The sequence below is a fragment of the Microcaecilia unicolor genome, chromosome 3 (genome assembly GCF_901765095.1).
Source record: "Microcaecilia unicolor chromosome 3, aMicUni1.1, whole genome shotgun sequence".
Classification (NCBI taxonomy): Eukaryota; Metazoa; Chordata; class Amphibia; order Gymnophiona; family Siphonopidae; genus Microcaecilia; species Microcaecilia unicolor.
In genome coordinates this window covers 485,903,675-485,975,763 of record NC_044033.1, presented here as the reverse complement: position 1 = coordinate 485,975,763, position 72,089 = coordinate 485,903,675, and positions in this window count along the sequence as shown.

The following is a 72,089-nucleotide window of genomic DNA, read 5'->3' as shown; positions in this document are numbered from 1 at the left end:
TTCCAGTGTTCTTGTTTCCTGCCCACACCTGAGCTTGTATTAGCTTTTTGAAGATATAAAAGGATAATGACTGATCTCAGCAGCCAGTCTCAGACTATTGTTTGTGTAGCATAGCAACAATAAAGCAGCAAAGTTCACAGATTATTGCAAAACTATTTGTAAGATTAAAATATCTTAATTTATTGTTCTTTTAAAGGTAGTTAGAGCTATGGAAGTGAATGGGAGGAGTGGGTTAAAAGGAATATACATTTATTTTAATACCTCGATTTTTATTTGAATCAGAATTTCTCTCTTAGGGGTGCTGCACTGAAAAATGGCCAGCGCACCTGTAAAAAAAAAGGCCCCTTTAAAATTTTTGCTGAAAATGGATGTGCGGCAAAATCAAAATTGCCACGTGCCTATTTTGGGTCTGAGACCTTACTGCCAGTCATTGAATTAGCGGTAAAGTCTCACGCAGTAACCAGGTGGTAATGACCTACGCACGTCAAATGCCACTTGGCACGCGTCCGATACGTGCGGCAGAAATAAAAAATTATTTTTTGACCGTGCCTATCAGATGCACGGCAAAAATTAAATTACCGCAAGAGCAACGCGGTAGCTGTGTGGCGTGCGTTGGGCGCGTAGATGCTTATATAGCTTAGTAAAAGGGCCTCTTAGTTCTAAGATACTAACATGTTGTTGGTGCCATGATAATTTATCAGTTTTTCATCGCCCCTAAATTCTGGAATGAGCTCTCCCCCGTTATTTAGATCTGAATCTTCCTTTTCTAAATTCAAGTCCCTGTTAAAGACCCACTTTTTTTTCAATTGGCGTTTTATGTTCGTTTCTGCCCCCCTAATTTGTACTTTTTTGACCTGCAGCCAGGAACACCCAAGCTCACTCATTACCCCCTCCCCTTTTTCCTGTGTGTGTTTCCTTTTCTATCAGAATTGGTGTTCCTTTCCAATTATATAATTGTTTTTAATTCCGTTGTTAACTGCTGTGATCAAATGGTTTGTAATAGCAGTATATCAAATCTGCAATATATGAACTATAATGAATAGAAATAAAACAAAACAAAAAAATAAGATGATACCTTTTTATAACTGATTTAATACATTTTTGATTAGCGTTTGAAGGCAATACTAACTTTTTCAGATAATCAAATAAGAAAGGTACCATCTTTTTTTTTTTAAATTTCTATTAATTACCTTTAAAAGTGGACTACCATGGCTACCCACCACCATTTTATAACTGAATGCTCTGCTATACAGAGGGTCACAACTAGGTAGTACTAGTGAGATGTGAAACTGGAAGCAAAGAAGCCACTTACTGGGTTAAACTGGCAGAATCACTTGTTAAAAACTCTGCTTTTTATAGTAACATATCCTGTTTTACTATACTGCTTTCAGTCTCTCCTGCATGTCAACGCCTGATGGCTAGGACAGTGGTTCCCAAACCTGATCCTGGAGGCACCCCAGCCAGTCAGGTTTTCAGGATATCCACAATGAATATTCATGAGAGAGATTTGCCTGTAGTGCTTCCACTGCAATCAAATCTCTTTCATGGATATTCATTGAGAATAAAAACAACAAGGCAGACAATCTGCAAACTCCAACGGGGAAACAAACAAAGCAGATCGGTGGTAAATCCGAACAAATCTTTATTGCAGAATTTCAATCTAATAGAATGCCTGACACAGGCTGTGTTTCGCCCGAAGGGTTTGCCTCAGGGTCTACAAAATAATAAATAATAATTAAAAAATTACACATATAAACACAAGATAAAAAACATTAAAACCATGACATGAAAATACCAGTACACAATTTGACATGTCTAGCGCGTTCGACATGGTCAGCCACCAAATATTTTCGAACATCCTAGATTACTTCGGGATTGGGGGAAACGTACAAACGTACAAATAACTCACTTGGGGGCCAAATGAGTATGGCACCAGGACAGATAAAAAACCAGCACAATCTCTACTTCAGAGTCAAAGGCTGTGAACCAAAAAAAACACAATATTCATTAGTTAAACTAACTACAACATATAATAATGCTAACACCACTGATCACCAAATAGTAGCAACCTATGCATGACAGAACCAGGGGCGTAGCCAGAGCTCGGTGGGAGGGTGTTCCAGTGCCCAAGATGGGAGGCACATTTTAGCCTGACGCTGACCCCCCTGCTGCCGCCGCTGTCGACCCTCCCCCGCCACTTTCGACCCCCCCCCCGCTGCCGCCACCAAGACGTGCATGCAGGATGTCAGTCAGGACTCACAGCACAGATCGGCGAACACGTCGGAGACTGGCGCTGAAGAAGACTAAGGCTGGCGGGGGTTGGGGACCCCCGCAAGCAAAGGTACCTGGCGGGGGAGGGTCAAAAGTAGAGGGGGCCAGGGCTAAATCTGTGGGGGCCCATGCCCCCATGGCCCCACCTAGCTATGCTCCTGGACAGAACACTGGATAAGAAAACAAAATAACTAAATCATAGCCAATGCCCTCACCATTAGTGTCTAGAAGGTGGCAACAAATGGATAATAAAACATTCAGGGGCCCTTTTACTAAGGCATGTAGGTGCTTACGCGCATACAACACGCATCAAATTAGAGCTACCGCCCAGGTAGTGCATGCCCCGGGCGGTAATTCTAATCTTTATTTTGCCACACGTCCATTTTTGGCCAAAAAAAGGCCTTTTTTGCAGGCACACTGAAAAATGGACCTGCGTGCGTCCAATACACTCGACTACACCAGCGCAGGCCATTTTTTGGCACGCCTTAGTTAAAGGGTCAGTTAATAAAAGAAAACTAATCATAACCTACCGCTCTCCAGAAGATAGCAGCGTGTTACCACGCACTTTAGTGTCGCTGGAAAAAAAACTGCTGAATGCAGCCAGCATGTCATATACCCCATAGGAGGTAAAAATCTAAAAACCCAAAAGAAACATGTATTCAAGATTTTTTATAAATAGCAATGCTGCCAGTAATAAAATATGTACATTAGACAGTGCTGATGTAGGAATCCACCAAAACACTGTATCGACTCAAAGGAGTTATTTAGAAAAGATCATTTACTCACGTGTATGGTAACTATAAAAGACGTAGTAGAAAAATTAGAAATCAAAAAGGAAAAAAAGAAGAATCGCTGCTGCTGACGTCAGATAGACGTCACTAAAAACTATTGTGTACATCTCAAATATCGGCACCAATTAAGGGCCCTGTTCATTAAGCTGCATTATAGGCACGTTAGTATTTTTAACGCGTGCTAACAATGTAAGCACGTTAACTGAGTATGCGCCTATAATATCCCTATAGGCACCTAAACGGTTAGCACGCTAATTGTAGGCACGCTAAAAACACTAATGCACCTTAGTAAACAGAGCCCTAAGCGTACTAATAATATCGAGGACAGTGTGCCGGTGAAATGCTGACTTGAAAAAAAACTCCATAATCTACTATAATAAAACTCACCCTCAATGTTCTGAGGACACTGACGTCAGTGAAGCCAAGCCCTGACTTCCTTCAAAAAGGTTCGAAGGTTCGTGGTGGTGAAGCCACCAAAATCCCTCCGGGTCCCGCCCTCAAGGGCGGAGCAATGGCAGAACAACGAAGGGGTTGGCAGGGAGGCGGGGGGGAAATCACTCTGGGCCCCACCCTTGCGTCAAACGTCATGACGGTGGGGGCGGAGCAATGGCAGAACAACGAAGAGGTTGGCCAGGGAGGGGGGGGGGGGGTGTTGGCGACGAAAACCTTGCTAGCGCCTGTTTCATTTGCTCTGAAATGGGCCTCTTTTACTAGTAGTATATACATTGAAAAGAAAGAAAGATACAAAATTGGATCGCTAACCCTAATGAGGGTGCAACAGAAAAATCACAGTAGAACACTGTCAGTATTAAATATGTAAATTAGATAGTGCCAAGATAGGAATCCACAACAACACTGTATTGACTCAAAGAAATTATTTAGAAAAGCTCATTTATGCAAATATCTGTCCTGGTGCCATCTCATTTGGCCCCCAAGTGAGTTATTTGTTTATTTTTAACCATGATTTTTAATCTTTTCTATGTTTTATAATGTATTCTTTTATCAGATGTGGGACTTTAGCTTCCCCCTTTTTTCTATTTATTTCTTAGTTATGTATGGTGGAAATGATTAAATACACCATTTAGCTATTTTGGTGATGAAGAATAGGTATGTATCCTATTTCTACTATATTACATATAAAGACCACAGCATACAGTAGGTGTATGTTCTACGTCTACTATATTTTATTATATGTATTTATTATGATATTTCACCTTTTAGTATTTTGACAAATATGTTTTATTATATATTTTGTATTTTTAATGATTTACTTTTAAGTGACATTGTTATTATTAATGTTTCATATGCGTGTATATATTATACATATTTATACTGGTATTTACATGTCATGGTTTTAATGTTTTTTTTTATCTTGTGTAATTTTTTGATTATTATTTATTATTTTGTAGCCCCTGACACAGGCGAAACACTGGCATTCTATTAGACTGAAATTCTGCAATAAAGATATGTTTGGATTTACCACTGATCTGCTTTGTTTGTTTCCATATTCACTGTGGATATCCTGAAAACCTGACTGGCTGGGGTGCCTCCAGGACCAGGTTTGGGAGCCACTGGGCTAGGACATGGTGTGAGAAGTAAGCTAAGTCTGAACAGGGAAAGATGCTGAAATTCAGCCCTTCACGGAAATTTTGCTTCAATAGCTCAGTGGACTGGCCTAACTGAAAACAACGTGTTACATATGCCAGATCTACCACAAACCTAAATGCTGAATCACAAAAAGTCCAGGTTTAAGCAATGGCAGTGAAACAGAAAATATTTACAACTCATTCACCTTTGCTGCAGAGACAGAGAGAAATAATTATGATGTTATGGTGAAGAGTGATGAGCATTTCATTGCAAAGTGCAACATCATCTATAAGACAACCAACCATAGACACGAGAAAAATTGAGTATTTTTTCAACAAATCTATGTATTTCACAAAAGAAACTCCTTCGTAGTAAACCATGTGTGAGAAAACATAACTTTTCAATATCAAGGAAGGAAAAAAAAATCTCAGACCTCTATAAAACACCGTGAACTGTTTGTGCTTATTCAATCCAGTCATTGACATAGACATAATAGAAATATTAGTGTCCAGTGGTGTTCCTAGGGTGGCTGACACCCGGGGTGGATCGCTGATTTGCCCCCCCCCAGGTGCAGCGCCCCCCCCTGGCGAAAGGACACCCCCCCGGGTGTATTTTTACTTGCTGGGGGGGTACCGCGCGCCTGTCGTCTTCGCTCGTTCCATGCTCCCTCTGCCCCACGGAACGAGCGGAGCCGACAGGCGCGTGGCACCCCCCCCAGCGGCGTGCACCCGGGACGGACCGCACCCACCGCCCTCCCCTAGGAACACCACTGTTAGTGTCTTAGGGGCTAATGCTCAAAAGTCCCCGTTAAAAGCCATATCCATTTAGATCCACAGTAGAAGTTACCGATTTTGAAATAACAGCAATGCTCAAAGGAAATTGCATGTAAATGAGATTCATGTAAATGTAGCAAGCAGCTCGGTAGGGAAAGTGCTTAGCCTATGCGCAGAACAGTCTCTCGGTAAGTGTCCATGTTCTGCACATGCCCAGAAATCCCACTGCTGTACTCTCTCCTTTCCCCTGCAGTACTTGCTGGCTTCACTGTCCCACTGTCTCTTTTCCCCTGCAGTGCTCTGATGCTGGTTCTACCTTCTTCCTGCAGCTTACTTGCCTTCCCTGAGGCTGCCTCCAATGATTTTCACATGGGAATCTCATCCTTGCTGAAAGCTTCCCCCCCTCCAACTCACATTATAGAGGCTTTCCACAGCCGATTGGCTGTCTGCTTCTTTCTCTGCCTCTAGATGACATCATAGGAGCTTTCCTCTAGCTGATTGAGTGCCCCTATGATGTCAGGAGGAGAAGAAACAAGCAGACAGCTAATTGACTGTGGAAAAGCTCCTATCATGTCAGCTGGGGGGGGGGGGGGCTTTCAGCAAGGAGGAGATTCCCCGAAAACATAATTGGGGGCAGCCTGAGGGAAGGAAAGTAAGCTATGGGAGGAAGGTGCAGGAGGAAGGTGGAGCCAGCATCAGAGCTATTTGCATTTGAAAAAAATCTCCTTCTTGCTGAAACCCCCCCCCCCCCCCCCATTTGTTTCTGTGCCCGTCTAAGCAGTTCTCTGCTCTTGGACAAGTTTTGCTATTGAAAATGCAAGCAGAGTGCTTCACCTAGAAGTTGCCCTCACACAATGGCAGCTCCAGACCTCACGGAAAATTATGCACGTTAAAGGTAGGTGCTCCTTTCTGTTCATTGCTTGGAAACAGCTGTGCATCACTTGGAATGCTCATTTTAATACTAATCAGCTTGTTATAATTCATTTGCATAGGATTATTGTTGCCTGCTACTGCGATCGGTAACACAGACGTAGAACCCCTTTGTGTGCATTACTTGCTAAATAACATGAATGCTAAACTGGATAGAACCAGTCAAAATCAGACATTCCTAGCATGGTAAGCTTTGTGCATCGGCCCCTCAGTCACAAATAACTTATCTTCAACATAAGGTCCTTTTCCAGTGACCATGGTGGGAGCAACAACAGTCGGTTGTGCATATGGGCAGGGCCGCCGAGAGACTGGGCCGGGCCCGGGGCAAGGCCTTCCCCGGGGCCCCACCCCTACTGCTGTCACTGCCCTGCCCCCGAGGTCGCCGCTGCTTCCCCCTCCACCCCCCCAAGGTCGCCACCGTTCCCCCCGTGATCGCTGCAGCCAGTGTTCCTCCCCTCCACCCCCCGAGGTCGCCGCCGCCGCTCCTACCCTCTGTCCGTCACTGGGCCAGGCCCCATGCATTGAAATCGCAGTCTCACCTCCATGAAAGCAGCGCTGCAGGCAGCAGAAAGCCTCCCTTCGGCCCTCCTTCCCTCCCTGTGTCCCACCCTTGTCTGACATAACTTCCGCGAGGGCGGGACACAAGGAGGGAAGGAGGGCCGAAGGAAGGCGTTCTGCTGCCTGCAGCGCTGCTTTCACGGAGGTGAGACTGCGATTTCAATGCAGGGGGCAGACGGTCGACGACGGAGGGTGGGTGGGACTGCGGCGCCGGGCCCCCTTGGAGGCCCGGGCCAGGGGAATTTTGTCCCCCCTGCCCCCCCTCTCGGCGGCTATGCATATGGATAGAAGTAGTTGTGAGTTAAAATAAATTTGATTAATTTTGTAACAGTTTAATCAAATTTATTTTAACTCACAACTACTTCTGCTTTAACAATGATATAATCTACAAATAATGGGCATTGCGATGGGCACCAGGACAGCACCCCAATATGCCAACCTTTTTATGGCTGAGCTGGAAGAGACATTTCTGAATACATACTAGACCAATCCTCTAAAATACTACCGGTACATCAATGACATTTTTATGATTTGGACAGAGGGGGAAGAAACTCTGAAACAATTTTACTATTCCTTCAATACATACCATCCTACAATCAGATTCAAAATTGACTACTCCCCAGAAAAAGTCAATTTTTTGGACACCACAGTCTCAATCAGTGATGGCTGTATACAAACATCTATATACAAGAAACCCACAGACAGATGCAGCTACCTCCACAACTCCAGCTTCCACCCTTCACATACAAAAAGATCCATTATTTACAGCCAAGCCACAAGATACCACCGTATCTGCTCGGACCCAGGGGATAGAGACAGACACCTTGAAACCCTGACTGCATCCTTCAAACAGAAAGGCTACAACCCCAAAATAATCTCCAAGAATATTGCCTCCGCCCTCAAAACACCCAGGGAAAATCTGCTACAGTACAAAGAAAAAAAAGCCACAGACAGAATTCCCCTTGTAGTGACATACAACCCAGAGCTGGAGAAACTGAGGAAAATCATAAGGGACCTACAGACCCTACTCCAGGGGATGAATTACTGAAAGAGATATTCCCATCCCCGCCAGTGCTGGCCTTCCGACAGCCACCAAACCACAAGCTGATCAGGAGTAAACTCCCAACACAGACTGAAGGTGAGGAGAAGGGCACATTTCCCTGCAATGCATCCAGCTCCAAGCTATGCCAAAACATTTCACAGGACCCCACAGTCATTCACAAGGGAAAAATATTCAACATAAAGGAATCTTTCACATGCTCATCTTCCAATGTGGTATATATCATTCAGTGTAAAAAATGTAACGAAGGATGCTATATTGGAGAAACAGGCCAGATGCTTCAGACAAGATTCAATCTGCACAGACATCACATGAAAATAGCCGGTGCCAGTCAGGCCCCCACCCCTGTGGGCCAACACTTTACAAGACCAGAACACTGCACCAGTGATTTCACAGTAAGAATCCTGAAAGGTAACTTTAAAACTATACAAGAATGTAAGACCTTTGAAGTCAGAATGATTGAATATTTTGACACCCAACAGACAGGACTTAATACGGATCTGGGTTTTCTAGCCCATTATAAACCATAAAGTTGTATTTATCTGTTTATTTCTCTGTTTATCACCCTCCTCTCACCTTCCCACACCATCCTGTTAGAATATCAATGAAATGCTTTGATGTCCCCATGCATACCCCCACCCTTCCACTCTGTCAGACTGTCAAAGTAATGCTTTGATGTTTCTCTTATATGTACTATCTGCTACCACATTTGCTTATTTCCGATCTGACGAAGAAGGGCAACCTTCGAAAGCTAATCAAGAAATGTATTAAGTTATGTCCAATAAAAAAGGTATCATCTTATTTTCTTTTCCATGTTTTATTTTGTTTGATTTCTATTGATAACCTTTAATAATGGACTAACACGGCTACCATACCTCTCTACTTAAAACCTTGTTCAAAACAGTATTTTCAAAAACAAAAGATAGATGTTTTTCTTTTTTGAAAATGACCTTCTTTCAAGTTGGACTTAGATGTCATATCGAAAATGCCCCTCTGTGTGTCCTAATTTGGTATTACTGGGCAAAACAGAATTGCAGTGCATTGCATAGTCATACTAAACTAAGGGTGAATATTGTAAGCTCTACCAAGCAGGGACTGTCTCTTATGTGTTTGTTACAGTGCTGCGTACGTCTAGTAGTGCTATAGAAATGATAAGTAGTAGTAGTAGTAGTATATAATATCAATAACTTTACATCCCTTGAGCATGCCATTCAATATTCTTTATGCTTTTTTGGAGCAGAGTAAAAAAAACTGATGTTACAATTTACCCCCCAGCCATGTTATAGCACTCAAAAATAACAGGCTAGGACAGTCAATCATTTGAAGAGATGCTTTCTAGAAATGTGCTTATAGATTTGGAAATGACTTGGCTGTTTTTCTAATATGGATGTGTCATCTCTGCTCTGGTGTTTGATTGCCTTATTTTGGGGATCATTTATCATTTGGAAATGTTTTGTTGTAAAATCAGTAAGAATATCAAAACATATTTATTTCTTTACTGCAATTGATCTGTCACCATCCAATATTATTTATCTGAAACTGGAACATTTAGCAACTCATATGCCTGCCAGCAAGCAATTTCTCTGGCCCTTTTAATCGCTATGTATTGCTTAGAAGCATATTCCAATGTAATATCTGTTATGTATGTTAAAGTAAGATATAATGCAAATTAATTAATATGTTATGCTCAATATTCAAAAGACTTATGGTCTTAAATTTGAGAGTTATGCTTCTAAATTGGCCTCATAGAAAATTTAATAGGGCTGAGTGAGGAAGGGAGTGGTATAGCACAGGGGCGTAGCCACAGGTGGGCCTGGGTGGGCCCAGGCCCACCCAATTTCCCTCCAGGCCCGCCTGCCCACGTCGCTCGCTCGCTTGCACAAATTCGTTGTCCTCCCCGCCAGCGCTGCATTCTTTTCTTCGATCGTCGCCGGCAGCGCTGCCATCCACACAGGCAGCTCCGCCCCCCCTTTGCTGCGTCCATCTGGCCCTACTTACACAGGAAGTGCATCAGAGTGGGCCGGATGGACGCTGCAGAAGGGAGCAAAGCTGCCTGTGTGAATGGCAGCGCTGCCGGCGATGATCGAAGAAAAAAATGCAGGGACCGAAGCTGCCTTCTCTCTTCTGCTGCGCCGATTCAAAGGGTTGCTGGTAGTGTGTAAGAGTCACTGCTGCTGGCTGCTGGCTTCTGGGTCAGTCAGCAGCAGTGCAGCAATTATCTCTTACATGCTGCCAGCAACCCTTTGAAACGTGCTGGTGCCGTGATGCTCCTGATGCTGCGCTGCATGGAGGGGGGGGTTGGAGAGAAGATAAAATTGTTGGGCTGCTTGGGCATGGGAGTGGAAGGGAGGGAAAGAAAAGAGATGCTACACGGGGTGTAGGAGTGAGGGAAATTGTTAGGGAGGGGAGGGAGAGATGCAGGGGGGTGTAGGAGAGGGAGACATGCATGGGAGAGTAGAAGAAAGGGGATCATTATTGGGATATGGGAGGCGAGAGAGGGATAATTGCTGGATGTAGGGTAGGGTGGGGAGGGAAGGAGGGGTGAATGACAAAAGAAGGAGAAATGTTGGACCTGGGAGGGGAGGAAAAAGTACTGCACAGGGGAGAGAGGGATGAAGGAGAAATGTTACATAGTGGTGGAAGAGATGCTGCAAAGGGGGAAACAGATGTTAGACTTCGGATGCAAGGGTGAGAGAGAAGAGGAAAAGAGGGAACAATGTTGAACATGAGGGCGGAGGAGGGGGAAGAAGGAGGGAGATGGATCCAGGGGTAGAAGACAGTGAGGAAGAAATGCTGGAATGTGGGTGGGAGGGAAGAGGGGGAGAAATGCTGGCCCCTGGGGGAAGGGGCAAGAGGAAAGAGCGAAAGGACAGGAAGATGTTAGGAGGGGATAGAGGGTGGAGAGAGGAGAAAAAGGGAGCAGATGCTGGGCTAGAAGGGTTGGAAGGAGGCAGACACTGGGATGGTGGAACCATGTGGAAGGCCAAGGGATAGTGATTACGGGGAGTAGATTGAAGATGGAAGGCTGGAGAAGGAGTGAGATGGGGGAATAGGAGAGCTAGTGGGTGAAAGAAGGAGATGGAAATCAGATAGGTATCTGAAAAGTAAAAAGGAAAAGGATTAGAAGATGAAATTTGAGTGGACAGAGAGCAGGAAAGAAAGAAAAAAGATAGGAAAGAGCTAAAATGAAACAAACATCAATATGTCAGTGTAGTGAGGGAATGGAATGAGAGTGGAGAAAAGACAAATGAATAGCAGCTGCTTGAAGGAGAATTAACAGAAAGACAGGAAAGTGGAAAAGAGAAACTTGAACCAACATAATGGAAAAATAAAATGACCAGACAACAAAGGTAGGAAAGACATTTTATTTTGAATTTATTAACTGAAATTTGTTAGCTTGAGAAATGTGCACAGCGGATATCATTTTATTGTGTTCAGTAGAAAAAAAGAAATATATTTCTGATTTTATTTTTCCACTGTAACATGCCGAGGTTCCGAGTTCAATTTTTGTCTACATATTTTTATTTCTAATTTGTGATCCCTTGTTCTGTATCTGGTGAGAGTCTGGGCCCTAGCATGTCTAACACTAGTCCCGACCCTTGCTGTAGCTGGTGGGGATCCCCAACCTACATCAGCTGAGGACCTCCTCTAAAAGCAGCTAAAACTCCCTTCTACTAAGCTTGGCAGATGGCGGCAACATCCTTGAGCCACCGATAACTAAGCATGCATGGGGTGCCAGCATCGGTGACTCAAGGCATTGTTGCTATTGCTGCCTGCCAAGCTTGGTAAAAGGGATTTCTGGCTGTCTTCGGAGGAAGTTTTCAGCTGACAGAGCTTGGGGATCTTTATGAGCTAAAGTATATTTTGAATTGGGAGGTGCCGGGGGAGATGTGGAGAGTGCGGGGAGGAAGGGGGCAGAGACAGAGAGAAAATTTTGTGCCCATCCACTTTGGGCTCAGGCCCACCCAAAATTGGCCGTCTGGCTACGCCACTGGTATAGCAGCAGGTATCCCTGAGAACACTCTCTCACTGAGGTTGCAGTTTAGTCGCCTTACAGCAGGTGGTGCTAACCTGCTATGTCAGAGGGGTGGGGCTCAGACTGGGAGGTAGTGGAGTAGAGAATGACACAGTTACCTTTACCGCAGTAGAAAGCCTTATTCCCACAGTAAAAAAATAAGTCCTTTGCTCCCTTCCCTTCCTCCTCCCCAGGGGTCTGCCACCTCTTTCTACCCGCTGCTTGTTACTTATATGTTCCTGCAGCCCAGCAACAATTCACACAGGCCAGCTCTGTGGCCTTCATGCTGTTGTGTCCAGCCCTCTTTATAGCAACTTCCTGTTTTCACTGCAGGAAAGAGCTAGGCTAGGAGAAGAGAGATGCAAACCCAGGCAAGAGGGAGCATGTCAGAGCTGCTGGAGAGAGAGAGAGAGAGAGAGAGAGAGAGAGAGAGAGAGATATGCAGGCTTGACTCCCTGGAGTGACCCCAAGAGAATGAGAAGCAGGCAAGCCCACAGGCAAACCGCCCTGGACAGTGCTGGAGGGGCTGAGACCAAAGAGCAAGAGAAGCAAGCAGGAGAGACCAGGTGTAGGAGACAGAGGCTAGCAGCAGATAAGCATGGGCAGGAAAAGGGTGCGGCTGAGAAAAGACAGTGAGAAGGAAGGCATCAGGCAAGTCCCAGACTGAGAAGAGAAGCAACAACAGCTGAAACCAGCCTGGACAGCGTGAGCAGGAAGAGAGAATATATGCTGGTGTGTGCTGGAAAGAGAGCAGGACTGTGTTGAAAAGCTGTACTGGGCTGGACCTAGTGCAGGTCTATGCTAGAAGCAGAGCAGGGCTGTGCTGGGAACAACACACTGGGCCAAGAGGAGCAGTGGTCTTGTGCAGTGCCTAAGAGAGCTGGGCTGGGAAGCAAAACTGGGGGAAAGCTGCATGATTGGAACCTGAAACCCGTGGGAGAAAGTCCAGTCTAAGTGCCTGCCAGCGTGAATACCTGTCCTGTGAAGAAGCCTGTCCTGAAGAGGAAGAGGCCCTACTAAGAAGAGTGCCTTGCCTGAACCAAGAGCCCAGACCCAAGGAAAGCCTGCATTGGAGTGGCTGCCAGCATGAGTGCCTGTCTTGTGAAGGAGTCCATGTGAGAGCCTATCAATTTAAGTGCCTGTCCTCAGCAGAAATCCTGCCACTGTGAATGCCTTCAACTAGGGGCCTAAGATACTTGGATACAACAAAGGTTTCAGCAGGAATCCAATGTTGGTTAGCCCAGTTGGCTGACTTCAATTTTGAAGTGCAATATAAGCCTGGTAGTCAGAATACCAATGCCGACATTGTCCCGAATGCATGAATTGGAGACTGATGGGGAAAATTGTGTTGGGGCAAATGAAATTCAACAGTGGTTTCGGACCCCAAACCAAAACATCTATACTGAAACAAATGGTCCTTCCGTGGAAGGAAAAGAGTCTGAACTGTTGTACCTTTCTGATCACACTGTGAGAGAACTACAGAGAAGAGAACATCTTAAAACCCATAATTAAAACTTTCCTGAGTTCCAAAGCAGAGAACTTTGAGAATTTGTCAGAGGATAGCAAGAAGTTTTGGAAGACATGAGAGAGACTAAAATTGAGAAATGGTCTCTTATATAGAGCGATCAAGAACCCCAGAGACCAATTGGTAGTTCTGGAATGCTTGAAAATCAAAGTCTTGTCAACCTACCATAATGAGATGGGACACAGAGCTGAGGAAGTTGTGACAAGAGCCATCCAGAGAAAATATGATTGGCTACGAATACACAGTGATGCTTGAAGGTGAGGATGAGACTGTAAATGCTGTTTTCTGACAAAAGATGTCACCCAGAGAGAAAGTTCCTTTGAATTGCTTCAAGACTTCATATCCATTAGAAGTCCTTGCACTGGATTTTACAGAAGCTAGTGGGATTGAAACGGTTTTGATTATAACTGACATGCTCACCATTGCAGTGCCCACTAGAGACCAGACTACATTGACTGCCACAAGAGCCCTAGTTAAACACTAGATAGTTCACTATGGTGCACGGAAAAGACTACAATCAGATCAGGGATGGGCTTTTGAGTCTGAATTTATCAAGAATCTTTGCAAGTTATATGGGATACAAAAGAGTCAAAAAATGACCTATCAACCTCAAGGTAATGTGCAATGTGAGACGCTTTAACCAAACCTTACATGAGATGCTGAGAACACTGCCACCCTCCAAGAAGAGGCATTGGGGTGATTACCTACCTGATCTAATGCTTGCATACAACAGTCAGATCCATCAGTTGAGAGGATATACCCCATTCTATCTCATGTTTGGGAGAGATCCGTGACTGTTTTCAGATGTCTATGCTAAAGAAGATGGTGCCACAACCACCTTAGATGACTGGGTCAAACAACACCCCGACAAAATGGCTGAGAAGAAGGGACAGATCAGAAAGTGACATCTTGCCTATAACGTGGCTGGACGATGTACCTGTGCTACTCCAGATGCTCTTGGACAATTGGGAAGAGAATTTGAAGTTCTGGAAATTAAAAAGTCTCTTCTGGAGGAACAGGAGATCTGTGGCCTGGGAGCATCGGGCAGCAACTTTGCGGCCTGATGTTCCTGGGATGGTAAAATAATCTCAGCTGTTTGCTGGACTTATTTTTACATCTATAATTCAGCTTGGGGTATTCACCTCAATCCGTGTTATGGAATTTACATAGTAATGAGGTGTGTCGCATGCTTTGTCTCTCATTAATATGTACTCTGCGGAAATCCTAAAAAAATCCTTGTGTTACACCACCAAAACTTGATTAAAATTCTTTAACATGTGTTAAGGGGCAAATAATGTGTGGTATAACCATAATGCAACTTGCTGCAGTATGGCTAGGAAATATCATGTCACCAAAGCTGTTGCCCCAGTTACAGCTTCTGCCTCTGTGCAGACAGAAAATGTGATCCCAGGAGGACGGCTGGTTCCATTTGCAAGATGTCTTTAGCATGAATCCCTCATGAATGAAGTGAAAGAACTGAGAGAGGAGGTGGCAAGGTTAAGAAGCATCCACAAAAATGAGAAATACCTTGATGAACTACTGCATGAAGCATCAAAGATTTCCAGCTGTGGGGAAACTATGCTGAAAGAGGACAACTGAATTCAGATCACAAGACCCTGCAGGATCAATACCATGACTCCACCTGCCCTCAAACTAAAGAACCGATATGCAGCCCTGGAAATGGAGGAGGTGAGAGCATCCCAGAGAGAGGAGGATTGGAGCTTGAAATCCCCAAAGTTGCTGGATCAGTGACCACTGAGAGGTGAAAGGTAGTAGTGGTTGGGGATTCTTTTCTTTTCTGAGGGGTACAGAGGCGTCCATCTGCAGCCCAGACATGATGTTCCGGGAGGTGTGCTATCTGCCTGGTGCCAAAATTCAAGACGTTACAGAGAGGTTGCCACAGGTAAAACTTGGCGTAAGTGGACACACCTAGAGCTAAGAAACAAGATGGCAAGCGATCCGCAAAATCCAACGTGGAGACAAACAAAGCAGATCAATCAGTGATATGGTTCAAAACTTTATTTTCAGAGATTCGCCCGACACAGACTGTGTTTCGCCCACAAGGGCTGCGTCAGGGGCTAATAGTCCAAGCAGGACATGAGATTGAAACGTAAAAAACCAGCAGGGTGCTTTCCTCAGTCAAGATGAGGACATCAGCTCAATGCACAGGGTAAGTCTCTGGTCGCATCTCTCAGCTGCTGGAAAAAGGCGTATTCTATAAACCATGCTTAAATCTAGTTGCGGTTTATAGAATACACCTAGGCGGACGTTTTTTCAGCGCTGATTTTTCAGGAGCCATATGTAGAATCTAGTTCTTCACATTAAAGAAAATATTAAAGCCACACAATTGCAGGACCAACAAGGTGAGGAAGAGGCACTGGAGGTCAGTTTGGAATGAGGAAATAGCAAATGTATTTACATTGGTGTGATACAGGGGCGTAGCTAGGTGGGGCCACGGGGGCATAGGCCCCCACAGATCTAGCCCTGGCCCCCTCTACTTTTGACCCCCTCCTGCTGACGACCCTCCCCCACCACTTTCGATCTCCCCTCCCGTCACCACCGCCCCTGTCCCGCCACCAGGTACCTTTGCTGATCTGTTTCTGTCAGTCCTGACTCCTGATGTCCTGCGTGCATGTTCTGTATGTAGCCCCGTGCAGGACGTGCAAGCAGGACATCAGGAGTCAGGACTGACAGAAACAGATTAGCGAAGGTGCCCGAGACTGGCGCTGAAGAAGACTTCGGCTTACGGGGGTTGGGGACCCCCACCAGCAAAGGTACCTGGCAGCGGTGGTGACGGGTGAGGGTCGGTGTTGGGGGGGGGGGGGGTAGAAAGTGGTGGGGAGGTCAGCGGCTGGTGGAGGCGGGCTAAACTGTGCCCCCCCAGCTCAGGCTCTGGACTCCCCTCCTGCCGAGTTCTGGCTACGCTCCTGGTATGATATACAGTCATCCTTCACACACAGAAGAAATGGACAGAAATTTAGTTGAAGACATAGATAGATACTGTGTCTAAAGTAATAGGTGTCCTTTTGCACAGGTTATCTTGGGGTTTCGAAAAACATTTTATAAAGTGAGACAGTTGCACCTGGTTCGCTCCGGTTTTCATTGGCAACATTTTAGGATATTAGTCCAGGCTATGATTTTATCTTTACTGGACTATTGTAACTCTTTATATTTAATTTACTTATTTATGACTATATTTATATCCCACAATTTTCCAAACTGAATTGGTTCAATGTGGCTTACAAAGTTACAGTTATAACATTTTTATTATCAGAAGTGTTGTGTCAGATAGGGTAGATATACATCAAGGGTGGGAACTGGACTTCTATTGGTTCTGTTGTTGGGTGCAGGTCCTGCAATAGTCCTTTTTCCTCCCTCAACCTTTCCACGATACTTGCTCTTTAAATTAAGGGTGCCAGCTGGCAGCGACTCACACAGGCCCACTCCGGGGCCTTCCTACTGCCATGATCCACTCTCTATGATGCAACTTCCTGTTTCCAAGAGGGTGGATCACAGCAGAGAGAAGGCCCAGGAGTGGGTCGAGAAGGCTGTTATGAACTTCCCGAATCAACTGAAGGCCTGTGTTAAAGCTAGGGGTGGACTCTTTGAGCATTCACAATGACTGCAAAATTCTGACACATTGTTAATTGTATCATTTGAATGACATTATTTTACTGTGTTTTAGCTCGAACACTCTTAATGCAGAAAAATCACTAGGTAGTAATGTTAAAATGTTGGTAACATCAACATAACTTAAGACAGTGGTTCCCAAACCTAGTCCTGGAGGCCCCCCCAGCCAGTCAGATTTTCAGTATACCCATAATGAATATTCATGCGATAGATTTGCATACAGTAGAGGCAGTGCATGCAAATCTCTGTCATGAATATTCATTGTGGGTATCCTGAAAACCTGGCTGGCCGGGTTTCCTCCAGGACCAGGTTTGGGAGCCACTGGCTTAAGATAATTAAATGTTGTTTAATAGTCATGTGTAAGTATGATGACTAAATAAGTATGTAAAATCTTTCATTGAAATTCAAAGCAGTGGCTGAGAAAATGACAAAAAACTCTAGGGGGTTACTTTGTTTTGCCTCACCCTGTACATGTGTATGTGCCAGCACATAAACCTGTATATTCTGAAATACCAGCACATAGACATTTATGTTGCTGTGTTGTACCCATAGATATTTAAGACATTTATGTTTCTGAAATGGATGATCCTACCACGTGCAACCAGTGCATCAACATCCATTTCACCACTGTGTTGCTCCTTCATTGTGGAACTTCTTGTCTTCCGTGCTTTGAGTGGAGCCCTCCCCCTTTCTCTCTTTCCTTTTCTTTTGATTTTTCTTGTCTATGAATTGTAGTCCCTTCCTTTTCTAAGGTTTTGATTTAATTTGTAAACTGCTTTGATTGTTTAAAGTGAAACATCTATCTTAGAACATGCTGTATGTGGGTAGACCTTCTTCTAAAATACTAACGGAATTTGAAATGGAAGTTGGTGCATCTCAAAAAATTCCAGATTCAATGGCCTTTCTTAAATGCTGCTTTATATAAATAGTCCTGAGGTGGACAGTAAAACATTTTAGCAGCACAATCCATGTTAGTACCCCTAAAAATTCCCTGATAAGGCACTTATACCTGGTGACAATTCAATAAATGGGTGCCACAAAAAACATGCTTAGTGCCAGTTCTATAAATTGTGCACTTCATCTGTTATAGACTACAAGCACAAGGCAGCACTCGTACACCAAAATGTAGGCATAGCAACTTATGCCAACTCAATGGCAGGCAGAAGTGGGTTCACCTAAGCGCACCATGCCACGCATGCAATTTATTATATCCTATAAATTGCACAGGCCACTAGGCAAAACACCCATGACATGCCCATGCTCCGCCTACATAAATGCCCCATGTCGTTGCACACTAAGGGGCCCTTTACTAAAGGGTTGCCGTGTGACCACCTGGAATTATCACTAGCCCAACATGGCCACCAACAGTAGTTCTTCCTTGAACATGCGCCATTTCCGGCACTACGGAAAATAATTCCATAATTTCTAGTACGGCACTAACCTGGCAATAATCTGGCAGTGACACAGATTATTTTATCAGGGCTATATTGTCTATGTGCTATTTTGATGGAGCTTTAATGACAGAGCTATTTTGACAGGGCTCTTTTGACCGGGTACCGTTTTACACTTACATCACCTCAAAGGTGAGGCCAGGAGTCAGAACTGTAATACTACCCAGAGGCCTTCAGTCAGGTTAACTAAGGTTAGCTGAATTGTGGGTAAACCCTGTTGAACAGTGCTATGCAGTGCTGACAGGAGTCAGAGATCCAAGTACTTTGCTCTGTAACGGGCAAGCCTAACTGAGGCCCAGATGCACTAAGATCCCTGTTGGGAGTCCATTCATATTTTCAAATCGGTAAAAATTGCTGATATGGAAATACAGATGGATTTCCTAAGAGAATTGCATGCAAATGGGCTGCTCATGGCTTTTGCGATCCAGTTCATTTGCATGCCATAGGGGGGAAGCCAGTCGGCCAGCTGAGCATGCGCAGAGCAGCTCATCGCTAAGCATGGCTGCTCTGTGCATGCTACAGATGGCTCTCATGCACACAGACAAGCCGGCATAGCTTTTTGTTTTCTTCTTCAAAAACAACTTAGGAGCCTGCACTCCCTTGCCTAGAGGGAGGGGGGCAGCCTACTGATGCCGGGAGCCAGGGACCGGGGGGGCAGTGGCGTAGCAAGGCCGGGGTGATGGGGGTGGTCCGCCCCGGGTGTCAACAGGTGGGGGGTGCATCCGTCCACCCCCCCCGGCGCAGCACCTCCCCCCCCCGACATGGTCCCCACCTGTCTACGAGCTCCATCCATCTGCAGCGCTGCTGTAAAAATCGCTTCGTCGGCCCTTCCCTCACTCACTGTGTCCCGCCCTCTGACGTAACTTCCTATTTCCTCAAGGGCAGAACACAGTGAGTGAGGGAAGGGCCGACGATGCGATTTTTACAGCAGCGCTGCAGATGGATGGAGCTCGTAGACAGGTGGGGACCGTATAGGGGTGGCACTATGCCGGTGGGGGTGGGGGGGGGTCCACGCCGGTGGGGGGGTGTCGTGTTGGTCTGCACCCGGGGGGGGGGGTGCAGCGGCGATCCGCCCCGGGTGGCAGCCGCCCCTGCTACGCCACTGCCGGGGGGTCCACTGATGCCAGGAGATGGGGGGGGGGGGGGGGGGTGGTTGCTGATGCCGGAAAACTGGAGTTATCTCCTGTGAGCTCCAGGGTTCTCTTCTCTCCTTTGCCGCCCTCGCTTCCTTGCCAGGAGCAGGACAGGGCAGCAGTAGCAGCACAAGAACTCCTGCAGCTCTCCCTCAACTCTGCCTGGCCCCGGACAGCTAAAGCAGGATCCTTGCCTCCCACCAGCTCCCTACAGACTTTCAGATTGGATTTTTGTCACACTTTTTTTGTGTTCCGGTTAAAAGCAGTCCCTTTGCCCTGATGTTTTGTGGTGTGACCTGCCAGGAACTTGTGACCTGGCTTGGCCACTGTTTGGAAAACAGGATACTGGGCTAGATGGACCATTGGTCTGACCCAGTATGGCTACTCTTATGGGTTACCACGGGAGCCCTTACCGCCACCTCAATGGGAGGTGGTAAGTGCACCCCTCCCCCCCGCATGGCCACAAAGTAAGAATAATCTTACTGCATGGCCATGTATTTTTTAGGGGCGTTTTACCCGTTGCGGTAGAAAGGGCCCTGGCCTGCGGCAAAAATGGCCCCCACGCTACTGCAGAGCCCTTTTTACTGCAGCTTGGTAAAAGGATCCCTAAATGCTAAGAAGCCCATAGGCACCCCAGTCAGTCAGGTTTTCAGGATATCCACAATGAATATTCATAAGAGATCATGCAGTGGATCAGGTTTGGGAACCATTGCCATAGGTATTAAATGGGTTTCTTAGCATTTTGTGCATTCTAATTCTGTTAGCAAGCACTGTTGTAGTAAAAAGGGCTCCTAAGGAACGTAAGCACACATTTTATAGAATACCACCTAGCCAGTGGCGTACCAAGGGCGGGGCGGTGGGGGCGATCCACCCCGGGTGCACGCTGCTGGAGGGGTGCAGAGAGCAGCCGCGCGCCTGTCGGCTCCGCTGGTTCCCTGCTCCCTCTGCCCCGGAACAGGTTACGTCCTGTTCCGGGGCAGAGGGAGCCAGCGGAGCCGACAGCCGCGCGGCTGTTCCCAACACCCCTCCAGCAGCGTGTGTTGATGCAGGGTATGTTGATGCGTTGGGGGAGGGGTGTGTATTGATGCGCCGGGGGAGGGAGTGTTGATGCTGTGTCTGTGTGTGGGGGGTGTCGTGCTGCCCCTGGGGGGGGGGGGTGCGCAGTGGCGATCCGCCCCGGGTGGCAGCCGACCTAGGAACGCCACTGCACCTAGCACTTATGTGCGTAACTGCCAATTAATGGCGCCAATCATATATGTAAGTGCTAATATTCTACAAATCTGTGTGTGTTATTGGCACCTAATGTTAGGCCCTAAATTTTGAAGGTGTCCTAAGGAACCAAATGCCCACTAATAACTGCTCATCTCTACAACTAGGAATCCTCTTTTTCTTGGTAAGTCAAAATTCCAACCACTGGGGTTATCTGTGAGCCCAGGCCAAAAATGTATTATTGTCTACTACAGCCACAACAAAATGATAAAACTTGGAAAAAGATCTCTTCATGTTTTATTAAAGTAACTCGGAGATTAATGAGATCAAATCTCTAAAGACTGAGGATTAATCATGAAAGCTGCAATTAAAAATTCATGGCATTTATGCAGAGCTCAAATATATTTCATGAATAAAAATACTTTTCTATCCTGCAATATTTCTATGCAAGCAAATTGTTGTTGAAAAGTAGTGAATTACAGATAATTTTGGTTAGCAGTTGGTGTGGTTTGAATTTTGATGACCTAATTGAGGTAAATTAAATTCTACTGTGCTTCAACCTGAGCACCAGTTCTACAGATGCATCTTTTCATTGATCCAGGCTGTATGGAGGATGTGATAGAATTGCAACGAGGGAATTCCTCTGCAATGAGAAATTCGTCAGCTTATCAAGTAGCATAACATTTTTTTCATAGAAATGACAGATACTTGGAAGCACATTGTTCAATCAGCTTGAATATTTTGTTAATCAAGAGATCATTAGCCCTCAATTAAGAGTCACTGAGGGAACTGCATTTTGACACAGTCAATAATTTTTGCTTTTTTCTCCTTAGAATTTGGACCATTATTATCAGCAAAAACTATAGTATAAACGAAAGATTCCAGTATTTAAGGGATCTTTTATTCCCCCTTTATTGAATTGCTGTCATAAGACTAATTTGTTATGGATTGTAATTTTTGAAAGCTTTCCCTTTTTATTACAGAGATCCTTTCTAAATCGATTCCAAAACCTGGATCACAAAATCATCTCTATGGAGTATTATCTCATGCTGCCAGAGAAAATTATTTTTTATATTACATTTGACTGGTGAATCATTTATTAGTTTTTCAAAGGTCAAGTTATCTATGCAGTGCTCTTGGAAATGCTCCGACTTAATCTTCTGTTCAGAACATGAAAATATAGTCAAGATGTAGGAGCTGATGAAGTATGCTGATAAGCCTTGGTCCAAAAACTCTTAGCATGCAATATTACTTTTATTATGTTAAAAAATGTGCCCTAGAAAGAGTAGAGGTCTCGGAAGGTCAGGCTAAACATTGTCTTTCTGGGGGTTAGGACAGTTTTACATATGGTGCCTACAAAATCGGCACTGGAAAAAAAAACTGCACACCACACTTAAAGTTAGGCGTAGTTTATAGAATAGCGCTTACGCCCGGGAACCACAACTACATTATGGCATGGTCATTTACACCAGTGGAAATGTGGTGCAAATGCTCGTGTTTAAATTAGGTGCAGATCCCAGCTCATTTTATAATTATGTGTATAAGTGAAAGGAACGCCCCTGATCTGCCTGTGACCACTTCCATGCCCCTGTTTGTTAGCTCGCACGTAAAATTTAGGTGCATATCCTGCACCTAAATTTACATGTGCACATTTTAATTAATTTGAATTAGTGCCAATAATGAACCAATTAGATTGATAATTGGACACTGATAATCAATTATTGGCACTACTGTAACTAGCAACTATTAGAATATACGCGTGCATCTTGCTAGGCATATTCTACATATTGCATATTGTGAAACGGAGGCGCTCTGTTGAGCAAACCGGAAAAACTAAGGGGGCCCTTTTACTAAGCCATGTAAGCATCTACGCATGTCCAATGTGTGCCAAAATGGAGTTACTGAACGGCTACCGCATGGCCCCTGCGGTAATTTCATTTTTGATGCACATCCGCTACACGCACCCAAAAAATATTTTTTATTTTCTGTGCCAATGGATGAAAACTGGAATAATGCAGTATGGAATTTGTATCGGTGGGTTTACGGTATAATTGAGTATGGAAACCTCCTTCATAACTCTCAATTTGAATATCCCAAAACTTAACTTGGTGGATGCCCATATTGATCTCAAATTTGATGTTTGCATCACAACTGTTACGGTAGTCACAGAATCAGGTCAGCTGCTCCCTGTCACCCTTCCATATAAGGAGGACATCGTCTATATATCTTTTCCATCCGATTATGTAAGCTGTATAAGGAGAATTGTACACATGTTGCTCTTCATATTGTGCCATGTATAAGCACGCTACCGTGGGGGGTGACTGATCATCACCCTTGAGTCTCCACGAATTGTAAGTTAACACTAAAGTTTATGTAAAACAGGTGATATAACGAAGTATGATCATGTTATACAATAGTGAATGATACTCATTTTTTCTACACTTAGATTTCGTTCTCCTGATGACACCGTAGAGCGAAACATGCAAGCATGTTGAGATCGGGAAACACAGGTTAAGGGAATCACTACACTAACAAAGCACAGCAGCACAGCACCAGCAAAGAGAAAAAAGAAAAACGAATAGAACAGATGGGTTGCCAATTTACCCACTAGTACGCCTAGCACTTCAAATATATTACGCCAGACTCTGAGGAGATCAGTACCATATCCAACAGTTGTTTATTGATGACATTAGAGTAGACGAGTGGTAAGAGTACAGTTACCACGTGGAACACTTTAAGAGCCTTTTGATATGATAGCTCATTCAGAAGGAAGGAAGGGAGGGATTGAGAGTGCGATGATGATGTTTACTAGTGTGATGGTATGAGCTGATGGTTGGCTTAAATTATGCACTAGATACTGAGCACTATTGTACATGACACAAGACACAGTGGGAATACAAGGGATATTAAGATAATATATCCAGGTTTCTAGTTACCATAGATATTAAATTTTAACTGCCAGACCTTCAACCATTCTTCTATCTTTCAGAGATCCCTTCTCATCATTTCTACTTCCTTCAGGGTATCCACTTTATTGGCTATCTTCGTGTCATCTGCAAAAAGGCAAACCTTTCCTTCCAACCCTTCAGCAATATCTCTCACAAATATATTAAACAAAATGGGCCTCAGCACCGACCCCTGAGGAACCCCACTGCTCACCATCCTTTCCTCCAAGCGGATTCCATTTACTACCACCCTCAGCCACCTGTTGGTCAACCAGTTTTCTATCCAGTTCACCACTTTCGGTCCTAAATGGACCTCATTGTATGTGACCCTACCTATATATGGTGCTTGCACATGAGTGGCGTTGTGATCCTGGAGGGCAATGCTTCACACTCACCTTTCCAAGCTGCTCCTTATTGATTTCCATGCCCTCATGGAGACATTGTGTGGAGTCAGGTGGTGGTGGTGCTTGAAGACTTGCCAGGCACTGGAGGACCAGGAGCTCTAACTCCTACATTGAGAAATTAGGCTCCATGCACAGTGACATAGCTGAGGAACATTCCTCCATGTGCAGAGGTATATGCACGTTTCACACTTGGAGGGAATGTCCTGACATGTCAGTGGATGTTTTCTCAACACGTGGATCAGTACTACCATTGCACATTTTGTGCAGTGTATTTTTGATTGGCAGAAATGTTTATCTACGAACATCTATGATGCTTGCAGTGTGTCCTTTTTCTAAACATTATTTTCTATATTTTCGAATATCAGAAAACATTTATCCCCCCCTATTTACAAAGCCGCCCTAGTGGCTGCTGCATGGCATTGCCGACACAGCCCATTCAAAATGAATGGGCTCTGTGGGCAGTACCACACCACCAGTTTCTAGCGCGGCCAGACACTCAATTTTGGGTGAGCCTGGGCCCAGGATGGGTGGGCAGAAGAACTTTGCCCTGTCTCACAAGTGATTTGGTCTCTCCCTCTCTCGCCTGCATGCCATTTGGTCTCTCAAACATCCTCCCTCCCTCGCATTCAGAAACTAATATACACTGCTCATGTTGGCCCCACAGCTTTCCCTCTGATGCAACTTCCTGTTTCCGCATAGGTGGGAATACATCAGAGGGAAGGCTGTGGGGCTGGTGCGAATAGAATGTATCAGTCGCTGCTCGCTGCAGGCGAAGATCTGCTATTTACAAGGTATGCAGGAGGGACAGTTGTTGGGAGTTTTTGGCTGGTGAGGCTTAGCGATCCCTGCCAGTCACATCATAGGTGTGCTGCTACTGGGTGGGCCTGAGACCAAAGTGGGTGGGCCTGGGCCCATCCAGGCCCATCCTTGGCTACGCCCTGGATTGGCCATTGTTGGAAGCAGGATACTGGTCTTGATGGACCTTCAGTTTGTCCAAGGATGGCAATGCTTATGTTCGTATGGAATCAGAGTAGATAAATCACTAGAATCTTAGACTGGTTGAATCTATCACAACTGGTGTTGTAGAAATGACAGCAGTCATCTCTGTCTGGAAAGGCACAGGACCTGAAGCAATGAAAATGTCTGAAAGAAGGATTAAGGGATGCTACCAACTTGGCTGCATTTAACTCAGATAAACACTGGGGCCAATCTTAAGAATGATTTAACTAAGCAGGAGAGGCTCCCTACCTGGTTACATTGCAGTGAGCGGGGCATTCTTGGATTTTCAGTGGCATGTAATCACACAGTGCTGCTGAAAATCTGATAATGCTGGGGTATTCTGTGGGCAGAGTTGGGGAGGAGCCAGGAGTTATACAGGCACTGGCATTATTCAGTGCCAGTGCCCACATAGCTAACCAGGTATGTAGGAACACACAAAAGGCAGTCCTACTTTTGCCCGGTTAGCTATGCGGGTTTGGCACTGGATATCCAGGTCTTTGGTGGCATCTGGAAGGTATGAGGGTATAGCTGGTGCTTGAATATGGCCTACCACTGAATATACACTGGCCGATATTCAGCGCTCTAGGGATAAAGAAAGTACCTGCATATAATGTTACAGTGCTGCGTATGTCTATTAGCGCTATAAAAATGATTAGTAGTAGTAGTAGTAGTAATAAATATCACTTAACCAGCTAAACACTAATATTCAGCACAAGATAGCCTGTTATCTCCGCTGTATATTACTGCTTACTGCATTACAGCTAACCGTCTTGCTGCGAAAATTCAGCGCATCACCGGCTAAGTTTGGCAGCCAAATCGGGCCTCCTAAATAGAAGGCCTATCTTTGGTCGCTATAAACTTAACCAGCCAGTGCTGAATATTGACTTGGCCGGTTATATCCGGGCTCAGCACCGATGGTGGGACTTAGCCAGCCTGCCTCCCACGGGCTGAATATTGATTGGACGGTCTCCCCAGCAAAACTCCCCTGAACATAGGTCCAATTCCCCAAGACCCTTCGCTTCCAAAAGACACATTAGGTATGAAGTATTTAAGAACCATCTCCCATTCCCAGTGGCCCATCTGGACCCTCCTAGAAAACTCCCCAAACTCTGTGCAGGCTCCCTGGGCCTACATAAAGATATCAGTGGTGGTCTAGTGGTATGATTTGGTTTGGGAATAACCTTATTGGACAACATCTTTTCTTCAAGTTCTACTTCAAGGTTAATTTTTTTTTGACACAGGGATTTTTATAATCCAAAGAAATTATGGTTTCTCAAGATTGAATTTTAATTTATTACCAACCTGAACATTTTATAAACAGCTGCCTAATTTTTCAAGTGCTGCACCTCTATCTGAACTCGACTCCATCTGGAACTGTATATTGTCTGCATTTGAATCCCCCTAGATCTAATCAAACTGTGTAACATTCACAATACAAACTGAAAAGAAGAGGAGAGAGGATAAAACTTTGAGGAAATCCAGATTGAAGCATCCAAGGAGCTGACATAATACCCTCATACAATACCCACTGGGACCAATTAAACAAAGAAGTAGTAGTTCAGGATCATATGAGGTTTCTGATACAACTGACCTAAGACGATGCAAAAAGATTATATGATGAACAGTATCAAAGTGAAACTCAACTCAACTGGTGCTTCACTGGACTTTTACCCCATCTAATCTCCCTTCCACCAAAAAAAAAAAATATATACTTCAGATAATCTTATGCAAAAGGAAACCCTCCAATTGAGTTGGGCCAAAATCACATAAATTGTTTCCCCTGCTAAGTTATCAGACATTAACACAGGAACCTTAAAAACAGTCTGACTGATATTCAGCTCTATGTAACTGGCCAGGAACGGCTCCTGGACGTTTGAATAGCACTTAACCGGCTAAATGCTAATATACAGTGCAAGATAGCCAGTTATCTCCACTGAATATTAGTGCTTAACACATAGAGGGGATTCTATATATAGTGCCTAAAAAATCCGCATGGAAAACAGTTCCGCCTAAGTGTATTCTATAAGCGGCACCTAGATTTAACCGCGGTATATAGAATACACTTAGTTGATATCCCAGTGCCTAGAACTATGCGACTCCATTTACACCAACGAAAATGTGGTGTAAATCCCTGTGTGTAGATTTACATATACTGGGCCATAATTCTATAACTATGCACGAATATTTTGGAACGCTCATGAAATGACCGTTTCCATGGCCCTTTTGAACTGTGCACATTAGAATTTATTATTATTATTTGTTACATTTTCCCACATATTTGCAGGCTCAATGTGGCTTACATAGTACCATGAAGGCATTCGCCAAGTCCGGTATGGATAAATACAAAATGTTGTAGTGGGATAGGGAAGATAAGATTCAATCAAGTTAGGTTTGAGGTAAAGGGGTTTGTCAATGTTCAATACGATCTTTGATATTGAAGTGTTGCAGGGTTGAGTCATTTAAGTTGGGTCATTTGGATATGCCTTTCCGAGTAGGTGAGTCTTTAATAATTTTCTGAATTTTAGGTGATCATAAGTTGTTTTCACCACTTGTGGCAGTGCATTCCACAGGCGCATGCTTATGTAAGAGAAGTTGGACGCATGGGTTGTCTTGTATTTTAGTCCTTTGCAATTAGGGTAGTGGAGATTCAGATAAGATCGTGATGAACTGGTACTATTTCTGATTGGGAGATTGATTAGTTCAATCATGTAATCTGGGGCTATACCGTAGATAATCTTATGGACTATGGTGCAGATTTTGAAAGAGATGCATTCCTTGATAAGAAGCCAGTGCAGTTTCTCACGGAGTGGAGTGGCGCGTTGGAATCGTGTCTTACCAATATCAATCTGGCTGCTATGTTTTGTGCCGTCTGGAGTTTCCTTGTGAGTTGTTCCTTACATCCATAGATTCCATTGCAATAATCGACGTGGCTGAATACCATCGATTGAATTAAATTACGGAAAACATCTCTTGGGAAGAAAGGTTTTAAGCGCTTGAGTTTCCACATTGAATAAAACATTTTCTTTACTGTGGAGTTGACTTGGGACTCAAGTGTAAGATTTCAATCGATAGTAACACCTAATATTTTGAGACTATCAGAGATGGGAAGGGAATGATCTGGAGTGAATAGGGTTGTTGGTTTATAATTGTTGTACTGGGATGAGAGGATAAGGCAATGTGTTTTATCGATGGTTAGCTTAGTGAGTTGTGCATGTAAATTCTTATTGTCAATTAGTGCTCATTATTGCTTTTTAAGCGCTGTTATACAGTAGATGCTGATTAGCTTGTTAAGCCAATTAAGTTATGCACATTGTTATAGAATAGGCCTGGATTTTAGTGTGAATCTCTAGGTGCGCTAAATAGACTCCAGGGGATAGCGGCTAACTGGCAATATTTTGTGATATAACCGGCTAGCTGTGACTATTCAGTGTATTGCTGGCTAAGTTTAGCGACCAAATGGAATTGCCTAAATAACAGTTCTATCTTTGGCCGCTATAAACTTAACCGGCCAGCGCCGCTCGCAGGACTTAGCCAGCCTGTCTCCCCCAACACTAGGAGATAAGGAGAGGTCTCCTGCCTCTGTCAATGTGTAGGTTTTGTAGCAGCAGCAGCACACAGTTCACTCACAAGGGGATGATCAGAAGCAAACGTCGGTGCTAGAGGCTGTTAGCGCCATACTAGCGCCGGCATTTGCTACCGCACAATGATCAGAGCTTTCGAGCGCGTGAAACAACGCGCTCGAGGGCTCTGAACGCAACTAGCATGCAAATGCATGCTAAATAGGGCTAAACATATTCATCCCCAATGATCAGCGACCAGTGAAAAGGAAAGGGAAATGGGACTTGATATACCACCTTTCTGAGGTTTTTGCAACTACTTTCAAAGCGGTTTACATATATTCAGGTACTTATTTTGTACCAGGGGCAATGGAGGGTTAAGTGACTTGCCCAGGGTCACAAGGAGCTGCAGTGACTGCAGTGGGAATCAAACTCAGTTCCCCAGGATCAAAGTCCACTGCACTAACCATTAGGCTACTCCTCCACTCCAGTGCGCCAAAGATTGGGTTGCTGGCCGTGGCAAACCTTATGCCAGCTCCGAGCTGGCGTTAGGGTTTGCAGATCATTGGGGAGGAATGGTGAGCCCTGTCCAGCATGCATTTGCATGCTGGCAGGCCCCCATTCCCCCCAACAAGGCAAACCTGCCAGCGACAGGGGGCTGGAGGTCTGGAGGACCTCTAGTCCCCTCCGACGATTTCTCCCCCCCCCCCCACAGGTTCAGGGAGGGCTGGAGACCCAACCGGCAGTTAGGGCACCTCTCCCTACAGCCCTCCTGAACCATGCATGTGTCGGATAGACACAGATGACAGCGTGATTTGTACATATGGTTGCGACTATAAGGCATTTCACAGTATTTACAGAAATTTTTCTTACCATAGAACTGTTTGATATCTAAGATACCGTAAAAATGATCATGATAGAGTAACAGATAGACAGTCTTCTGGAATGACTGACAGTTCCTTGTTTTAAAAAGACACCAGCTGTTTCTGTCTATATGATGTAGAATATTACAACCATATCCAAAATGTTACAGATTAATGGAGCAAAAGCCTCAACAGACTCCTTATGCAGCGGCATAGTCACTTCATAATCTCCATGGCCGACTATGGCCAAAGTTTCGTAGGTTTCTTCAGGGTCTGTGGGCTGTGCAATTCACTGCTATAGCTCGTCTCTGTGTCCGCTGCATAAGATAAGCTTTCATTTGTATATATTTTCAAACATTCAAAAAAAATTATTAAAAAACCCTTTGATGTATGGAGGTTTTTGTGCCAGTGATATCAGCAAGTGCTCTGTGTAGTTGAAGGCAAGTGAGCCCAAGATATAGGAGTCTGTTGAGGCTTTTCCTCCATTAATCTGTAACATTTTGGATATTGTTGTAATATCAACCTAGTAAATCCATAATTCTGTGAGGATATTTGTTGAAGTTGATAGTATCCTCTATAGTTCCTTGTATTTGATTATACGATATAGGACTCATGTGTTTGTGCCCAGATATTGTTCAAAAACCACTACGTTGCTCAACATAACGTTTTTGTGGTCTGACCATTCTAGTGCGGTGTGTAGTTTTCTGGCTTCATGTAACAATTCTACATCTTTTAGCTTGACAGCGGTGGTGAGTGCCTTGAGACTCCTCACAAAGCACAAGTTATTTCCCATGTTGTTTAGATCTACTAAATGCCTTCTTTTTTCCCCGATAATGTCACTATTGAGAATGCTTTGTAAAGACCTGTTACACACCCCACCACCCCCTTTGTTTCTGATAACCATCACAATGAGACATGTTCTCATTGATGTGTACTTTTCTGAAACTCTGCAAAAGCTTACTGACCTGTTCTAAGAAATGTCCCACCTCGGTCCCTCTCGGTCGGTGACTTCTAGAATACAAGGAATTATATAAACTCCCAGGCGTAAATCTTATTTGTAAGTAATCCTTGGGTGATGCTCTACTGTCTTTGATATCTAAAGCTTGTTGGATACCCTGTTGTGTTGCATTTTGAACATTGCTGAACGATTGCTTAGTATCTATATTAAAACAAAATTGGTCTGAGTAGCTCACGCCATTAAACCTGGGTGAAATTCTAGTCCACCTGTTCACAAACTCTATATATCTCACAGGTTCAGGGTCCGCTGTAACATTTTCAGATGCATTGTCTATAGCAGACCCAATCACAGTTTCAGAACCATTACCGGCCTCATAATCCCTACCGGCTGTGTCCACGTCCAAAGATCCGCTCTCGGCTCTGGTATCACGGTTCACTCTCTTTCTCTCTCTTTCTACAAGAGGGTGACTCATGCATTTTATTATTATTATTATCAATTGTATAGCGCTTTAAAAAAATTTCAACTATTAATAACTGTAAGGTATTTTAACTAAAACAAGGGTACATACCATAAAAATCTAATGCACATCGTCTCCCTCACCCAAACAGAGCTACTAGCCCTAACCCAACTACACCTCTCGCTCATGAACAGTGGAGGACGCGGGAACACAGCGAACGGCGCTTCCCTCTAAGCTCCAGCAAGACTAATAAAAGAGGTGGGAAGTAGAAACCCCCCCATATAGCAAGGCACACGCATTTTACCACCCTCAAGAGCTCACTTGCTGAGCACCCCTCTTGTCCAGTGTTCCCTTCCCTTTGCCCCACAGTCGGTCTGGTATCTTTCCCTCTCGCTCATCTACTGTCCCCAGTTCAGCATGTCTACTTCTCTCCTCCCCATCCGCGGAATGGTATCTCTCTCTCTCCTCTCCCCTAACCTGTGCGATCCGACCATCCAGTATTTCTCCCTCAATCTCAAACTGAAAAATATAAGTGGGATCAAATAAAAATAGTACCAACAAGAACGTGGATGCAGCGGCTCATAGGTTTGTTTGCTTTGTTTTGAGGGTACAGGGAATCGATATGACGGCTACATGGGGGAGCGGAAAGAGAGATTAACCTCCATGGCTTCACCTTTTTGATGTTTTGCTCCTGTTTTCAAACCTCCTTGAGCAGTGAGCCATGCGGGAAACGCTGATGACAGCTGCTTTTGGCTGCCCTGGTCTGTTTCACTGCTTCGTCCCACTCATAGGAAGTTGAAAAGGCAGGATGAAGCAGCGAACTGACCAGGGTAGCTGGAAGCAGCTGCTTTCAGCGCTGCCTGTACTGCGGCTCACTGCTGGAAATAGGGAGGAGAGATGTAGATGGCCGGACCTGAAGGAAGGGAGGGAGAGCTCAACAGTCTGACGCAAGGACAGGGAGCAGGGAGCCTGAGGAAGCAAAAAAAAAAACAAACCCAAAAAACACATTTGGTTGGCCACTATTGTTGGCGGGGGGGGGGGGGGGGGGGCTTTAGCCATGCCACTGAAGTAAATTTCCAGTCACTCCTGCCCTCGCCCGCACTAGTTTCAAAATTGTGTTGGAGACATCTAGCGGTAGTTGTGAGGTATTACCACCAGGGGTCAGGTTTCCATATAAGGGCCTTCTACCTTTCTGGTACTTTAAAAAAAAAAAAAAAAGGTTTCTCTGTAATTTTCAAAGTACAGATCTCAATGATTTTCCCAGGCTTGTATTTTCACTTTTATTTCAGCCTTTCTCAACTTATTTTGTCTTGTTTTATTTCACTGACTTCTATTTTTTTTTAAAGATCTAAATCAAGACACTTGTCTCACACACTCACTTATTTTATTTTTTTAATCTCCAGCTTACAAGCATCCTCAGCAGATCTAACAAAGTTGTTTTTCAGCTAATTAACATGATTAGCTGCTGGTGTATCTATCACTGGAGCCCAGTCACTCTGCTCAGAAGAACACCCATGCTTTCTCTCTTTGGTGATAATATCACTTCTTTCTCAGGTACAGGCTATTTAATGTGCTTCTAAATAAGTTCCCACAATAAATTTCATAGTACTGCATTTTCTTCAGAAAACTATTAGGGATAGTAACAAAGCAAAATAACACATTACACTACCGTAATATTTATAGCTAGAGCATGACTGGGCCTAGGTGGTTAGGGGCCCACAAACTTTGGGCTTAGTTCCACCCAACAGCAAAACATCCTTGCTGTGTTGATGGGGATCATCAAGCCCCTCCAGTTGAAGACTCCTGGCCTCTCTCTTTCCCCTTCCTTCTCCTGCTGGTAATCCAGCATCTCTCTCTTCATCTCTCAAACCCCCTCCCTCCAAGTCTTCCCTCTGACACGGTTTCGCCTATGGAGAAACAGGGGAGCCTGGGGAGTAATATTAGAAGGAAAACTCTGGGGCTGGCACAAGCAGTGTGTGTGAATCATTGCTCGCTACTGGCAACCTCCAGATGTGAAGAAAAGTAAAGAAAAGGTACATGGGGGGGAGGGGGTAGAAAGATGGGGAGAGATGCTGGATAGCCCCAGTAGGGGGTGTTAGAGGAGAGAGAGAGAGTTGCTGGTTCATGGGTGGGGTGAGGAGTGGAAGAAAGAGGGAGAAATGCAGGATTGTGGGTGAAATATTGTGCCCATTCATTTTAGGATCATGCCCACCCATAATTGGCCATCTCGCTATGCCACTGAGCTGGAGTCACTAACCTGGAACATTGCATATTCCTGGCTGCAGTAATGTAAATTGCAGGCCTCAAGTTAGGCCCACTATCTTTTAAAGGGACCATGGGGAAAAAAATCTTGGTTTCTTCTGAGCCCTCCAACACTCCATGACATCCAAAGTAAACATCTCCCCTACCCCCCTCCCTGATTCCCTAAGCATACATTCCCTCCCACCTCTGACTTCTACCCTGGCTTCTACTGGGGCTTTCTATGGTGTATAGAAGGAGAGCAGGAGCCATCGCTGGTCATACCTATCTCGTTAAGTCAAAAAGGCACTGGTCACTGCCTAGTGTCATACTATTACTGCTAAGAGTCAATGGGGCTCATTTTCAAATCACTTAGACTTACAAAGTTCCATAGTAACCTAAAGTGCTTTGAAAATATGCCTCAGTATGCCGTGGAGGGGCATAATCGAACAGGGACGACCACTTCTAAGGGCATCTATCTCTAAGGACGTTCTGATGAAGGGGCAGGAAAACCCATATTATCGAAACAAGATGGACGTCCATCTTTCATTTCGATAATATGGTCGGGGACGCCCAAATCTCACCATTTAGGTCGACCTTAGAGATGGTCGACTATAGAGATGGTCATCCCCATAGAGATGGCCATAATGGAAACCGAGGATGCCCATCTTAAAAACGACCAAATCCAAGGCATTTGGTCATGGGAGGAGCCAGCATTCGTAGTGCACTGGTCCTCCTCACCAGAGGCGTAGCTAGGTGGGTTGCAAGGGGAGCAGTTGCTCCCCTAATCAGATTTTGAATAAAATGGCGCCTATGCGGATCAGTTCTTCAGCCTCACACTGACGCCTATTTTACAAAAGGTCTGCTTCTCCTGACATCAAACCCTGGCTACGCTTCTGCTCCTCACATGCCAGGACACCAACCGGGCACCCTAGGGGGCACTGCAGTGGACTTCACAAATTGCTCTCAGATGTATAGCTCCCTTACCTTGGGTGCTGAGCCCCCAACCCCCCCCCCCCCCCAACACCCACTACCCACAACTGTACCACTACCATAGCCCTTAGGGATGAAGGGGGGCACCTACATGTGGGTACAGTGGGTTTTGGGTGGGTTTTGGAGGGCTCACATTTACCACCACAAGTGTAACAGGTGGGGGGGATGGGCCCGGGTCCACCTGCCTGAAGTGCACTGCACCCACTAAAAACTGCTCCAGGGACCTGCATACTGCTGTGATGGAGCTGGATATGACATTTGAGGCTGGCATAGAGGCTGGAAAAATGTTTTTTAATATTTTGTTTTGGGTGGGAGGGGGTTTAATGACCACTGGGGGAGTAAGGGGAGGTCATCCCTGATTCCCTCTGGTGGTCATCTGGTCAGTTCGGGCAACTTTTCGAGGCTTGGTCGTGAAACAAAAAGGGACGAAGTAAAGTCGACAAAATGCTCGTAAGGGACGCCCTTCTTTTTTCCATTATCGGCCGAGGATGCCCATCTCTTAACCACGCCCCCATACCGCCTTCGGTACACTGCCAACACGCCCCTGTGAACTTTGGCCGTCCCCATGACGGAAAGCAGTTGAGGACGCAAAAAAATGGCTTTCGATTATGCCGATTTGGGCGACCTCGGGAGAAGGACGCCCATCTTCTGATTTGTGTTGGAAGATGGGCGTCCTTCCCTTTCGAAAATAAGCCTGATAGTGTACCCTTATTTGGCAGCTTCACCTCTAGCAGTAGTATTATGACCAGTGGCGTACCAAGGGGGGGGGGGTGGTGGGGGCAGGTTACTTCCTGTTCCAGGGTAGAGGGAGCTGTAGTGAACGAGCAAAGAAGTTTAGCGAACTCGGAGCAGGCGCGCGCCGCGGCACCCCCCCCAGCGGCGTGCACCCGGGGGGGTGTAATTTCGCCGGAGGGGGAAGGTGTACTTTAGTGGGGGGGGGGGGGGCGCATCGGCGCTCCGCCCCGGGTGCCATCCAGGCAAGGAACGCCACTGATTATGACACTACTGCTAAGGGTCAACAGGTGCCATGTGCTTAATTTGTCTAATCTGTATTTGTTGTCAGGGGAATTTCTAAACATCCACTGTACAATAGATTCCACATACTTTGATAAAACAGCCCACAGCAGAGTCTAAAGCATTGGAAACAGGGATCAATAATTGCAAATCATCTACATACGAATAATGAATCATGCCTGTTTTCTGAATAAGAAGTCCAAGGTCCCTGACAAAGATGTTGAATAGCACTGAGGGTAATTAGGATCCATGGGATACACTATAGGAAGAAACCCAATCCTTGCATATCTTTCCTTGACACATTACTTTCATGACTTACTGTTCTAAGAAAGGCCTTGAGCCATTGTTATATGGGGCTCGTCAATCCTAAGGCAGCCAACTTCTTCAGTGAAATCAGGTGTTCAACTCAATCAGAAGTCATTGTGAGGTCTAATTATACAAGAAGGCAGGGTTTTCCTTTATCTTGCCAAAGCCTAAGAGTTTCCAGGAGGGCCACCGTCACTGTTTTGGTGCTGTAGGCTTTTCAAAAACCAAACTGAACCTCATGTAACAAGATGGGATTCAAGATTATTGATCATAGCACAGTAGGATAGCTCTCTAAGGAATGGGTTTGATTTAACAAATCAGTCAGTTAAATAACTATTTCATCAGACATATATGAGCAGAGCAAGGGTCAATCTTAGAGGCACTCTTGGCAAATTTCTTGATCAAATTTCTTACCCCTGTCACTGACAGTTCAAAAACAAATTGTCCAGATCATTGAACTGGGAGGAGAAAACCCCATCCAGATGATGTCCTTCCTGATGTGTTGGCTGCAATTTCATCAAACCCAATCCCAGTTCTTCCGAAACTGACAGGAACAACTTAGTACCAGCCTTAGCATTATCCTTTCCATCAGTGGTTCCCAAACTAGGTTCCTCAAATTCTCTTCATGGGTTCTTCAGCAAATCAGATTTGTTTACATAAATTGGGGGTTCCTTGGTGCATGGAAAAATATTTCAGTGGTTCCACCTTAGTAAAACATTTGAGAATCATTGGTTTAAATGAAGATTAAAGTCTATCAACAAGACCAATGGTTGACTTCTGTGAAGTGAAACAACAACAAATGTAAAAGTTAAAAATGTCTAAATAAGGGGAATAAATTTGGATTTATTGGAGGAAAGGGCTCTTTTATTTAGGATTAGTTCTTTGTTGTTTTACTTTGAAGAAATACTCTTTTTTAAAAAGTTTTGTTGAATTCTTTTTTTTTTCCTCTTGGTGTGGACATTTGGGACCCTGCTTACTAAGATGCGCTAGCATTTTTCGCACACGCTAAATGCTAGAGACACCCATGGGTGTCTCTAGCATTAGCGTAAGCTAAAAATGCTAGCGTGCCGATAGTGCAGCTTAGTAAACAGGGCCCTTGGATTTTTCTCTATTGTGGGTGAAGATTTCTGTTATGATTCTTTCTATTTCTTATATATATATATTTTTTCTTTATTATGAGATATTAAAGTTGTAAAATAAAATAAAAAAAAAATCTCTAGTCAGACCAGTTCTCACATATATAACTGGTGGTAAGAAGCAATTAATAAGTATATGTATGTGTGTGAGCTCACTGAGAACTTATTTGCAGACACATTTTGTGAGAGAAAAAAATTGCATGACATTTACAAGCACGTGCAAATTGCTCTACTTTCCTCCTGTGAGAAATTTAGGACTTGAAAATTGAAAATGCCTTTTGAGTTCACTCTGAATGACACTGATAGTCTATCAGAAGGAGAGTTCTGATTAAGCAGAGTTGTATTACAAAGATATTAGGTACATGCAAACTCTCTCTCTCTTATTTTGTAAATTTCTCCCTTCTTGGCAGCCCATCTATCTTGTGCAGGGCTAAGTGATGCCTCCTCCCTCTCTGATAGTTGGAAGGAAAGTCTCAGGGCCTATAGCAATGTTTGGAATTAACTGTTTATTTCAGGTGAGAACCCTTAGGAGTCAGTAGGTGAATCCATTCAAACTGCGCTCCTGTAGCAGCATGCTGTATTTACAGACAGCAATGTACTTTGAATAAATAGTGGCTGCAATCGACAAATACTTTGTCAGATACATAGCTTATTATATACAGTATTAATCAAAGCAAAAAAAAAAAAAAAAAATCACTGAAACGTGAAAAAATGAAGCCTTTTTGGCAATCTATTTGGAAAACCATATGTTGTATCTTTAAAATTAATATGCATCTTAATGCCTCATTAATAGTTTTCAAGTCTTGTTCTTCTGATATTCATCTATCGGATCATCACAAAGTACTATTTGACATATTAGTCACTGTCGGACAGCATATGATATTAGCGAATTGGAAAAACTCGGATTCCTTAAATGAACATTTTTAGTGGCAGTCTGTTTTACTTTATTTTAAGTTCGAATCGACTTCAGCGCTATCAATAAGAAGACTCTGATTTGGTCTCCTCTCAAGGACTATATTCTTACACTATAGCAGCCAATACAATCTGCCTTAATATTATCGTTTTCATCATAATGTAATTGCCTTTTCCTATGCATAATCTCTGTATTGTACTTTACTACATATGTTTATGTATTTCACTTGCAATGAAATACAGTAACATTTCTTGGGAAAAGAAAAGAAATATTGCTATTTTTTGCAGACATTATCAAACTCATTTGCTATTGTAAATGCACAGCAGGGCCCATTGATTTTACAGAAGGACTTTGATACTTAGGCAAATAAACAGGGATCTGCAGATGAGATTTAATATGGATAAGTATAAAATAATGCATTCTGGGCAGACAACTAGGCAGATACATTATACTTTGAATAGTATCTGGGCCTAGTAGTTGGCAACACACTGGAAATGAGTGCACAAAGGCAATAATCAAACCTGCCAATATCAGTGCAGTTTCCATGGGTACTTCTAACTGTGGGATTTGCTCCAGTAATCAAAGCACTGGCTCTCTCGGTGCATAAAACAGCCTTGGTAAAGTAATTATACAAAGCTATGCACATTTTTCATTGGATTGTGTCACTAGACAGCTTAATTTAACCATTCAGAAATGGAGCAGCTCTGGGATGGGGTTAGATTGAGGGATGGAAGTTAGGTGCTTAGGGCTGATCGTTTATTGTTTATTATTTTCTATACCGTTTCTAATTGCATTCGCAAAACAGAACGGTTTACATCTTAAAAATAACGTTGAGGGGCAAAATCGAACGCGAACGCCCATCTCTATGGGCGTCTATCTCCGAGAACGGGTACGTGAAGGGGCGGGACAAACTGTATTTTGGAAAAAAATGGGCGTCCATCTTTTTTCCGATAATACGGTTTGTGCCAAACAAATGCATCGGATTTGTGCGGATTTGAGCTGGGCGGTTTCGTTTTTCAGCGATAATGGAAACCGAAGGCGTTCAGCTTAAAAATGAACAAATCCAAGGCCTTGGGTCGTGGGAGGGGCCAGGATTCGTAGTGCACTGGTCCCCCTCACATGCCAGGACACCAACTGGGCACCCTAGGGGGCACTTGTAACAATTAAAAAAAAGTTAACTACCTCTGAAGTCCATAACTCCCTTCCCTTGGGTGCTGAGCCCCCCATATCCCCCCCAAAACCCACTCCCCCCAACTCTAAACCATTACCATAGCACTTATGGCTGAAGGGGGGCACCTAGATGTGGGTACAGTGGGTTTTGGGGGCTGTTTGGAGGGCTCCCATTTACCAGCACAAGTGTAACAGGTAGGGGGGATGGGCCTGGGTCCACCTGGCTGAAGTCCACTGCACCCACTAACAACTGCTCCAGGGACCTGCATACTGCTGTGATGGAGCTGGGTATGACATTTGAGGCTGGCATACAGGCTGGAAAAAAAAGTTTTTAAAGTGTTTTTTTTTTGGGTGGGAGGGAGTTAGTGACCACTGGGGGAGTCAGGGGTGGTCATCCACGATTCCCTCCGGTGGTCATCTGGTCATTTAGGGCACTTTTTTGGGACTTGTTCGTGAAAAAAAGGGTCCAAAAAAAGTGACCCAAATTCGCGCTAAAAACGTCTTTCTTTTTTCTATTATCGGCCGAGGACGGCCATCTCGCCTCAGCCGATAAACACGCCCCAGTCCTGCCTTCACTACACCTCCGACACCCCCCCGTCAACTTTGGCCATTTCCGCGACAGATTGCAGTTGAAGACGGCCAAAATCGGCTTTCGATTATACCGATTTGGGCGCCCACGGGAGAAAGACGCCCATCTCCCGATTTGGGTTGAAATATGGGCGTCTTTCTCTTTCGAAAATAAGGCTGATATTATATTTAAAAAAAAACAAAAACAAAAAAAAACATATAAGAACTCCATTATAGAGCGGCGGTAAGCCCAACATGGGTTTACTGCTCGCTCTTTCGGGACTGCAGCTGACCCAACGCGGCCGCCGGCGGTAATCCTGCTCCGAGCGTGCTCCATTTCCAGGGGAAAAAGAAAACTCCCAGAAATGGCTTGTGCGGCAGTAATCGGGCATCGCCATTCGGAGCAAAGTTACTGCCGGGTTAGTGCAGGAGCCCTTACCACCTCAATGGGTGGCGGTAAGGGCTCCCCGTTGCATGGCAATGCAGTAAGAGTTCTCTTACTGCAAAGTTCAACTGGCCTAAATCTAGATGATATCCACGTCCTGCTCATGAACCAGTACTCGCCTCTCTTTACTCACAAATGCTCAATGAAACATAGAAAATGACAGCAAATAAAGACCATGGCATTGATATTCTAAGCGATTTAACTGGGCAGGAAAGGAAATTGTGCTGGTTGCCCCAACTGTGAATATTCATCACCACTTAACCAGATAGTGCCATTGAATATTAGCTCTGACCATCGCAGCACTCTATGGTTAGTGTCGGTATGGTCCGGGGCTGGAGTCAGGGTAGAGACAGGAGTTACTGGGGCACTTTCCATATTTATTTATTTGTTGTGTTTGTATCCCACATTTTCCCACCAATTTGCAGGCTCAATGCTCATTATTCAGCAGCAGTGCCCAGATAACTATCTGGTTAATTTAGGACAGTAAAAATGCTCTCCTAAATTAACTGGGTAGCTATCCAGGTATTGCCTCTAAATATTGGTGATACTTGGGTAACTCCCTGAAGGCTGTCAAGCATCCATATATTAAGTGTGGTACCGGGATAGGGGCTGACACTGAATATATGGGTTTAATACATAACATAAGATAAGATAACATAAGCGTTGCCATACTAGGAGAGACCAAAGATCCATCAAGCCCAGTATCCTGTTTCCAACAGTGGCCAATCCAGGTCACAAGTACCTGGCAAGATCCCAAAAGAATAACACAGACTTTATGCTGCCTATCCTAGAAATAAACTCAACAAAAATACTTTAAGTAGAGATCTGTGCACTTAATTACTTGTTGTATATATGTCAGGGAAGTCTCATATAGTCACATTAGGCAACTCATGCGTATATGGTTCTCGTGTCTAATCTCTGTGACAACTTTTAATCATTGACAACCCCCTACCATCCTTGTCAATTTTATAGGTACTTTTTTTCTGCTGAAGCAATTATCTTTAATTTCAATGTAACTAAGTAACACCCGTAAAGTCAGTGGAAGTCTTCTAATTTTCCCATAAGTATATTTATAATACATAATAATCCTTTGTTAGAAACTTCAACACTTATCTGTGTGTATTATAGAGCGCCCAGGAGTTCTTACTATCCCGACAGGGCCTGTTTTGCTCAAACGCATTGTCAAGGGACAGTCCTGTGAAAGCAACAATACACACTCATTAGTGATAAAAACTGTTTTTAACTTCCTCTTCCTCTGATTCTTAACTCAAGACTTACGATTTCAACTCCCTGGGGTGCTTCTCGCTTATTCTGTGCCGTAAAAACATGGCGGCAGTGTTTTTTATGCTGTACCGGAAACGCAACGTACTTCCTATGCACAGCTGATTGGATTTGCATATAGCACCCCCAATGTATATATGTATTTAAATCCTCTGGTTCAACTGTCCCCAGATGAAATATCCAGTATGTTTCCCGCTGCAAAAGCCTTCTGTTGCGGTCTCCTCCTCTTGAATGCAGGGCAACCTGTTCAATCACTTGACATCTCAAGGATTCCACCGCATGTCCTTTGTTGATGCAATGTTGTACCAGCGGAGCTCCCAGATTACGTGCTGTAATTCTTGATCTATGTTCTATCATACGTGCATTCAACGACCTGCTAGATTTCCCTATATATATTTTGCCACATGGGCATTTGATGGAATAAACTATATACAGTATGTGGTCTGACAGGTGGTAAAGGACTAGAGGGGAGGTGAAAAATTATGGCAGAAAACGTCAGATTCTGTTGTTAAATCACAGGTTCTGCAACTCTTTTTGTGACACTTAAAGTGTCCGTACTGGACACGCTTTTCCTCTTTGTGTACAGGCGGTAACATTGCCGGGTTCAAGATCTCTTTAAGATTTCTGGCTTTTGAAAATGCAGTTCTCACATCCAACTTCTTAAACAAGGGGTGCGCTCGCATCACATCCCAGTGTTGTCTAATAATCTTTGCCATTTTTTCACCTCCTGGGATAAAGCGCATAATACAAGTCATTATTTGTTCATCTGAATCTTCTTGTTCTCTGCTTTGCAAAAGTAGATCTCTATTATTATATTTAGCTTGGTGAAACGCTCGTTTAAGAACTTGCTTGGGATACCCTCTTTGTTGGAGATCCTTGCCTAAATTGCCACCTATCAGACCACATATATAGTTTATTCCATCAAATGCCCATGTGGCAATATATTTATAGGGAAATCTAGCAGGTCGTTGAATGCACGTATGATAGAACATAGATCAAGAATTACAGCACGTAATCTGGGAGCTCCGCTGGTACAACATTGCATCAACAAAGGACATGTGGTGGAATCCTTGAGATGTCAAGTGATTGAACAGGTTGCCCCGCATTCAAGAGGAGGAAACCGCAACAGAAGACTTTTGCAGTGGGAAACATACTGGATATTTCATCTGGGGACAGTTGAACCAGAGGGTTTAAATACATATATGCATTGGGGGTGCTATATGTAAATTCAATCACCTGTGCATAGGAAATATGCAGCGGTTAAACACATACATGCATCGGGGTACATTGAGCTTGTTTTAAACTTTTTTGGGGAGATTTTAACCCATGCTGTCATGTCAAGTAGCTTACCTTCCAAAACTTGATTTTGTAAACTTTTTTTTAAAGCATAGATGATTGCACTTCTAATACCTTTTCTAAATGACTATTAGAAGCTAATTAATCTCTTCCTTGGCAGCCCCACCAAAATGGGAGAAAGCCTTCAGTACATCTGGGCTGAAAGGTTATTCTGCAGTGTCCTGGCCTGGATAGTACTATGTGCTAGATATAGGTAAATATGTGTGTTATTATATTTTTGTCTTAGACATCTGGGTCTAAGGCTGTATACTGGGGAATTATATCATTCTGCAGCACGGTAAGTGTGTTTGATTAACAGTGTCTGATACTGTGAAAGTTTCGTGGGATTAGAAGCACTGACAAAGAAGTCTGCCTCTCAGAAGCCTACTGGCTTAACCAATCTTTGCTACAACTTGCAGTTAAAAGTGTTTTAGAGCACTCTTCGTTTCTCTGCTAGCACCCCTTCCCCTCTCCTAAAAGGGCTAGTTTTACATTTCCCCACCATTTATCTTCTGCAGAAGGTTATCATAACTAGACTTCTGTAAATTCATCACTGAGGGGATGAGGAAAAGAATGGACAGGGACGAAAGGGTGCAATCGGACTTGTAATTAATCCCAGTGGCACTTAAAGCGGGTTTGGAGCCAGAGAAGGCTTACCGCAGGTCTGTTTGATTGTAGTAAGAATAATAATTTTTAAACCAAAATTGCAGGAATTCAGATAGAAAGCCCCAAGTTGGACCCATTCTCATTTAAATGTTGCTGTTGTTGGTTGTTTTAACATACTTTAAGGAAAGAAGGACTCACCAGGGGTCTGCTCCAGGGGCAGTGACGTGAGAGGCGAGAGGAGCGGCTGCAGAGCCGACAGCCAATGCCTGATGGCTGCCTGCAGTGCCGCGTTTGCTTTTTTAAAGCATTTTTGTTGTTTTAATAAGTTCTTGGGCTTGGGCAGTGACCTCAGGGGGGGGGGGTGGAGGGAGGGGGGGAATGGTGGCGACCCTGGGAGGGGGTGGAGGGGTGACCTCCGGGTGGATGGAGGGGGGAGGGGTGGTGACCTCGGGAGGGGGTGGAGGGTTGAATGGCGGCGGCGGCGACCTGGGGGGGCATGGCATTGCGGTGAGGGCGGCAGGGGTGGGGCCTCGTGCTGCTGTCATGCGGTTGGTCAGTGCTGCGGCTGACGTACCCGGAACTGCGTGATGTCAATTCAGGAGATGGAGCCTTACAGAGCGCACAAATGCTTCAAGGCTTGAAGGCTTCACTTTCTCGGCTTCAGAACGTTGGAGGTGCGTTTTATTATATAGGATATTCCTGTGGAGTGCAAAATATGAGAAAGGGAAAAAGCAATCAACCGTAACCTAACACTAGAGAACCAAGTGAAATCTACAACAAAGAAAATGTTCCACTCAATGTGGAAACTCAAACGCGTGAAACCATTCTTCCCAAGGGAAACATTTCACAACTTGATACAATCAATGGTACTAAGCCATTTAGACTACTGCAATGGAATTTATGCGGGATGCAAAGAACAAATTATAAAGAAACTTCAGACCGCTCAAAACACGGCAGCCAGGCTTATATTTGGAAAAACGCGATTCGAAAGCGCCAAACCTGTCTGAGAAAAACTGCACTGACTCCCAATCAAAGAACGTATTGCTTTCAAAATCTGCACCCTGGTTCATAAAATTATCTATGGCAAAGCCCCGGGATACATGACAGACCTCATGGACCTACAAACCAGAAACACAACAGGATCAACACGAACATACCTAAATCTCCACTACCCAAGCTGCAAAGGACTCAAATACAAATCAACCTACGCATCCAGCTTTTCCTACATAAGCACACAACTAGGGAACGCATTACCAAAAGCCGTGAAAACAACTTATGATCACCTAAACTTCCGGAAATCTTTAAAAACTAACCTGTTCAAAAAGGCATACCCTACCAACCCAACTTAAATGCCTGTACCCTGCAACACAACGAAACCAAAGCTCGTAATGGACATATAATAACTCTTCCTTTCTACGATTCCCTAATGTGTCTGTACACACAAACCTTATTCTACCACAACATTACTGTATTTTGTTCATACCAGAATTGGCGAACTCCTTTATGGTACTATGTAAGCCACATTGAGGCTGCAAATAGGTGGGAAAATGTGGGATACAAATGTAATAAATAAATAAATAAAATAAACTGAAAGCCTGGCTTTCTGATTAGTGTTCGGAGAAACAGTCTGATTGAAACAATCCATTTGTTGTTTGTTTGGTTTGGTTTGGTTTGGTTTGGGATTTTTTTTGTTTCATTTGTGTGTGTGTTTATTTTGCTTTCTTTTAGCTTTACCTGTCTTTAAACTTAGCTACCTTGCTTTCCTTTACATTGATGAAGTTTCTTTCCTGTTTTCTAGTTAGCCTGTACACCGCTCTGTTCTGCCTGTTAGCTAGAGTGGCATAGAAAGTTTTGCAAATAAATAAATAAATAAATAAATAATGAAGGCTGTTTTCTTTAATGATGTACTTAGGGGCCCTTTTACTACAGTGCGCTAAAAAATGGCCTGCAGTTGTGTGGACACATGTTTTAGGCGCGCGCAGAATCATTTTTCAGTTCAGCTGTAAAAAATGCCTTTTTAAAATTTTTGCTGAAAATGGACGTGCGGCAAAATGAAAATTGCCACACGTCCATGAGTCCTTATCGCCAGCCATTGACCCAATGGTAAAGACTCACGCGGTAACCAGGCGGTAATGACCTACGTGCATCAAATGCCATTTGGCATGTGCCCAATATTCGTGTCCGGAAAATTTTTTATTTTTCAGATGCGCGTATCAGACGTGCACCAAAAATGAAATTACTGCAAGAGCCACATGGTAGCCGGGCAGTAACTGCATTTTGGCGCGCGTTGGGTGTGTGTAGATATTTAAGTGGCTTAGTAAAAGGGCTCATAAAACTGTTTTGCTGTACAGGTCTGCGTTTAGAAGATGAAGGATAGAATTCATTTATAGATTTGATTGATTTGAGAAGTGTTTAATATTCAATGCAGACTTGCTGTTTACATTAGTGTTAAAAGATGGCAGATAGAAACAACTGACTTTTTGCTTTGTTCAATGTTTTTATTATGTATGTGAACTTGTACTCTAGCAAGAACTGTGGATGGAGTGGATTTATACACTTTTTAAAATCTACTATAAAACTCACCCTCAACGTTCTAAGGACACTGACGTCAGTGAAGCCAAGCCCTGACTTCCTTCAAAAAGGTTCGAAGGTTCGTGGTGGTGAAAAATCGCTCCGGGCCCTGCCCTCGAGGGCGGAGCAATGGCAGAACAACAAAGGGGTTGGCAGGGAGGGAGGCAAGGAGGTGGGTGGGAAATCGCTCCGGGCCCCGCCCTCGCGTCAAACATCATGACGTTGGGGGCGGAGCAATGGCAGAACAACGAAGGGGTTGGCCAGGGAGGGAGGGGGGTGTTGGCGATGAAAACCTTGCTAGCACCCGTTTCATTTGCTCTGAAACGGGCCTCTTTTACTAGTAAATACATAAACATTCTAGACGAGGTCTTACAAATGATCAAAACATAATAGGAATATTCATTTTATTCCTACTAGTAATACTCCTTGTCCACAGTAACATTCTTCCAGTTTTTACCACTGCATTGGGGCAAGACTGTGGAACCAGGTTCCGGTCAGTTTCAAAAGTATATAAAGGCATTCTCGTTTAAGGAGGTTTTTGGTATTGAGTTGGAGGCTTGAAGATTATGTATTGATGATATCTGTTGTTTGCCATATCTGTCTGCTTTGCTGGAAGAGCAATTGTCATGAAGTATATGCCTTCTTTTTAATATGAACGTATTGCTTGCAAACCACCTAGAATGTTTGATAGTGCAGTATATAAACTGTGAAATAAATGCATAAATAAAAATTGTAACATTGCTTTTGCTGTCTTGAAAATATCAAGATGTGATTACCCTGGAATGTCTCCCTTGTTGAGTGCCCTCCCCGCTCTTCAAATATAGATCCTTTGTGCTTGTTTTGGACTTCCTTGAATTCAAATACAGCTTTTACATCCACCAACTCCTCTGAGAGGCAGTTCTTTGCATCAATTTCCCTCTTTGTGAAAAAGAAAAATATTCATTTATGCAATTCTCAGGGCACCCATACAGTGGTTTTCAGCTGTGTATTTTATAGAAGCAGAGTCTGATGCAACTGGAAAATTCCACTGGGAAACAGACTTTAGCTGGTTACTCTTGGTGTCTCAGAGACCACAAACACATTATCAGTTGCTATCATTACATTACATTTGTAATATTAGTTGTAATGTTAATGTGTCAGGTCTCCAATTTTTAATTGACAGAAAAGTGTTATTAAGCATTCTCTAGAGACACTTAAAGCACTGAAGGGTGAATTTGTATAGGGTCCTGCTTTTATGGCATTGAATGTCATGTTTTCTCATAATTATAAATATTTTATTGCATTTGATTGACATTTTTGGTGTGTGAGAGTATAATTTTTGCTTCTATAGTTTTGATTTACCAGTAATTTTAATAATAATAATTCAATTTCTGACTAGTGGATACACATGTTCAACACGTACTGTTCAGATTTTCGTTAATATATTTAAGAAATGTCTGTTGAAGAAAATCAGTTTTTCAAGGGCCACCAACTGGTTAGGATTCAAGAACATGTACAAATTAGAGTTGCATACTAATGAGGCAATATGTATGCAGATTTATCTCTTGCATAATCATTAGTGGCATCCTGAAAACTTGACCAGTTGATTGTACTGGAATTTTAAATCTCTGGTTTTATTTACAATAACATTTATACCTCACAATTTCCAATTTACATTGGTTTATTGTGGCTTACATTAGCGACAGGGACGTTAACAGACCATATAAAACAAAGTAGTAAGACCGAGGTACTGAAGATACAGGGTAGCTTCTAAAAGGGTGAGGCGTATGGGTCAAATGAACTATGTATGTAATGTAAAACTGAGAGAAGGATGGTTGATCTACGTTAACATCAGTTTATTTGTGGTCCTCATAATACATTTTCTTGAAGAAAAATGCTTTGAGGTATTTACAAAAGTTGAGGTATTAGCCTATACATCTTAAATTTTTTGGTAGGACATTCCATAGTTTTGTACCTTGGTATGACAAGCCAGCTGAATATATGGAGGGGCATAATTGAACGAAAACGTCTATCTCCATGGGCGTTTATCTCCGAGAACGGGTCCGTGAAGGGGCGGACCGAACCGTATTTTCGAAAAAAATAAAAGTCCATGTTTTATTCGACAATTTGTGAGCTGGGCGTTTTTGTTTTTCAGTGATAATGGAAAATGAAAGCGCCCAGCTCAAAAATGAATAAATCCAAGGCATTTGTTCGTGGGAGGGGCCAGGAGTCGTAGTGCACTGGTCCCCCTCACATGCCAGGACACCAACCGGGCACCCTAGGGGGCACTTTTACAAAAACAAAAAAAAAGGTAAAAGAGCTCCCAGGTGCATAGCACCCTTCCCTTGTGTGTTGAGCTCCCCAAATCCCCCTCAAAACCCACTGCCCACAAGTCTACACCATTACTATAGCCCTAAGGGGTGAAGGGGGCACCTACATGTGGGTACAGTGGGTTTGGGGGGGTTGGACGACTAAGCATTAAGCAGCACAATTGTAACAGGTAGGGGGGATGGGCCTGGGTCCACCTGCCTGAAGTCCACTGCACCCCCTAACAACTGCTCCAGTGACCTGCATACTGCTGCCAGGGAGGTGGGTATGACATTTGAGGGTGAAAATAAAAAGTTGTGAAACATCATTTTTTGTGGTGGGAGGGGGTTAGTGACCACTGGGGGAGTCAGGGAGGTCATCCCCGATTCCCTATGGTGGTAATCTGGTCATTTAGGGCACTTTTTGGGGCCTTATTCGTGAAAAAACAGGGTCCAGGAAAAGTGCCCTAAATTCTAGCTACAAACGCATACTTTTTTTCCATTATCAGCGAAAGGCGCCCATCTCTCCTCGGCCGATAACCACGCCCCAGTTCCACCTTCGACATGCCTCCGACACGCCCCCGTCAACTCTGTACGCTTCCGCGATGGAGTGCAGTTGAAAACGTCCAAAATCGGCTTTCCATTATACCGATTTATTCGTTTTTGTGAGATAAACGTCTATCTCCCGATTTGGGTCGAAATCTAGGCGGTTTTCTCTTTCAGTTATAAGGTGGATGGTCTTGTATATTAGTTTCTGGCATTTTGGGTAGTGGAGGTTTAGGTAAATGCGGGCTCTGGCTCTTGAGTTCCTGAGAGTGAAGTCGATGAGGTCTCTTATGTAGGCCAGGGCCATGCCAAATATATGATGAACCAGGGTGCATATTTTGAATGAGATGTGCTCTTTAATTGGGATAATCTAGATCCAGACTCCTATATATAGTGTCGCGTCAAATGTATGTTGGTGTGTCTATTAGGGGAAAAGCCTCAATCCCGGCGTGCACTCCTTGTGTTGTGGAACAACGAAAGGGAGCACTGCCCGATCATCACTGGCTGAAAAACCCCTGTTGTATTTTAAGTAACCCGCTTCTATTTTCTATGTTTCAAAACAAGTAAGATTGACGGTTACTTAGCTTCACTGCTGCAACATTTCTTAAGCAGTAAACCGGAACACAGTGATTTGAACCCAATCCACGGCCCGACTCGGCCCAAGTTTCGCCTACTTCCTCAGGGTCCGTGGGTCAATCGCCTGCATCTAACAAAACATAAATCAAATTTGGCGCTTATTTGTACAAACAGTCTCACCTCCAACCCCAGCTCGATAATTCTTACTTCAATCGGCTCTTCGCATTCATTAATGTGAACTATTCAAGATGGCGTCCATATTTATGACTTCAGACGCTATGCTTTGGCTCCGCCCAACTTCCTGTTGGGCGGGGCTAACTTACGTCAAATCTCTTACTATTGAATCAAGGATATCTCATTTATTTATAAAAGTTGCTGAAAAACCTATCAAAAGAACTGACTCCATTCAATTCGAATGTTTAAACCTTCCGGTTCTAAGGAATGTAAACGATATATCCATCTCTGTTCTTGTTGTAGGAGGACCAATTTTCTGTCCCCTCCCTGTATATCCCACTTGATGTGTTGTAAAATAACACATCTAAGCATATCAAAAGTGTGATTAAATTGGATACAGTGCATAGCTAAAGGAGCGGTTTTCTTTTGCGTATTAATGTTGCTCTTGTGTTCTGTGAGTCTCGTGGTAAATTTCCGTGATGTTTGTCCCACATAGATTTTCCGGCAAGGGCATATAATGGCGTAAACCACCCATTCTGTACTGCATGTGGTATTATGGTGTAAAACATGTGATTTATTGGTCCTTGGATCTAAGAACTCCTTTGTATTAATCATTACATCGCACATGTTGCACCATAATACCACATGCAGTACAGAATGGGTGGTTTACGCCATTATATGCCCTTGCCGGAAAATCTATGTGGGACAAACATCACGGAAATTTACCACGAGACTCACAGAACACAAGAGCAACATTAATACGCAAAAGAAAACCGCTCCTTTAGCTATGCACTGTATCCAATTTAATCACACTTTTGATATGCTTAGATGTGTTATTTTACAACACATCAAGTGGGATATACAGGGAGGGGACAGAAAATTGGTCCTCCTACAACAAGAACAGAGATGGATATATCGTTTACATTCCTTAGAACCGGAAGGTTTAAACATTCGAATTGAATGGAGTCAGTTCTTTTGATAGGTTTTTCAGCAACTTTTATAAATAAATGAGATATCCTTGATTCAATAGTAAGAGATTTGACGTAAGTTAGCCCCGCCCAACAGGAAGTTGGGCGGAGCCAAAGCATAGCGTCTGAAGTCATAAATATGGACGCCATCTTGAATAGTTCACATTAATGAATGCGAAGAGCCGATTGAAGTAAGAATTATCGAGCTGGGGTTGGAGGTGAGACTGTTTGTACAAATAAGCGCCAAATTTGATTTATGTTTTGTTAGATGCAGGCGATTGACCCACGGACCCTGAGGAAGTAGGCGAAACTTGGGCCGAGTCGGGCCGTGGATTGGGTTCAAATCACTGTGTTCCGGTTTACTGCTTAAGAAATGTTGCAGCAGTGAAGCTAAGTAACCGTCAATCTTACTTGTTTTGAAACATAGAAAATAGAAGCGGGTTACTTAAAATACAACAGGGGTTTTTCAGCCAGTGATGATCGGGCGGTGCTCCCTTTCGTTGTTCCACAACACAAGGAGTGCACGCCGGGATTGAGGCTTTTCCCCTAATAGACACACCAACATACATTTGACGCGACACTATATATAGGAGTCTGGATCTAGATTATTGCTTATAGTTTTGACTACCTATAGCTCCAATATTGATTAGTAGTAGGTGTCTCTTTAATTGGGAGCCAGTGGAGATTTTGCAGTAAGGGTCCTGCGTTATCTTAGCATGTTTTTCTTAGACTTAATCTTGCTGCTGTGTCCTCAGCGGTTTGACATTTTTTCAGGATTTCTTCTTTGCAACTGGCGTATATTACGTTGCAATAGTCAATGTGTGTTAGAACCATGGTTTCTACTAGCATGCGGACAATGTCTCTGGGGAAGCAGTTCCTTATCCTTCTTAGTTTCCAAAGAGTTTGGAACATCCTAGTTGTCATAATTGCTATCTGATTTTCGCAGATGAGCGTTTGATCTATCATGACCCCTAGGATCTTTAGGCTACTTGTGATTGGATAGTTGGTTCCATCAATCTCAGTGGTAGAGTAGGTATCTTTGCAGTATATGGAGGTGAACACTAGAAATTGTGTTTTTTCCTTGTTCATTTTTAGTTTGAAGGCGGTTGTCCAGACTTCCAGCAATTTTATCACTTGAGTAATCTTTCCTTTTATTTCGTTTAGGTCATTATTAAAGGGGATGTAAATGGATACATCGTCTGCATATATGAAGGGGTGGAAACCTTGTGCTGTTAGCAGTTTTTCCAGTGGGATCATCGTTATGTTGAAAAGAGTTGGTGATATGGGGGACCCCTGAGAGACACTGCAGATTGCTTTCCATGGTACCAATAGCTTTTGGTTCATCTTCACTTGGTACGTTCTGGTTGTTAGGAAGCCCTGGAACCAGCTGAGGACTTCAGCACTAATTATGATTTTGTCTAGGAGTAGAATTTGATGATCTACCATGTCGAACGCTGATGACATGTTGAATTGTAATAGTATTATCTTTTTACCTTTGCATATCTCCATCTTGAAGTTTGCTATCAATATTATCAGGACCATTTCAGAGCTGAACTGGGGTCTGAAACCTGATTGTGACTCATATAGAATTGAGTGCCTGCTTAAGTTCCACCTCCAGTCTGGCAGCCCCTGTGCTGCCTTGGAGGAGGAGGTTTCCTAGAAGGACAGCATCACCCTGGTGTAGTAGGAAGTCCTTCTGTAGCCAGGACCTGCCCATCAGGGGATTTACTATCCCCTCGCACAGAGGATATGTCTCCAAGAACGTCTGCTTAGGCAGGATGGGTTAGGACATCTGTTATAGTTGGAGATTCAATCATTAGGCATATAGATAGCTGGGTGGCTGGTGGACATGAGGATTACCTGGTGACTTGCCTGCCTGGTGCGAAGGTGGATGTTAGATAGTGCTGGGGAGAAGTTGGCTGTCTTGGTACATGTGGGTAACAATGACATAGGAAAATATGGGAGGAAGGTTCTGGAAGCCAAATTTAGGCTCTTAGGTAGAAAGCAGAAGTCCAGATCCTCCAGGGTAGCATTTTCAGAGATGCTTCCCATTCCACGCACAGGACCCAAAGGCAGGCAGAACTCCGAAGTCTCAATGTATGATTGAGACGATGGTGCAGGGATGAGGGATTTAGATTTGTTAGGAACTGCTACTACTACTGGGCGATATGCTGGGAAAGGGGGAGACTGTTCTGAAAGGATGGGCTCCACCTTAACTGGGATGGAACCAGGCTGCTGGCACTAACTTTTAAAAAGGAGATAGAGCAGCTTTTAAACTAGAATGGAGGTGGGGGGTGGGGGGGGGGGGAAGCCGACAGTCACCTAGGATCTAGGTGTCATTGTAGATAATACGTTGAAATCTTCTGCCCAGTGTACAGCAGTAGCCAAAAAAGCAAACAGGATGCTAGGATGTATTAGGAAAGAGATGCAAAATAAGAACAAGAATATTGTTCTTATTTTGTATCGCTCCATAGTGCTACCTTACCTTGAGTATTGTGTTTAATTCTAGCCATCGTATCTCAAAAAAGATATAGCGGAATTAGAAAAGGTTCAAAGAAGAGCAACCAAAATTATAAAGGGGATGGAACCCTTCCCATAAGAGGAAAGGCTAAAGAGGTCAGGGCTGCTTGGAAAAGAAACAGCTGAGGGGGGGGGGGGGGGGGGGGGGGGAGGGATATGATTGAGGTCTATAAAATTCTGAGTGGTATTGAATGGGTAAAAGTAAATACATTTTTCACTTTTTAGTACACAGATCAGGGGACATTCAATGAAATTACATGGAAATACTTTAAAAACAAATGGGAGGAAATATTTTTCACTCAAAGAATAGTTAAGCTCTGGAACTCGCTGCTGGAGGATATGGTAACAGCGGTAAGGGGTTCTTTTACTAAGGAGTACATCTGTAAAAAAGGCCTTTTAAATTTTTACCAAAAATGGACGTGCAGCAAAATTAAAATTGCCGCGTGTCCATTTTGGGTCTGCCACCTTACCACCAGCCATTGACCTAGCGGTAAAGTCTCACGCAATAACCGGGTGGTAATGACCTATGCACGTCAAATGCCACTTGGTGTGCACCCGATACACGCCTTCAAAAATAAAAATTATTTTTTTAGCCACGCATTTCGGACATGCGCATAAAATGAAATTACTGCAAGAGCTACACGGTAACCGGGCAGTAACTCCATTTTGGTGCACATTGGGTGTTCATAGACACTTATACGGCTTAGTAAAAGGGCCCCTAAATGTATCTAGGATTAAAAAATGTTTGGACAAGTTTCTGAAGGAAAAGTCCATAGTCTGTTATTGAGATGGACATGGGGGAAGCCACTGCTTGCCCCGTGATTGGTAGCATAGAATGTTGCTACTAATTGGGTTTCTGGATTGGCCACTGTTGGAAGCAGGATACTGGGCCAAAATGAACAATTGGTCTGATCCACTATGGCTATTCGTATATTCTCAGTGCATCCTATGGAGAATGCAATAATTAATGGTAGAGTAAGAGTAATGGAAGAGTAAGAGAAAACAGACGTTAAACAGTTTGAACACATTTTCTAAGTCACAGTATTCATAGTACAGTGTTGGGTGAGTGGGTGAGCAGTAGCCGAGGTGAGAATCAAGCCCATTTCTTCTGGCTCCTAGGCCACAACCCTAACCTCCCATATGGTGGTGTTGCTGCCAAGTACTGCTGTTTCTCCCATAACCCCTCTTCCCTATCCTTCTCCCGGCCCCCTCTCATTCCCCTCCAGCCTCTATCTCCACCCCCCCCCCCCAGGTTGCCAGTATTCTTAGTTTCTGTCGGAATGATTGTTATTACTTTTCTATCAAGCATTGCATTTCCTTTCTTACTTCTCTGATTCTGTTTACTGTTCTTAGATTGTAAACCACCTAGGTCTACTTGTTAGTAAAGGTGGTATAACAAACGACTGCTAATAAATAAATAAATAAATAAATAAATAAATAAATAACCACCAGGCTACTATATCTCACTTAGTTACCACTGTGGAGTTTATATTCCCACCACCAAACTTTTCACAGCACGCACCCGAACCCCATGGTCCAATGAGCAGGGTGCAGCAGTGACAGAGGATGCCAACATTATGCTGCTAGAGGCAGATAAGGAAGATATTGGGGACACAGACATGGAGGTATGGGAACAGGAGGATGATTTGGAGCAGGAGCCACCACCAGGGGAGGAAGAACTGCATGGCGATGGTGCTTCTGTATATCCATAATGAAGTTCTTGGCCACTCTGAGCAGGAACATGAAGGAGAAGAGGGAGAGAATGTTATAGCATTGGGAAGGGAGATCACTGAACAGCAAGTCCTATTCAGGGGAGAGGTCACTGGCATGTAGGAGGAGCTTGGGGGCATCTGTGAAGAGCAGTGGCTTAGCTACATGGGGCCACGGGGGCCTGGGACCCCCCCAAATTTCCTCTGGGCCCCTGGTTTTGCTGGCGGGGGTCCCCAACCCCTGCCAACTGAAGTGTTGTCCAGCACCGGTCTCCGGTGCCGCTGCGTTGCCTGCCCTGCTCTGTCTTCCCTTCACATCCTGCACGCTCCTTTTAGTGAAATTGAGCATGCAAGGTATTTGCTGAGGCAGTGGATGAGGAGCAGCAGGGTGGTGGGGGGGGGGGGGGGAGGCAAGGCAGTGGGTGGGGGGTGGTAGACCAGAATGTGCCCCCCATCTCGGGCTCTGGCCCCCTCCCACCACAAGGTCTGGCTACGCCCCTGGTCAATAGCAAGCAGGGTTGCAGCAGGAGACAGCAGCAGTAAGGGAGGACATGGGGGAGAGGGGGGAAACATGAGGTCACTCTTTATGTTAATCTGTTTCACTTATTTTACTGTGCTGCAGAATGGGGGTGGGATGGGAGAGGGATGGGAGCTTCAACTCCTGGCCTGCCAATCCCTCAAAAATATTTTAAATTGTTTAACTTAATGATTTCTCTTGCCCTCCACCTGATTGCACTGCATTGGAAAAATAATTAGCTTTTTTCGTTTCATGAATGGTGGAACCTGCTGTGTTCATACAGGCGATATGAGGAAATAGCTGCCATAAGGTTTGGTCATGTCTCGTCCTTTTATAAAGCATGGTCACTGCTAGATAGCTGCTGTTTGTAATTCATAGGCTGTGTATGGCTTAATATATAGTTGTGAAGGTTTTCCTGATTTGGTAAGTTGAAATGAGGTTTTATTGTGGCATGAATTGGAGAAACACCCGTTCCTTATGTGCAGTTTAAACACCATATATATTTATCCCGCTCTCATTATAAGTTTGAGGCTTGCATGTACCCGTTCATCTGGTTTTATTATATTTTATTTCCGGTTGCTGGCGATATGAGGGGAATTTGCCTGCCTTGCATATGAGACCCGATGTTTATATCTCCGGTCCCTCTTGTTTTGTTTTAACGGCGTCTTTCCTTACCCTGTAACTTTCAGCTAACCTGCGATATAAATAAGTTGCATTGTGCCTCAGTTATGAACTCAGCTTTGGGAAAATGGCAAAGAATTTTAAGATTTAAACTATAAATCTTTCACAGAGACTCATCAGGACAGTTTCTAACAGAAGTGGGGAGAAATCAATATAGGTGTGAGTGGCCAGAAACAGAATCAGAGAACATTAAAGGTAGGGGTTAAGTACCACTCAGAGGTTAAGTTCAGCACAGAGTTTGGGGCGGTGGAGGCGATGTCTGGGTAGTATTCCGTGCGTATGGGTTGGTGATTGTCTGGGTGGCCATATGTGATAGCGAGGCCTGGCCTCCCCCTAACTCAGGGCAGGTGGCTGTCTGGGCAGCCACATCTGCTCGCATACTAGATGGTCTGTGGGTAGTTACCGGAGCCGGAGGGTCCGTGACACAGGGATAATGTTCAATAACAGGAAGAGGTATTTCAATTTCGTGGCCATCTATAGTTCGATAGACCTGAGATGGCTGCGGGACAAATGTCTGGGTAGGTGGTTGCACTGGGGGATAATGTGCCCCAGTAGGAGCAGTATTAGGGGCAAATGGAACTGCTGGTGGGGTTGTGGACAGCTGAGTTAATGCCGACTGCTGGGGCGGAGGCAGATCAACCGTTGATCCGGAGGGACACGAAGGGTGAGTGGAATTGGCTTCGGAGGAAAGAGGAGACAAATCTACCGTGCCAGAGATGTGCACAGTCATGGGTGGGTCAAATATCATGGGGGCAAGAGATCCCGGAGGTAGCGGAGAGGTCATCACCTGAGACCCCTCGGTAACCTTAACCTGGGAATCCGTAGCAGGTTTATCACAGTACCCTGGGGGTATCGGGGTATATCCCACTGCACATGGTAGCAGCTTGGCAGGACTAGCAGCAGGTGCCGCATCATAAGGAGGTGGGGCACTAGGTGTCACTGCCTCTTGGCAAGGAGCTTGGTTAGCATCAGAGTTAGCCAGAGCTTTACAATGCTCATTTTGGGAGAACAGTATGAACTTGTTTATTTATTTATTTATTTATTTATTTGTTACTTATATCCCACATTTTCCCACTCATGCAGGCGCAATGTGGCTTACAGAGAATTAAATAAGAGTACAAACTTAAAAGCTTAGGCAAACATAAAAGAAGCAAGTAGGAGGGGAGAAACTAACAGCGTGAACTAGGCAGGGTAAGGGACGAGGGATGCATCAATCAACATGGTAAGTTGAGGGGTAAGTCTTAGCTGCCAGCTAAATGTTTAATCCTTGATTTTCCTGTTTTGCGGGATTCATTATAACAGACTAAAGCTTGGAGCTTGCCCTGATCAAATGAACCAGCTGGCAGCCAAGCCAATCCCTGATCTTTGGTTGACCACGAGGAACTCCACTTCTGGCATAGACGGGTGAGTTTCTTTCTATCTGCTGGGAAGAAGTTAAGAACTCTCTCCAAGGGGGTTGGGGATGGTGGAGAGGACATGGTGTGGGAAATGGGAAAATCCCAAATAGGAAAGGTATGTGCAGCATACAATAGTGTTTAGAGGCAAGGCTCTCAGGTAGCACTAGTTAAATCTAGAGCTGGATCCTAGCTCCAAGATATATAACAAGTGTACCTTTAGTATATCATGCAAAGATTAAGATTATCTAAACAAGCAAACATGCATCGTGCAGAGACAAAGCACATCGATACTCACGTGTCTTCAAGAGCGTTCCAACGAAGGGACCTAAAATATAAATTACTCTATGTAATCCTGTAAAAGGGAATTAACTTCCTAATAGTTCACACAATATAGAAAACCTGAGGTAAAGAATCCAGGCAGTATTTTTTTTTTGTTACATTTGTACCCTGTGCTTTCCCACTCATGACAGGCTCAATGGGGCATTGGAGAGTTAAGTGACTTGCCCAGAGTCACAAGGAGCTGCCTGTGCTTGAAGTGGGAATTGAACTCAGTTCCACAGGACCAAAGTCCACCACTCGAACCACTAGGCCACTCCTCCACTCCCAATTTGTATTGTCATCAGGACCAGGATCTCAACTCAAAGCAGACATGAAAGGATTAAAAGGTTATAGCAGTGTGTTCATATGGGTGGGAGTAATACAAAATATCCCAACAAGTGATACAATTCATACTTTATGCAAATCTAGTTGAAGTTAATTTGGAATAATAAATGTTTTACTATTCTAGCCTGTTACAAAAGAGTATACCATAATTCATATACATTTCCCTGTTAAAACACTTCAATATACGTCTACACATACATCCACGTGCTCTGACCATCGCAACGTACAGTGTACTTTCTAGATATTCTGCCATGTGACTTTTAAACAGTGTGTATATGCTGTTCTACTTTAATTTTACCAACCCACTGTCACATTTATTTTTTATTCTTTTTTTCTCTTATTTCAATAATTATATGCAGATCTATGTTTCTACAAATATTGTATTGTTTAAAATTAATAAATAAAGTTTGAAAAAAAATGCCATAATTCATTATTCAGTGTTTATGTCAGATACTGTGGGGTATGCCTTCTTAAACAGGTGAGTTTAGATATGATTGCTTATAGCCTTACCTCTGGTATTGTTCCTTTACCCTGGAAGGAAGCAATTGTCACCCCTATTCTCAAAAAGTCATCCCTTGACCCAACATGTCTAGCTAATTTCCACCCTGTCTCTGCGAGAAGGTTGTTTTTGATCAACTCCTCAGCCACTGTGAACAATTATCTATTCTTCACCCCGTCAAACTAAGTTTTGATCATCACATAGCACTGAAATGACTGTTAAGACCCCAGTCATGGTTTCTTCTGAACATACCCTAACTTGTGGTATCCCCCAGGGATCTATTATGCCCCCCCTGCTGTTCAATATTTACTTGAGTCCTCTAGCCACATTAATTCAAGATCGCAATATTCAGTACTAATGTGTCTGAGTGGTTTACAACCAACAATATGCATTACACATCATTAAATCCTACGAAGAATTTAACACTGAAAAATTGAAAATACATCATAAAATTGTCGCTCTGCTCTCTCCTTGTATGGCTCACAATAAGTCCATGCAATCCTCTGTCTTTTTTTTTTAATTGCCTCAAAATCCTGGAATGATCTTGTCTGAGTCTATTTTTTCTAAATTCAAAACACTCTTAAAAACTCACTTTATCAATTGGCCTTCGGAACCCACTCTACTATGAATTGAAGTCCCACTTTTCCAGTTGGCCTTGGAACTAATTTTACTATTACTTGACTTTGATTCTTCTCAACCTGCATCCACAGCCTCAGGCTCCTCAGGCCCCCCACTTTTCCTTGTGTGACTGTTCTGTATCCTTTCTATTAATGGCGTTCTTTTCCAATTTTATGTTTTATTGTTTTCTTTTATTATTGTGAACTGCTGTGATCAAGAGATTTGTAACAGCGGTATATCAAGCCTCAAATATACTATAAACTATACGGTGTTTTCCTATAGAAATCAACAGAAGTTTAACAAAGTTTTCTTCATTAAGTAATTCGGATATTAGTACATTTATTCATTTATTTTATCTGAAAGGAAATGGTAATTTACCTCATGAATTAAGCTACCTCATGAATGGACAATATATTTACCAGCATTTAACATATAAGAATAGTTCCTTTAAAAATATGTCTCAAAATCTTTGTTGCAAGAAGCATTTGGCATCATGGTAAAACTATTATTGTATTTTGTAAGCAATATATATACTGACAGCTGAAGGATAAGAGAGGGAAAGGAAACCCTCATGAACTGTTCAGAACTGATGGATTGAAAACATCTAAGCTGAAGTAAACCAGAGAAGGATACAATATGAAGAGCATACAGAGGATGGAAACTCAAAGACATTTTAATAAAGCATGCAGAAGATGGAAATTTAAAGACACGTTAATATAACATTTATTCTCTGTGAATTTGTTTTCAAAGAAATACATCTGCTATAATGAACTTTAAGTTAGTAGAGTAGGAACATTTAGGGCCCAGTTTACTAAGCTGCGCTGTACGCACTAAAACTTTATATCACATGCTAAAAATTAGCATGCACTAACACTAGAGACACCCAGAGGAATAAAATGGGTGTCTCTATTGTTAGCACATGCTAAAAAGTTAGTGTGCCTACGGCACAGCTTAGTAAACAGGGTCCTTAGTTATGAGAAGCTTTCAGTAAGAGAATTTTCTATAAGGTCTGAAAAAAGCTTTTCCCTTAAATTTGTCAATGGAACCCAGGGGCGGACTGAGAGTGGTTTGGGCCCCCCGCCTGGCCACTGCCCGACGCCCCCCTAACGCCACAGCTGATGCCCCCCCTACTGCCGCAGCCGATGCCCCCACCATCCCAGTTCTTTTCTACCCGCTGCGCTGCTGCTACTTCTCCGCTCGCAGATGCAAATTTCAAAAACTGACATATTTCAATCACTATACTATAGGTTATCAAATACACATAAAACAAAAAAAATGGAAAATATGATGATACCAATATATATTTTCCAGTTAGCTTTCAGAGGCCAAAACCTCTTTTTTCAGGTCAGGACAGTATACTGCTATTAAGGTATTCTGTTCTGACATGAGAAAGGAGGGTTGGGTCTCCAAACATTAGTCAAAAATGTATTAAAATTAGTCCAATAAAGATATCATCTTATTTCCATTTTCTTTATTAACACTGCTACCACACTACTTTATACTAAACTAAAAATAAAATTCATTTTTCCTACCTTTGTTGTCTGGCCGTTTACTTTTTCCTAATTGTGTTGGTCCCAGTCTCTTGTTTCTTCTTTCCTTGATCTCTTCTTAACTCTTGCCAGTGTCTATCCCTCTCTATCCCCCCTTTCCATCCAGCATCTGCTCCCTCTCTCTCTTTCCCCTTTCCGTCCAGCATCTGCCCTCTCTCCTCCCCCTTTCCATCCAGCATCTGCCCCCTCTCTCCCCCTTTCCATCCAGTATCTGACCCTTCTCTCTCCTCACTTCCATCTAGAGTCTCTCCTCTTTTTCTCCCTTCTCCATCCAGCATCTGGTCCCTCTCTCACCTCACTTCCATCCACTCAGGCCCCTCTCTCTCCACAGTTCCATCCATCATCTGAATCCTCTCTTCCTCTTCCATACAGCGTCTATCCCCTCTCTCCCCTTCATCCAGTGTCTGTCCCTCTTCTCCCCATTTCCATCTGGCATATGTCCCTTCTCTCTCCCTCATCCAAAGTCTGTCCTTCCTCTCCCTCTTTCTATCTGACATCTGTCCCCTTTCTCCTTCTCATCCAGCATCTGTCCTCCCCTTCCCCTCCATCCAGCATCTGTCCCATCTCTTCTTCCTTCCATCAGGCATCTGTTACTCCTCCCCACTCCATTCTCTATCCATCGTCTGTCCTTCCCCATCACCCAGTCACCCTGTACCTGGGGTCCTACTTATCTCTGCTCAATTTATATGTCCCTACTATCATCCCACCTAATCCCCATACCCCCACTCTTCCACGGTACCCTCACTTACAATTACACCCTCCCCCCTCCATCCAGTGCTGCAATCTTTTTTTCAGCCCCACCCAACAGCCAAACTCTCCCCCCCCCCATCAGACACCTCCACTACCACTGACACACCAGGACCAGGGCTATCCCCATACCACCCAATACCCCCCTGCTGCGGACACCACTGTGGGGCCGCACCGTTCCCTTCCCGCTCGCAGCTCACCAGCTCTGCCCCGGAACAGTAAATTGTTAGAGGAAGACGGGACCGGCAGCCGTGAACAGGAGGAACAGTGTGGCTCCGTGATCTTTATTTCTGTTTTTGCTGCCACTGCTGTAACAGCAGCAGTAGCAGCAGTGGTGGCCGCGGCAGGAGGGTAGTGTGTGGGAATAGTTAGAACGGCGGGCATCTGGGCAGAGCCTCTGGACCCTCAGGCACTGCCCGGTTGCCCAAACGGTCAGTCCGCCCCTGATGAAACCATAATGGGCCAAATTATGTGCTAAGAGCTATTCTATAAATGGCACTGAAAGTTAGGCGCCATTTATAGTAGGGCTATACTGAATATTCGTCTTCGATTTGATTTGACCCCAAATAGTATTCTGAATACATTATTCGTATTTGGCTGAATAATGTTTTAAATTCGAATGCAAATATTCCAGGACACTACTGTGTTAAATCCTACTGAAATAGACACTTGAACTCTGATTTCACATTGCTTCGTTTACTATTTATTTATTTTATTTATTGGGATTTATTAACCACCTTTATGAAGAGATTCACCCAAGGCGGTGTATAGCAGGTACAATTTAACATAAAACTTACAATTTTGTTAATAGCATAACAATAGTAAAGTAACCAAGAATAAACATAAATACAATAAATGAGGTAAACTTGAAAACAGTAAATTGAACCTAATAATAGAACTACTGTGAAACAGTATCAAAAATATACACATTTAACAGCACTGGAGTTTAAACACCAGAGATATAATACAAAGTTAGCATGCGGCTTGCCCAAAGGAGAGAGTCGAGCAAACACTAGACACATGAAGAGAAGATCCAGGTGAATGCCCGCCCCATCGTTAAAGGGTCCCTTCTCAGGGACAGTGGCTGTCAGAGCAGCTTGGCTGAGGAAGAGAGCCAGACCAGTACTCAGATCGCACTGGAAAATGTACGTAGGAAGGACAGGATGATCTCGATGAAATAGGCACCCCGAAATCAGTGGGGAGAAGGACCACAGCTCCTTTGCAGAGGACGCAATTCCACTGAGAGCAAGATTATCCACGGAGGAAGCTGTACTAAGGCAGAGCAGAGAGATACCAACTCTTCTGCACGTGGGAAGAACCCTGCTTAGGGAATACCCATCCGGGTAAAGCAAAAATCATAAGACTACTGAAATTTCTCTCTCTCTCTCTCTCTCTCTCTCTCTCTCTCTGTCACACACACACATACAAACACACATACACACACACATACACACACACACACACACACACACACACACACACACACACACACACACACACACACACAAAAAAAAGTCCCTAACAATTGCAATAACACATACCCATATATTAACATGAAAAGGAACACACCAATTGCAAATTTACAACTTCTACATTAAAGGGCACAGGTGCACAACAACCAGAGGTACACTTCCCCTCCCCCACCTCCAAAAAAAAGAAACAGGGATCAGGGAACACACCAGCCTCTCCCACACACCAAAAGAGGTAAAATGCACATCACAAGACTTCTAGTAAGACTATCAACACTAATACTACTGACCACTATGGATGCCCTAACACAAGGTGAAAACAACAAAATACCAATGCTATGCAACCTGCATCATCCAGCGAGAAGAGCAATCTTCTTCCCAGGTAGCGCTCCAACTGACGGGTAGGGTAATCCAAGCAATGAAAATCACCCAGTAGCTCAAACTGATGAGTAGGGTAATCAAAACAATGAAAATCACCCCTTCAAGGTCCAAACACAACAGAGGGCCAGAAAGAAACCCCAACCCCCCTGAAAACCAAATGAATGGCAACTAGTGAAAATTACTATAGTTGCGCTAACAGAGGATGATTACCTACGAATACCAGTGAGATACATCAATGCTAGATCAGTGGTAAACAAAGCAGAAACAATAAAAGACTGGATACTGGACGAAGACCTTGGACTTTTATTCCTCAATGAAACATGGATCCATGACAAAGAAGACCCTATTATCTTCGACCTATGCCCACCAGGCTATAAAATCTTGCATTGGACCAGAAATGGGAAAAGAGGTGTTGGAATTGCACTGATCTACAGAGGAAGCCGTAGTGGAATCTATAACACCACATCTGGAAATTGCCTCAATTAAAATCAGGGACCAAACTCTACACAATCAACCGTGCTGCATCCTATTTTACAGGTCCCCAGGAATCTGGAGAATGACTCAAACAAACTTCATTGAGTTCATTACGTTCTTTTCACATGTCCTTTATAATGCCTTTCATAATGTACGTAGTTATGATCATCACAATTTATAATACTGTTCCTACATTTCCTTGTTTTTACTGTATTCTTTACCATGTAAGATGCTTTCTTTTACTATGTAAGCCGCACTGGACCTGCTGTATGTGGGAAAGAGCGGGGTACAAATGTAATAAATAAATAAAAAAATAAATCTCAAACACATGTGTAGCTAACTCCAATATCATGTTAATAGGAAATCAACTTACACTTAGAAGACCAGAACACAGACAGTGCCAAAGACTGCAACAAATTCCTTCAACTATGGGACTTCCAGTGATCATCAGTGACCACAACTCATGTCAAAGGCCATGCCCTAGATCTACTAGCTTATAGATTCTTACAGGACAATGAATTCAAAACACAGAACCTGAGATGGACAGAAACTCCATGGTCTGACCACTTCAGGCTAAACATGACCCTTTACTGGAAAGAACATAGGATCCAACCAACACAAACATGAACATCATGCAAATCATGAGGAAAGATTGATGCAACTAAATTTTGGACAGCCATATATGAAGATCAGTGGTAGCCAATGACTAACTCAGAAAAATTCCTATCAGAATGGGATGAAAGAAGCACTAACATACTGGATAAAATAGCCCCCATGATAACAGAAACCAGACAAAGGCGCAAAGCAATCCCATGGTATGATGAAGAACTAAAAATGCTAAAAACCCACTGTAGGAGCCAAGAATGAGCATGGATGAAAAACAAAAATGAAACAGAACTGCATGGAGGGAAGTGCGAAACAGGTGCAAGATTAAAATAAAGCAGGCTAAAAAAATTCTATAAACAACAAACTTATAAATAAATTAATAAACACCAAACCTTTGAGAATAGTGAATGATGATCCCCCGTCAGCAAACAAACTCGGAAATTCTTTGAAAAGAAGATCCTCAACCTAAAGAACAGTCTATCACAAGATGACACAAACTTTGAAACTCTCATAGACAAACTCAATTATCCCCCAGAAGAATCCCCAGTGGATAGGATATGGATGACCTTCACACAACCCACAAATGAGAGAGTAGCACAAGCATTAAGAAACTTCTCCTCCGCTTACTGTATGCTAGATACATGCCCCAATTATGTCTTGAAAAATGCCCCTGACCGATTCATAGACCAACTCACCTTTCTTCTAAACTTCATGTTTTGGGAAGGCCGTTTCCCATTGGAAAAAGGCAACATACTGCTCACACCAATTCCAAAGGATGCCAAGAAAAACATCAGTGATACTTCGAACTACAGGTCAGTGGCATCCATACCTTTAACGACTAAAGTAATGGAATGCTTAGCTAACTGACTACATTAACACATTTTCCATACTACAATTGAGATTCAGACCTCAGCACAGCACCAAAACATTGCTGATTACACTATTGGCTAATTTCAAAGAAGAAATCACGAATGGAAAAACCATTCTTCTATTACAGTTTGACATATTAAGCACATTTGACATGCTCGGCCATCAAATCCTACGAAGAATACTTGATAAAATTGGCGTAGGAGGGAAAGTGCTTGACTACCAGGTCCTATCAAGTGAAGACAAATTCCTCAATCTCTTCTCCATGGAAACGATACTGCAGGGTCCACCAGGGCACGCCGCTTTCACCAATACTATTCAACGTAATGATGACTCCCCCCTTGCCCAATCACTGTCTAAACAAGGTTTCAATCCCTTTATATACACCAATGACATGTTAGTCTATATCCTTTTCAAAAAGAATCTGCACGAAACCACGACCAGAATCACGGATGGCATAAACACCATGGAATCCTGGGCATCATAGTTCAAGCTTAAACTGAACAAGGAAAAAACACACTGCCTGATATTCACATCACCACACAACAACGACCACTTCACAAATATCAATGCCATGGAAACACCCCTCCCAATATCTGACAATCTAAAAATCCTAGGAGTCACCATAGACTGCAATCTATCCTTCGAAAACCAAATCTCAAATACTACGAAGAAAATGTTCCAAACTATGTGTAAACTGAAAGACATGTAAAAAAACTTCCCAAGAGATGTATTCTGCACACTTGTGCAATCCATGGTCCTCACCCATGCAGATTACTGCAACGGAATTTATGTAGGATGCAGGGAACAATCACTAAAAGGATTACAAGCAGCACAAAACACAGCATAAAGACTTATATTTGGAACAAATTGATTCGAAAGCACAAGACCGTTACTCCAAAGCTTACACCGGTTACTTATTAAAGCACGTATATCCTTCAAGATATGCTGTCTGACCTACAGAATAGTCTTTGGCCTAGCACCGGAATATATGACAAACCTAATAGAACTACCAATATGCAGCACAATCAAGAGTGCAAGAACCTATCTTACCTTTCACTTCCCCAGATGTCAAGGCCTAAGATACAAATCTATATACACAATCAACTTCACATATGTTTGCCCCAAGACTTGGAACACACTACCAAAAGACCTAAAATGCACAAACAACTACCTAACATTTCGAGAACACCTGAAAGACCACTTCTTCAGAAAATTCATTTTTGATGAACCTACACAGTGAAGCTGACTATCAACCAACACTCCACTATCTTGATCACTAACAGAACTGAACAAGGCCTGCGTCAACACTAAACGGCTATCTTGCTTATTTTTGAAAGTGATCGCCGGCCATCTTCCGACACAAATTGGGAGATGGCCGGCGATCTCCTGAACCCGGCCAAATCGGTATAATCGAAAGCTGATTTTGGCTGGGTTCAACTGCTTTCTGTCGCGGAGCTGGCGAAACATCAAGGGGGTGTGTCGGCAGGGTAGTGAAGGCGGGACGGAGGTGGGACTGGGGCGTGCTCACGAGATGGCCAGCTTCGACTGATAATGGAAAAAAAAAGCCAGGCTTGACGAGCATTTCGCCGGCTTTTCTTGGTCCCTATTTTTTCAAGCTTCAAAAAGGGGCCCCAACTGACCAAATGACCACCGGAGGGAATCGGGGATCACCTCCCCTTACTCCCCCAGTGATCACCAACCCCCTCCCACCCCCAAAAAAACTTTTTTGCCAGCCTCAATGCCAGCCTGAAATGTCATACCCAGGTCCCTGACAGCAGTATGCAAGTCCCTGGAGCAGTTTGTAGTGGGTGCAGTGCACTGTAGACAGGTGGACCCAGGCCCATCCCCCCTACCTGTTCCACTTGTAGTGGTAAATGGGACCCCTCCAATACCCACCTAAAACCCACTGTACCCACATGTAGGTGCCCCCTTCACCCCTTAGGGCTATGGTAATGGTGTACAGTTGTGGGGAGTGGGTTTGGGGGGTGTGGTTGGGGGCTAAACAGCCAAAGGAAGGGAGTTATGCCCCTAGGAGTTATTTTTATTTTGTAATTTTTAGAATTAGCCCCTAGAGTGCCCGGTTGATGTCCTGGCATGTCAGGGGGACCAGTGCACTACAAATGCTGGCTCCTCCCATGACCAAATGCCTTGGATTTCGCCAGGTTTTAGATCGCCAGCATTTTTTTCCATTATGGCCGAAAAATGAGGCCGGCCATCTCAACCCCGGCGAACTCTGACATTTGGCCGGGCCCAACCGTATTAGTGAAGAAAAAGATGGCCGGCCATATTTTTCGAAAATACGGTTGGCTCCGCCGGCTTGCGGTGCTGGAGATGGCCGGCCAGCTATTTCGCCGGCACCTTTCGATTATGCCCCTCTATGTAACATATCTAATTTAAGTAGGCCACATTGAACCTACAACTAGTTTGGAAAATGTGGGGTACAAATGCAGAATCCTGCAGTAGAAAATATTTTTCTATTTTCTACCTCGTGGGGGGGGGGGGGGGCGCGCTCCCTGCAGTAATCGGCAGCGTGGTCATGTTGGCACACGCTGTATGGTTACTGTGCGGGTAGCACATTAGCCCTTATTGCTAAGTCAATGGCTGGTGGTAAGGGCTCAGGCTATAAATAGGCGCGCACTAGTTTTAATTATTGAGCATACCCATTTCCCGGCCCCTTAAAAAATTATCTTTTCCCCAGCCACAGTAAAAAGTGGCCCAGCGCACACCCAAAAGATGCACCCATACTACCGCAGGCCACGTTTTGCCATGGCTTTGTAAAAGGACCCCCAAGTTTTCTTAACATAAATATTTCCTACCAATGCAATAAGTCTAAGATCCTCTTCAAGAAAATAAAAAAAGTTTTCAGAGTTTTCCTAAATGTCAAATAATGATGACAACACCATAAAGTTTAAGTTAAAGAGTTCCATATAGAAGCCACTTGATAGTGAAGTGATAATGAAAAGTGTTGAACTGATTTTAGGCCATTAGCAGTAAAATTCAATCTATTACACAACATGGATCCATGTTTCACTAAAGGGATCAGTATAAAATTAATAGAAAATGTCCCCGCAAAGTGAACTATATTAATATTAAAAAACATGCTTACAGTTCTATTTAAAAAAAAATTTAAAAAATTTGTGTTATAGATCCTTATGTTATATTTTCTTGTATAATTTTGTGCACATTCTATATTGAAAAGTATGAAATAGTGGACCGATGATGAATTATAGTCGGCTTTGGTTCTTGATATTGAAAGGATTTGGGTACATATGCCACTCCCGACTGATTCTGAAAATATAGATTATCATATTAAGTTTTGAGATTTGTGTTGTGTGACATTACAAGCACCTATCTATTATTTTTATACCCCTCCACTATAATTGATGACCTTTTAATCTTCAAGGGATCTGCATCATAAGACCTTCATCAAAGAGTACAGGCCTTCACCAAAATTTGATCCCTGTACTCCTAAATTAAGCTGAATTTTTCAGCTGAAAACTTAGGGGTCCTTGTACTAAAGTGCGTTAGACTTTGCAGTTACTGCGGCTTTATACAGAAATTTAAAGTGTAGTAGCTGCAAATCTAACACAGCAACTGTTGGGGATGTGCCCAACATTTTCCATTGCAGGTTGTCTATCAACAGTTGCCCTCTCTCCTTCCTCCCCCCGTAGTCCTTTTCAGGGTCCTGCCTCTTCATCCTTATTTAGCTGGCCCAAGAGAGATAGATGACTTCAGGTGGCATTATCAAGAGGCAAGTAAACCAGTGCATATAGACAGGCTCTGTAGCTGCCATGCCTCTCATTTGTACTTCTAACGGGAAACCCGGGTAGGAGGAGGAGACAGAGTTGCTACAAGGCTTGTGAGTGAATGCTGGCATTCAGGCTGTACCCTGATTTTTCTTGGTATTTTGAGGATTTGTCGATTGTGTTTCTTTCAAGCTCTGGGCTGGCGACAGCAGGTTTGAAGGGCCCATTATGGCAAGGGCTTAATGGACCAGGACCTGTTGCCTATTTACTAATATACCAGTACACAGGTGGTGGAAATGAAAACGGTAACAGAATTCAAACACGCGTGGGATAAACATAAAGGAATCCTGTTCAGAAGGAATGGATCCTAAGGAGCTTAGCCGAGATTGGGTGGCAGAGCCGGTGGCGGGAGGCGGGGATAGTGCTGGGCAGACTTATACGGTCTGTGCCCTGAAGAGGACAGGTACAAATCAAAGTAGGGTATACACAAAAAGTAGCACATATGAGTTTGTCTTGTTGGGCAGACTGGATGGACCATGCAGGTCTTTTTCTGCCATCATTTACTATGTTACTATGTATGTTAGTACACAGGTTGCTTGGTATAATGGGAATGAAGGAAACTAATAAATAACATTCTGAGCACTACAGAGGATATGCAAAGCACAGAAGAAAAAGCAATGTGCCTAAATATTATGACAAACAGCAAAGATGATTCAGTTAAAATAGATAAGTAACAGGAGAGCATGTAAATGTTAGCACAGCATCTCTTCACAACTAACTGAATTTTGGGCAAAGCGTATCCATCACTCCCGCCAGGCATCTCTACCTTCTGATCTGTCTTACCCCGGTGTCACATTCCTCACCGCTGCTCTTTCTCTTTTTCTTTACCTCGCTTTGCCTTTTCCCCATTATACTTCTAGGACATTAATTGTTGGACCCCTGACATGCTGTGTTTTTATGTAGATTGTTGTAAGCCACATTGGGCCTGCCCATGGGTGGGAAATTGTGGGATATAAATGCTGTAAATAAATACAAAATAAAATAAATAAATTGCAGACATACTAACCTCAGCAGGCCAGGCTCTCTCGTAAAACCTTTTTTGTGGCAGAATGCAGTTCAAGTTCATAGAAAGATGCAAACAACTATAAGGGGCAGTAACAGTATTTGTTGAGAAGAAAAACAGCTCCTAGTGAGGAACTCTGCAGGCACACATTAGTCAGTAAGGCTCAGAGATGCTCTCCTTTACATAAAAGTCATCGTGGACTTGCTGAATACAAAGACTGGAAAAAAAGCAGATCGAGTTTCACTTCATTTATTTGTTTTAACATCTTTTTATTAAGTTATAACCATATAACAAGGAAACATTCAAGGCATTACAGCATCCCCTTGAACCCATCCCCACCCCACCAAAGCTGAACAACAGGCCTGGTTCCTTAGGACCCCCAAACTGCCTCTTTACAATGTAGCATCTACTGTCCCCGCTGAACCCCCATCCAGTGGTGTGCTGGAGCAGGCTCTCACAGGCTCGTGAGAGCCGTTTGTTAAGTTTTTAAGAATTTTGGGAGCCTGTTGTTAAAGTAGGCTTCCCCATGGCTACTTTAACAACTGACTCCCAAAATGTGGGCTTGGGCCCCCTCCTGAATTCTCTTTTACTTTGCTGGCAGTGATGCTGGCCCACCAGCCAAGTAAATAGACTGCTGCTGCTCTCTGCTCCTTGTTTCTGACTCTAAGCATCAGGCTGGGACTTTTCATGCAAGCGCAAGGAGGTTCCATGATGCTGCTCAGAGCCAGAAACAAGCAGCAGAGAATGGTGGCAGTCCATTTATTGGGGTGGGGCTCGGCAAAGGTATGCCTAGCGTGCCTGCACAAGGGAGGGGAGAGAGAGGCATGTATTCCCCCCAAAATTTCAGGGCCGATTATGCCTGGAGAGAGAGCCCGTTGTTAAAAGTTTACCAGCACACCCCTGCCCCCATCCCACTTTAAAGTTCAAGGTGTCCCACCCTGTCTCAAAAGGTAAACAGAAAAGCGGTTTAACACATGACTATGGGCTTTTGGAGATATCATTTGCAAATATGCACCCCAAACAGAAAGAAATCTCTTTTGACTCTTGAGCGAGACATGAGCACAATAAGACGTCCCAAATGAAGTTTATTCCTCCAATACCATACAGGATAATTTAATAACTAATGGTTGAGTATGCATTTCTTCTCCAAAATGTAAGATTTTGCCAAAAATAATTGTACCTGAGGGTTCGCACTTCCAGGGTCTTGGTGGAACTAAAAAGATTGCCCTCCAGGGAGACTTGAAGATATGGACCAATAATAGAACACAGATACAGGAAGATGTCGTCCCAGAAGGTTTTGATCTGACTACACTGTCACAGGCCATGAAAAAAAGGCATTATCCACTAAGTTATATTTTTAACATTGAGAGGAGTCCGCACACCCCGCCAGGTAAGCCTGTCTGAGAGAAATAAGCTCTATCTATGAATAGTTTGAAAATGACTCTCCTGCAACTCTGCATTATGTACCACTTGAGGAATGGCTCGAAGAATGTCAAGGTGCTCGGAGAGGCCGCCCCGTATCCCGTTCCCATAGCTCCACAACTCCCCGGCAATTCCTCTTGGGTGAACGTTGAATCAGTTCTCTATGAAACCAGGATATGGAGACCTGCCCTAACACATCCCCCTCTATGAATTCCTGCAGTTGGACTCCAAACCTTAAGGACAAACTTTGCCTGAGTAAAAATGACATATAATGAGACAGTTGAAGATAAGTGAAACAACCTGCCAGTCCGATCCCACAACATTGTTGCAAATCTGTGAAGGGAAGAAAGGTCCTGTCCTCCTTAACCAGAAGTTCTAAAAGAGAGATGCCATGTGCTGCCCAGTGTTTAAAGACAGCATTTTCCATACCTGGAGAAAAATCTGTATTTCCGGCTGAAGGGAAGATGATGCTACTAGTAGCCTCCTGGTTCTGTAAGGGAAGCAACTCCCTTCACAAAGCCCAAAGGGGTCTAAATACAAGGCTGTTATGTATCCAAGGAGGTAATTGGTCTAGGCGGGCATGAAGAAGAAGGTTAAAGTGCCATGAATGGAAATAGGCTCTCTGAAAAGCTGTATCTGTAAATGTAGTAGTACCTAACAGCCAGTTCTATAAGTGTCGTAATAAATAAGACTGGTTATACTTTTTCATATTTATTTATTTATTTATTTATTTTATTGCTTTTGTATCCCACATTTTCCCACCTATTTGCGGGCTCAGTGTGGCTTACAATACATTGTAACGATGGAAATACAATAAGTTATAACATGATTATAGTTACATTGTGAGGAGTAGAGTTAAAACAATGTCCAGGTATCGATAAGGGGGAGAGAACATGGAGAAGAGAAAAAGGCTGGGT